Source organism: Capsicum annuum, chromosome 3 (assembly GCF_002878395.1).
Source record: "Capsicum annuum cultivar UCD-10X-F1 chromosome 3, UCD10Xv1.1, whole genome shotgun sequence".
Lineage (NCBI taxonomy): Eukaryota > Viridiplantae > Streptophyta > Magnoliopsida > Solanales > Solanaceae > Capsicum > Capsicum annuum.
Genome location: NC_061113.1, coordinates 95,669,303 through 95,741,391, shown reverse-complemented (window position 1 = coordinate 95,741,391; position 72,089 = coordinate 95,669,303).

Below are 72,089 nucleotides of genomic sequence, written 5' to 3'. Positions count from 1 at the left end.
TCATATTTAGAGAATTTGGCATATAATTGTTGCTCCTTTAAGGTCTGCAACACAACTTAGAGGTGATCGGCATAATCCACCTCAGTCTTAGAGTACACCAGAATGTCATATATGAAGACAATGATAAATAAATCTAGAAACTAATGGAAAACCCTAGTCATCAAATCCATAAATGTCGTCGAGGCATTGGTCAAACCAAATGACATCACTAAGAACTCAAAGAGCCTATATCGGGTACAGAGAGTAGTCTTATGGATATCCACCTACCTAATCTTAAGTTGATGATACCCAGACCAAAGATCAACCTTAGAAAAGAATTTGGCACCCTACAACTGACCAAATAAGTCATCTATCCTTAGAAGGGGATACTTGTCCTTTCCCATCACCTTATCCAACTATCAATAGTCAATACACATTCATAGGGAATTATCCTTCTTATGCATGAACAAAACTAGTGCACCCCATGGGGACAAACTAAGATGGATAAAACCCTTATCTAAAAGATCCTTGAATTTCTTCTTGAGCTTCTTCAACTCAGCCAGAGCTATTTTGTAAGGGGAAATAACAATTGGATGAGTGTCCAAAATAAGATCAATCCCAAACTCAATTTCCCTATTTGGAGGAACACCGGGAAGGTCATCAGGGAAGACCTCAGGAAATTCATTCACCACAAGAACTGAATCCAAAGAAAGACCACCCGAGTTAGAATCTTTAACCTGGATTAGATGATAGAGATACTTCTTAGAGATTAATCTCTGAGCTCTAAGATATGATATAAACTTCCACTTAGGAACTAGGGAACCACCCTCACACTCAATAACAGTCTCATTAGGAATTTAAAGAAAACCCTGCGGGTCTAGCAATATAGGGATGCATAGCATGAGTGCAACCAATCTATCCCTAAAATAACATTGAAATCAACCATATCTAATTCATAAAATCCCACCAAAGTATCGTTACTACCAACAGATAGCATACACTCCCTATAGACTCTTTTAGCAATCACAGAGTCACCTACCAAGGTAGAAATAGAAAAAAAGTTCAAAACATACTTTGAACCAAAACCAAAATGCACATCCACAAAGGGGGTCACATAAAAAAGAGTGGGCCCTAGATCAAGTAAATAATATACATCATGAGAAAAGAGTTACAACATACCAGTCATGACATCAGGTAATCCCTCAGAGTCCTATCGAGTAGTGAGTGCATAAAGATAGTTTCGACCAGTGTTGAAACTAGATAGTGTACCCTTTGGTGCTAGAGATGAGCTAGATTCAATCAAAACCTTGTTTTCCCCTGATACAGCCTTACTAATAGGATAGTTTCTAAGCATATGCCTTGGTTGATGGCAACCAAAGCACTTGTCCCTTCTCTCATTATAGAAACCCTTATGTAGATGACCATAGAACCCATAGAGAGGACACGATGGAGCCGACGGAGCTCCACTAGCCTAAGATTAGGCACCTTATGGCCTAAAGTTCTCATAACTATGGAAACGCCTATCACTCAAAGACTTTGGGTAGGGAGTACTATCCATAGAATAAGACCCAAAGTTTCCTTACTTCTTCTTAGGCTACTTACCACCATCCCTTCCACTCTATTATTATCCACCACCCTGCTCAGAGAACCTAAATATTTTGCCCTGCATCTTCCCTATTTTAGCCTGCTTCTTCTCTTCCTCTACCTATTGTATGTAGATAACTAATCTATAGATATCTATGTCCTTGATCAGTAAGGCAGCCTTATTTTCAAGGATTAACTCATGAGACAGTCCTGAAGAAAACTTTCTTATCCGGGCCGTTATATCAGACACTATCTTTGGAATATATCGAGACAACTACTAAAACTTTAAGGCATATTCCTTGATCAACATCTTTCCTTATTTCAAATTAACAAACTCCCCTGTTTTTAATTTTTTTAACTCCTGAGAAAAGAAGCATCCCATGAATGTATTAGTGAAATCCTCCCATAATGATGACTCATCAGTATCACCCCTTGCCTGGTCCCATTTCTTGTACCATTGGTATGCCACATCTTTCAACTGGTAGGCTGCAAACTCCACCCCTTCCATATTCATGGCATACATAACCTTGAAAATCTTTTCCATCTCATCTAAAAAACCTTGTGGATCCTCCTTTACGTTAGCCCCCATAAAGGTTGGAGGATTGAACCTCTTGAACTAGCCAACCCTTGTGGACTCAAAAAATAGAGTAAAAGGGATACTATGCTCAAACTGAGTAACTACTAACTATGCCAACATATGAATAAACTGACAAAATTCTACATTTGTCACATAAGCATGAGGATCCTGAGAAAGACTAGAGAGAACCAGCGAAAATCCATAATGATCTAGAACTAGACCCTTAGACTAAGTATGGATCCCATGAGTAGAGCATGTCCCATCAACATTGTCCCCAGTTGGGGCAGAGGAGTTTTCATGACTTCATATCATCGAGGCATGATCTGAAAAATGAACAAATGAGAATTATAGAAGATTCCTAGACTTAGACTTCAAATCTTGAAAATAGGACATAAGAAATAGAAACATTCTTAAATTCTGTGTAGACTCTCCCTTATGAGTATAGCGCACTACACACCCTCATAAAAGACTCTACCCAACACAACTTTATGGACTCCCAATTGACCATCAACCTAAAACTTTGATACCAACTTGACATAACCCAAACTATGGCCTCATCATAATGGGCATCCCAAGTCCAACCAGGACTGGGGACCACCCTCGATACCCAATCCAACCTCTAAACACATACACTGAGTTGAAGTAATTTTGAATATATAACAAGATAGAGATATCTAATATTTAAGACTCTGGGATACATCCATAATGATGACCAACAAAAATGAGTCAAACCATCCAATACTAAACCAACAACCATAACATAAACTATTTCATAACATAATAAGATGGAACAATCACAAATAAAATAAAGTAAAATGGTATCAACCATAATACCAATACTAATGACAAGGCTAACACCAGTGACGACACCGTCTATACCAACCCATAGTAGTCTTACAAAGCCTCTATCCAAAAGTAAAATAGAATTTGATTAGGCCATGCCCTCGACCATAGAAAAAACTAAAGTTTAAAAAATAACCAAAGTATGATGACAAGACCATAACATGAAATAGAGCCTTCCATTATATGGAATCTTACCAGCTCAATCCAACTCTAAGTTGTTCCTAAATCCGATCACTAAGTAGAAAGAATAGTATGGCTGATTCCTACATTGTGTGGGGGATACAACACCTGACGACGGATGATGAGTGGTTAGTTTGCCACTCATTTGTATTCAATATTTGTGCACACTAATATAATTTTAATGTAATAGTGAGACATATTTTTGGATAAATGCACTAATTCTCATATTTTATAGGTATACAAGTGCTGAGAAGAAAAAAAGCAACCTTGAGCTAGAAAAGGATCAAAAAAGGGAAGAGAAGCGCAAAAGCTAGAAAAATTATATAGACTGGGCCTCAGGTACCATGATTGTTGAGTGGACACCGCAATATCAGTAAGTCAAGAAGTTAGTGTACTGTGATCGTGTAAAGAATTCATCATTTGTGGAGCCACGATCATGGCTGATCCATATGCGATCATGGGATGGGGTATTTTTAGCCAGGGGCAAAGTTGTAAAAGCACATAGACGACCCAAAATTCCCATAACTCTTATTTTTGGGACAACCATCATTCTATAACCCTACCTCCCATCCTTAGTTTAGGGTTCTTGTAACTTCTTGGAGCTTGGAGCTAAATTTATACTAATTGTAAGCTAAGAGGACATTAAAGTGACTTCCAAGTAGAGAATTGGCAAATTCCATTGGGGATTCATTCAAACATAAAGTGTATTTTGCATTCTCGTTACTTTTGATAAATTAATTTAATGGATATTTTAGTTTATTTTTATTTATTATCATCGTGAGTAGCTAGTTCTTCCTCTTAGGATTATCCTAGGCTAGTGTGTAAATTATGTGGGTTGTGATTCATATGTGATTATGCTTTTTTATTGGTGACATGTTCTTTTATTGCTTAACTAAATTTATTGGGATTTATGGGTGAAAGCCCCAAATACCCAATTGAGTTTGATTGATGAAAATCCCAAGCTCTTGAAAGCCTAAACCATCCTTAAAAGAGGGGTTTGGGTGAAAATTAGGAACCCACATCATCCTTGAAAGAGGGATGTAGTAGACAATTATGTGTATATTTTGGTAATTTTCACTATCTTAGAAATAAGAGTGATTATGAGGTTGAATATACCACAGGTATCATCCTAGAAATAGGGGTATCCAATTGAGGTGTTGGGTAGTTTTAATTATCGCACTCATTAGGTACTCAAAAGGATCAATGGGAGACATCTTTGAGGCTTTATTGAAGAACTAGCCTCTTGGACTTTAAACCTATTCTACCACATCATCAACGAATAGAATTTGTACTAATTCATCATATACCCATGCATAGCTTACCCCTACGATAGCATATTCCTAAGATCTGTGCCTAATTAATTACACTAATTATTCATAGTCTCAAATTAGTCCCTTAGAATCCCAAGAATTACTCTCACATTAACAGATATTGAAAACCCCAAAACATCTTGTACCATAAGTTTGAACTTTGCAAGAAACTTTTATTTTGAACTTACTCAATCACTACTCGCATTTTTCCTCGTGGATTTGACCCCGACTCTTAGTTGGGTAAATATATAGACAATGACTGACTTGCACTTAAATTGACGTGTAAGTTGAGTGTTATCAAAAATGACATCATTATCGAGGAACAATTTGGCGTATTCAATTAGTTTGAAATTTTAGCCTACTTGCTTTGATTCAAACTTGTAAATATTTTTTTGTGATTTTATTTTGTTTCTTGTCTTAGGTAGGTTCTTACTTTTATTTGTTTGTCACTAAGAAATCATAGAATGAATGTGAGTTCGGTGGTTGGAGATCCTATTGTGACAATCCATATCCATATTGTAATGGACTTCACTTTTGGCAAGATTGTTGATTTGTTCCTCGGGAGATATGTGTGCACCATATCAATTTTATAGGGTGTATGGTTGTTCTCTATATGGTGGTTGAGGTGGACATCAGAGTGATTGTCCAAATACCCCTACCCCTATTATGTTAACCGAAGTTCTAGTTTTTTTTATAATTTTTATAGGTCTTATGATCAAGAAAAGGAAGAGCAAAGAACCAAAAATAATAGTATTGAAGTAATGCTTTAAATTATCTTAGATTGAGTGACATTAATGGGGGATAATATACATGACATACATCAATCCATGTAGGTATGCAACGAGAAAAGAAAAAAAATAGAAGAGATGGGCGTAGAGGTCAATCATGCAAGTACTATAACCAGACCCATACTTCTAAATAATCTTGAAATTGAAGAGTACTCGGTGATTTCTCAACTAATAGAGCACAATATGGTTGAAGATCCTGGAATAAAGGAAATGGTTGTAGATTCAAAACAATAATCCAAGCAAATTTCTTATGAAGACTTTAGTCCATTTTAGGTGAGGATGGTAATAGGGATGCAAGTCCAAAATTAAGGGAAACCTCATTCAACCCACTTTTCAACACTGTGCTTAGAGGAGGTAATGAGAATCCATCTACCTGGGCAAATGATGGATTATAGGGAAAAGGAGTACCATCCCTACATTTTGGACTTTGAAATTCCAAAAGAGCACATGAAAACCCTACTATTAAAGGACAAGGAACTCAATTTCCAATGTACAACTAGTGGCCTATTGATGTTCCACCTTTACCCAAGGAGATAAACTGGAAATTTGATGTGAAATTGGGTAAAAGATTTAAGTTTTTAAAGTGGCGATAGAGGTAGTATCTTTGCACCCTTGCTTTTCCCCCAAATGCCACAAAGATATATTGATCAAAAATTGGGATGACGTTTCAAGTCTTCCAAGTGGAGACATAAATAAAAACTGAAAAACATTGAGTCGTGACATTAGACCAAGCTCTTGATGAGAGAAAATCCATCATTTTCATGTTATGTTATTTTTTTTTAAATAAGTCATGAAATTTTAAATGCTTTCAGGTGCTTGAGGTAGGTTGGAAGCCAAAAATAAGGAAAAACCAAGTTTTGAAGAGTAGTAGCCATGCAGAAGTATAGGGAAAATAAAGAAGAAGATGGCCTCAGCTACCATGATCGTGGATTAAGGACTACGATCTCGGTAATGCTAGGCCGCGATCGCACCTCTATGTCCAGCTTTTAATATGGTTATCAATGTAGTTTCAGAGAGTCCTTTAGACCTTTCTTCTATTTTTATGTTATGTAGTGAGGTCACTACAAATCCTTTTAAGTTGGGGGTGTGCGGCCCTCCCTTCTGTGAGTACACATTGGCTTGCAATACTTGAACTTAGTTGATACAAAGCATGGAAATTTTGTAAAGTCGATTGTTTTTATTTTTAGATTTTTATTTCTTTCAAAAATAGGGTAGGACAGTCATTTCTATTCGGTAGATTAAGTGATATCATTCTTAAATAAAAAGCATCATAACTATGTTTTGAGTCATGCATACAGGGGAAGTCTGAGTACCCATAGTGTCGGAACTACAAATGCAAGGGAATTTTAATTACTTGTGGCATTTCGTTTTTGGGATCGTGCTTATACCATTGGTGAAGTCTGAGTAGCCATATGATTGGTCTGCCCATATAAAGCCTAAATGTGAGACCAAGTCTTGGGTTGTTGACATGATTCATAAATTATGTGTGGTGCAAATACAAAGCAAACACCCTCCTCCATCCAAATTTTTTCAAAAATCAAGGGTATGGACGGGAGAGACCTAGTAATAAATCTTTTTCTTTTTTTTTGTGACTTTGAAATTTTTGACTTGTGAAAATTGATAGAACTCCATTTTTGTCTTAAGCGGGAGGGGAAACTAAGCCTCCTTGGTGGATTTGCATGCCATGTGTGATGAGCTTATTTGTTTGAATCTCAAGTATACTTGCACCATCTAGAACTTGCCCCATTAGTCTCTAAAAGCTAATTTTGATTGTATTTGGTAGGAGAAATGATCTTAGGCCATCTTTGTGACTTTTGGAATCCTACCTTAGCCTAAAAATCCTACCCATGCATAAATGTTATCTCCAGTCACCACTTTGAGCCTTTAGCCCTTTCTTTAGCGAATACATTACAAGTCATAAGCCTTTCAACTTTCATTCCTTTTTTGAACCATACTCTCCTTGAACTTAGAAATGCATCTTGAGGCTAAAAGCCTAAGTTGGGGGTGGTGAATATTGAAGGATGAAACTTTGGGCCACGAAGTGCTAGTGAATGCCTACGTGCTTAAGCATTGAAAAAAATGAATAAGAAGAAAAAAAAGATCCAACAAAGAAGGAATTTCATGAAATTTGCAAGAAAAAGAAATGAAATAAAATGGGTGAAACAAGGAAGAAATAGTAGGCACTTGTAAAAAATGAAAACAAAGAAAAGTGGCCCATAGTCATAGAATTGATCAAATAGTATGATGTAGATGTTCCAGGAGGGTGTAACCATATCATTCATAAATAATATCCTATATTACTCCAAACCTACATTAAAAGCTCAAAAAGCCCTTTGAGATCTCCAACCAAGTGCATTTATTAAAGTGGCAATTAAAAATAGGGGAAAGCCTATGGCATGGTAATTGTTAACATCAAGAGTTCTTGAGAGAGAGAGAGAGAGTTTCATATTTAAATTCCTTGTTTCATGTTTAATAACTTGGTATGTGGAAGTTTCTTTCTTGTGAGAAGTCATGTAAATAAGTTGAGGTGGGTGATTTTGTCATCTTTCGAGAAAAGAGGCAAAAAGAAGTATAGTTTGGTTGAGGCCAAAAAATAAGTCACTTCTCGAGTATTGGTTGTTGTTGGATTGTTGCTCTTTGAAGTCTTTTACATTCTTAGATTATTGTTTTTATATGTTGAGGGGTGAAGTGGGAATGACTTGGCCCATGTGCAAAAAGCTACTTGTGGTAATGACTAAGCTTAAGGTCAATATGATCATTGGGTCATCTAATTTGGGAATAAATGTACATTGTATCATGGTTAGAGGTAGTGTTTCTTGAGGACAAAGAAAGTTTTAAGTTTGGGGTGTTGACGACTAGTGAGTTTGCCACTCTTTTGTATTCAACATTTGTGCACACTACTATGATTTGAATGTAATATTGAGACATATTTGTGGATAAATACACTAATTCCCATATTTTATAGGTATACAGATGCTGACAAGAAAAGAAGAAACCTTGAGTTAGAAAAGGATCAGAAAATGGAAGAGAAGTGCAAAAGTTGGAAAACCTGTGCAGACTTGGCCTCAGGTACTGCGATCGCGGAGTGGACATTGTGATCACGGTAAGTCAAGAAGTCAGTAGACTATGATAGCTTAAATAATTCAGCGATTGCAGAGCCGCAATCACGGCTGATCAACATTGCATCGTAGGATGGCAGGATTTTCAGCCAGGGGCAAAGTTTTAAAAGCACATAACCGACCCCAAATTCCCATTTTAAAATCTCAAAACCCTTATATTTGGGACAACCACTATTCTATAACCCTACCTCTCATCCTTAGTGTAGGGTATTTGTAAATTCTTGGAGCTTGGAGTTCAATTTGTACTAATTGTGAGCTAAGAAGACATTATAGTGACTTCCAAGTGGAGAATTGGCAATCCCACTGAGTATTCATTCAAACTTAAAGTGTGGTTTGCATTCTCTTTACTTTTGATGAATCAATTTATGGACAGTTTGGTTTAGTTTTTTTATTATAATCATGAGTAGCTAGTTCTTCCTCTTGGGATTATGTTAGACTAGGGTGTAAATTGTGTGGGTTATGATTCATATGTGCTTATGCTTGTTTGTTGGTGATGGGTTCTTTTGTTGCTTAACTAAATTTGTTGGGATTTGTGGGTGAAAACCTCAAATACCCAAATGGGTGTGATGGATGAAAATCCCAAGCTCTTGAAAGCCTAAACCATCCTTGAAATAGAGGTTTGGATGAACTTTAGGAACCCACATCATCCTTGAAAGAGAGATGTGGGAACCAAGCAATAGTAGATAATTATGGGCATATTTTGCTAATTTTCACTTTCTTAGAAATAAGTGTGATTATGAGGTTGACTATACCATGGGTATCATCCTAGAAATAGGACTACCTAATTAAGGTGTTGGGTGGTTTTAATTGTCACACTCGTTAGGTACTCAAAAGGGTTAATGGGAGATATCTTTAAGTCTTTGTTGAAGAACTAGTGTCACGGACTTTAAACCTAGCCTACCACATCATCAATGAATAGAATTTGTACCAATTCATCACATACCCATGCTTAACTTACCCCTAGGATAGCATAATTCCAAGATCCGTGCCTAATTAATTACACTCTAATTATTATTTGTCTTGAATTAGTCCCTTAGAAGCCCAAGAATTACTCTCAAATTAGCAAACATTGAAAACCCCCACAAATAACTTGTACCATAGGTTTGAACTTAGCAATCAACTTTTTTTTCGAACTTACTTAATGCTACCATGCATTCAGGATAAGGATAAAATAATTTCAACATTTGAAACCAAGTAAATAACCATATGCAAGCACAACCATACATATATATATATATATATAATCCATGCTGGGAAACGGAAATGGGTTTAGCGTGAATTTAAAACTATTAACCTGGGTTTGTGTAGCTTAACCATCCTAGAACCACCTATGGGCTATATGGGTCCAGGGGGACCCCCTAAACGAGGCCTAGCCCATATAGATACATGTATCAAAGTTATCATAGGGACAAGGGAATCTTGTGTACCCTTCACCCTCTATGATACATATATTCAAGTTTAACTTAGGGGATTTCTATGTACCCCATAAGTACTTGGTCTCTATGACCAATCCTCATGTCGATAAATATGAGTTTTCAATATTCGTCCATTAAACTCAAACCTTCACAGTTAGCTATCACAACCTGCCATTATTACCCAATTAAAACCATTAGCATACAGACAATTTGCCAATTCCATATATCATTAACCAAGGCTATAATAGGTGGTATCGTCATACCAACTATAGCTTGCAAGCAATGTCCTTACCCAATAACCTAGGGGATTCCCATGTACCTCGTAGGTTTCATTATTAGATTCACTTGGGGGATTCCATATATCCACAAGATTTTTTTTAATCAAAGTCATAGCCACCAAGGCCTTACAATTTATCTATTAAAATAATTTAACCAATTTAGGTTCCATTACCATATTATACCATGCAATGTTTTCAATGAAAGTCCAACTATGTAATAAAGCATTATTATTGGAATTTTAGAAAACATGTAGAGGGAATATAGTTTTCAAAATCAAAACCAAGTACCAATTGACCATTATTATGCAGCCATATGTTTAAACCACCATTATAGTATGGAAACCATAAGTAATAACATGGGAAACATAAATCAACAATTAATAACCAAAACCTCCCTATATATAATTCAAAACCCAAAACCATATTACAATTATGTCATGAAAACCATTAATAAAACATGACTTTAGTTGAACTAACAATGAAAGAGGAGTGACATTCCTTAGATTATGAAGAAGATGGAGAGAAATCACCCCTTTAGAGCCTTAATTGACTACCTTAAAGGAAACTCTAGCCTTTACTTAACCCACAAGCTTGAGAGAGTTTACTAGTGTTTAAGATTAGAATAATATGGTAAATGATGTCCTAATAGTGTTTTAGGTCGTGGGTTCATAAGGGGTTAAGAGGGTAAATGTCCAGAATAGCCCTAACTTAAATTGTAAAAATTACCGCAGGAAGGTATGACTCCCCCTTGAATCGTACCGACATCATATGAGTGGTACCCACCACTTGTACCTTAGATTGGATGTTGGATATAATACACTGTCTACTATATGACTCCCATTTTCCCAGTTATACCATGATCATATGATCCATACATCAAACTCGTACCCTAGGTAGAAACATTTAGGTTGGACATTGGATAACAGACGGTTTAGATCATACCACTCGTACCCTATCCTTATAGCTCTTAATGAACCATTCATACTTAGAGGCAAGTCAAATCACCAAGTTTCATATTAAGTGAAGGATCAACCAACTAAACTGTCACCAATCGACGACCCATACCACCAAACTATAACCAAACTAGAAACTCAACCACCAAACACTGGTTAGCATATGAATTGGGTCACACGACCTGTATCTTTACCATACAGCTTTATTTGAGTTGTATGATCAACAGAGACTCAAAACCTAGGAAATTTTACAAGGATCAAAACCTAGGGTGTTTCACCAATAAAACATGATGTTTGATTTTACATGTACTTGAAGCATGGTTATAATATTGGCTTGAATTTTTGGGATGTTATAGTTATATAATATTATGATTAATAATTGTGTTATAACTATTTTCCTTGATGTCTCTTTAATGTATCCAAGATCCAAATAATTCTTAAGCTCCACTATATGTGGCTTTATCTTGTATTATTTCATGTCATTATTACATAGAAAGATAAAATAATTTCAAGATTTCATGTAAGTTGTTAAATCATGTATCATGTATATTCGTATACAATTATTAGAGATATTTTACCTTCTCTATGTTTTACATCATAACACCCTTTACTTCTGAAATTTGGGCTTCCACCTTGGTAAATTTACTGATTCCCTCAGGATGTTCAACACAATAATGCATATGCTCCTTCAACTTATAGCTACACTTATGATAGTACTACAATAGATGACTCAACAAAAAAAATTGCTTTCAAATAGTACAAAAGAAAAATTATAATATTAAATTACCTAAATTTCTTATCCAATCTATTTGGAGTCGCTGATGTGGTCTTTTCACCTGCATATTTTAACACAGAATCATCCTGAACAAGCTCTAAAAAGAGTATTAGAATTTGTCATCAAATTGACTCCTCCATCAACCATACAATATGTTGTAAGGTTAATGATAAAGTTAGCATAGGCAAGTCCATGAATCTCTAACTATGAAACATTGATATATTTCTGGGAGTGCAAAAGAGCAGCATAACAGATAATTTTCCAAGAAAATATCCTATTTAGTTGCCTTCAGGCCTCTTCCAATTCTTTTTTACTTTTTTAATTTCTCATTTTACTCAAAGAAACTTCATAATTACACTTCCAAAAATGTAAGAAGCTTATCTTAAGTTATATTATTTTTCTTCTCCACGTAAGAAAGCTAAATCCTCACCAACTTATCATATAACCTAGCATTTTTATTTTAAGGCAACGCAGCTTACTAATCTATTTTTGATTGCTTTAGCTCAAGCTTGGCCTTTAAATGAAATAGGAAATAGAAATGAAATTAAGCCTTTATATACTATCACGGGATCACAATAGTAATATCTCATAGAAAATCATGCGTAGGCCTAAGAACCCCGAAGGTTGGTGTTTATTTATTAAAGAAAATTTCTCCTTGTGAGGTTGTACTTCTCTAGTTAAATAGTATACCTAAAGGTAAAAAGGAATACCATGCATAGAAGAAACTTCATATGGGAGGATAAATAAATTTGTTAGGAGGAGAATACTGATATGTACAAACATAATTGGTTTCTCATATCCCCCTGTTCTAATGTAGAGCTAGAAGAGAACCAATGAACTAATCCCTTGCCTCTCTCTCCACAGACTGGCGAGAAAAATTGAATTATGAGAAGAAGAGAAATTTTTGAATTTTGTTGTCAAAGATATTTGTATTTGAATAGAATTTTCTTGAATAAGAGATAGAGTCATTGTTTTTTTAAAAAAATGAGATAACAAACTACATAAAGTACTATGAATTTAACATGCATTTTTACCAAATCTGACAAAAGTTAGCTTAGAATAATACATAGAGAAATTGACACAAACCTACTATAGAATGAATGGATTGTAGATGCTTTACAGCTGCATCTTGACACATACCTACTATAGAATGAATGAATTTTAGATGCTTTCCAACTCTATTTCATCCTTAAATTCCTCATGATGTGCAGTTTGGTTATTCATCCATATATACAAGTGGACTCCTCTTTCTCTTTTTCTACACACGTCGCACAATCTATTTTTCTATGCATCAACAAATAAGCACCAACGTCTACGCCATAATAAAATGCAGATAGACTTTCCAACCATATTAGAAGAATTTATTTTCCATAATAACACTTTTAGAGAATATATAGTTCTGAACATTTTTGTAATGAAGAACAATATTTTAAGAAATAGAAGAACTCCAGTGACATAAAGACACATGCAGTATAGGAATAATAACCCTTTATGATTTTCTGTCACTCTAATTTACCCCATTCGTCCCAAATTCTAATTCTTTACTATTTCTTCTAATCCTAGCACAAAAATATTATCTCGTGCTAGGAATATAGACAGTGGGTACACCATGGTATGTCCTTAATTTGTCGAACTTATTCAAAATGAAGATAATGCAAGTTTGTAATGTATAAATAACTCTAATAATTCAAACATCAGAGAACTATTTTTCACTGAGATATCCTAGAAAAGATGAACAATTTTCTGAATATATCAGACTAAAATCTCCCTCAAGACAAAAAGGTCCTCAACACTCATCTGTGTAATTACATACTTTGATAGATGTTTAATGTCCATATTGATTAGCAACTTAGACGATCCTATGCAATATCCATGCTAATGTCAACAAATCCTTTGCAAGCAAAAAATAATACTATATTAAATACTGATGAATTGATTTGTATAATCTATATCCCATACATGAAGGAAATTGGCAAAGTTGCACCCCTAGAACCTTTTAAATTTTGATGAAAAATAGTAGTTCCAATTGGAGATTGTAATTTTAGTGATAAAGAACTACATCAAAATTGTATTTTCAAGTAACCAAAAGAAGATAACAAAGAATTTCTTAAAAATAGTATGTGAAACACCAAAAAAGGTATCAAAATCTTGTAAACTTCAGTTCTGGATAGGGGTGATGACATAATATTTTCTACATCTATAAGGTAATATGGATTGCACAAATATGTTGATATGTTACAATGTTGAACATTGTTGGTTAACTTTCTATTACCGACCTTATTTCATGTAGAAATATAGAGACAATTTAAAAAGATATCTTTGCATTTGAAAACTCCTAAAATTAATATAAACTAGAACAAATAGGAGAAATTGTAATTCATAACCATACCTACTACATAGAGAAATTCCTAGTTTTGCATGTTTTTTGGAATTTTGAATTTTATATTGAAATAATTTAATTTAAGTGAATTTAATTTTTAGTTTAAAAAATTACTATTAAACGTATAATAACCTCCAATAAAAAAAGAATCCTAAACGTTCTTTGCAACTAAAAATATGCTTATTAAATTTATTTTAACATAAACAATATGCATTTTTTCCTATAAAGAAAGAGTACTTATAGGAAGTAAGTTGAAATATTTAGTGTGCAAAATCTAATAAATTCCCTCAAAAGAAAAAATAACACCAAAACGTGCCTACTAAATAATTTTCTTTGATCAATGGAGTGGGATGTGGATTTTTTTCAGGTAAGAGAGGACTGGGGTAAGGGGACCGTATTGAAACACTTGGTTTCTGGACCTTAGAAATTTTTCTAAAATCCTGATCTCTGGACCCAATACAACTCATAGGTATAGGCCGTATGTTGGGGCACAGATGGTATGGTCTAATAGTATGTTGACCAGTGTTGGTTGGTGGGATGAATTTTGATTACTAAAATGGATACGACTTAAGGGTATGGGTTGTATTGGTGATTACGGATCATTTGATTCCTTAACATAATCTTAGACTTGGTTACTTAGGTTGGATGTGAGTAAGAGTATCTCACCGTGATCCGTAAGCCAGGGTACGAGTCATACCCAGGACTCATATATTGGACAGTGTCTAAATCTTCCATGGGTTTAAATTTGCCAGGGGTACGGATGAAAGGTATGGATCATATGCTTTGGATACAACTTAGTTTGATGAGTCGTATGTTGGACAGTGTGTGATCCAAAGGTTGAGGCTGGGATACAAGTGGAGGGTAGCACTCGTATTGAAAGGGTACGACTCATGAGGGTCAGTCATATCCCTGCAATAGGATTTTGGTGCAACTTAAGTGGGGCTATTCTGTACATTTCTCCACTTATCCTAATGAGGTCCCATGACTTCTAACCAACTTGGAAGGTTATTCACCCTATTATTCCTATCATTAACCCTTACAAACTTTTCTAAACACTCTAAATTCTCTCAAAAGATTTTGGGGAAGGAGAGCTAGGGTTTCAACTAGAGATTGATTTGGGGCTTGTCTTGCTGATTTCTTTACATCATCATCTTAGTTTAAGGAATTTTCTCTTCCCTCGTTGTTAATTTTATCTAAAAGCATAGTTTTTATGAATGTTTTCATGATTTCATTTATGATTTTAGTTTTCAAATATGATTTGGGGATTTTGATATTAAATAATTTGTTATAGTTTTTCCATGGTTTAATTATGATTTTATAGGCATTAATGATAGTTTTGGATAATTGTTGTGCATGGGAATGGTTTAATGATAATTAAAATTGGTTTTGGTCATATTATGCCCCCAATGTGTTTGACAAAATGCTTATAAAGCTATGTTTATTGCATTGACTATTTTTAATGAAACTCTTTCTTGTTTTAAAACTTAGTAAATGAATTATGCATGGTTTAAATAACTTGAAAAGGTAAATGGCTAAATAGTTATACTTGTGGGGTACATGGAATCCCCCAAGTGGGTTAATATGATAAATGGAAGGGCACTTGGAAGTCCCCTTAAACCTATAAATGGTTGGCTATGGATGATACTTGCAAGTAAGGATTGGTATGACGATACCAATATCAATGGACTTGGTTAATAAATGGATAATGGTTTGTTTATTTTAAAATTAATTTTAATTGGAAAATATATCGAGTATGTTGCAAAGTCGTGGAAGGTAGAGGTTCGGGAGGACAAAAACTTGAAACTCATATTTGCCTATATGAGGTTGGTCTTGGTGTCTGGGTGTATGATGTCACACTATAGTTTGGAGGATGTACTAGTCATCCCAAGGTTTTCTTCCCTGGTCGTGCGCTAAATGCACTGAGGCCATTTTAGCGGGGGGAGATGAACCCATATAGCCCATGGGTGGTTTAAGACGGCAAAGCTATAGAGTCCAGGTAAAAGTTTTAAAGTCATGTTAAACCCGATCCTTTTTTTTCGGCATGGTTATATATATATATGTGTGTGTGTGTGTATATATATGTATGTATATATATAAATATATGTATGTATGTATATATATGTATGTATATATATATACATACATATATATATATATGGTTGTATGCATTTGCATGAATTTTACTTGATTTTATAAATGGCATTATTTTATCCTTATCTTGAGATCATGCAAGAGTTCACTCTCTAACCCATCTACTGATGGCTATATACTCATGCTATGCAAGAACCGACATTCTACTGTTCCTACATAGTGATTGATTCGAGGACAATATTTGGACTAAAGTGGTGAGCTTTCATTCTTTCCAAAGGCTCTATTTCATGTTATGGACACTTTTATACATTTTAATTTTATTTTGGATATTGGTTTTGGATATGGTTGGGGGTATGTCCCAACCATATTTTATTACTCTTTTGGTTAGAGTCTTTGTGGTACTTTTATGGGTTGAAATGGATGGGATTGGTATTAGTATCGGCCTTGGCATTGGATTAATTTGGGAGGCTGGCATCATCAGACATAATTTCTCACTGTTCCATCATGTTTCATTTTGGGGTTAATTATATTATGATTTGAAACTTATTTGGTTATCCACTGATTTATAGCCTTTGGTATGGTTTGGTACAGTTGGATTGTTGGTATGACATGGTTAGACTCGATTGGGTCGGTCACTATTGTGATTCTACCCCAGATCCTTCATGTGAGGTGTTGCACTTCTTGCTACATGCTCGAAATTCAGCCAACTCAGGGCAGGCAGCTGGAGTTTGGATTAGGTAGTAGGGGTGATCTCTGGTCCTGGTCGAACTTGGGATGCCCATTACGACAAAGCCCTTGGTTGCGTCACTTCATTTATTTCCTCTTTGTTATTTGTAATGTTCATGGAATATTTCACAAGAATCATGAGCAGAATGAGCAAAATACCTGATTTTTTATTTCATTCCATGGGCAAGGGTCAACAGATAACCCACCTTACATTTGCAGAAGACCTTATGATTTTTTGTAAAGAAAATAAAGCTCTTGTACAGAGAATTATGAAGACTGTAAAGAACTTCTCCGAGACTACTGGGTTAACAACAAATTCAGAAAATTCTAACCTCCTCATAGCTAGTGTGAATCAAGAGGTGTAAAGAAGATTACTTGAGCTCACAGGATTCCAATTGGGAGCACTCTCTATCAAATACCTTGTCTTGCCATTATCCCATAAGAAATGGTCCAAATTGGATTGTTAATAGTTAAGCTTCAGGATCACAGCAAAATTGAGTGTTACTTCAACAAGAAACTTGTCTTATGCAGGTAGATTACAAGTAGTAAACTTAGTGATATATGTACTACATAATTTCTGGGGTTCTTCATTAATCCTTCCCCAAAATGTGGCCAAACTGGTAGATGCGCAATGCAGGAAGTTCCTATGGGGTTGATCTGAGGAAGAAAAGAAAGTGGCACTAGTGAAATGGTAGCATGTCTGTAGCTCAAATGCTCAAGGAGGCCTTAATATCAAAAACTGTAAATTATAGAATGTTGCTATGGTGGGCAAATTGATATAGTGGATGCATCAGAGAAAGGATATGTTGTGGGTGCAATGGATTCATAGTATATATATAAAGGAAGGAGAAGATATATGGACATACTTACCCTCTCTCCCCACCACCACCACCACCACCAATATTGTAGCTGGTGCTAGAAATAACTCAACAAAGTAAAAAGGCGGATGCAGGCGTGGTACTGCTCAGATATGTGCTTGCATAATCAGGCAAATAGTCAATCTCTAATAGCTATTATGCACTATTGAGACAGAGATCAGCCTAGAGAGGATATGAGATGGTATGGAGTAGGGTAGTACTACCAAAACATAGGTTCCTTTTGTGGTTGGCAATGCAGGGCAAGTTGCTTACCAAAGAAAAAATACTTAGCTTTGGTTGACAATGTGATAAGGCAAAATATGAGTTATGTGATCAACCTCAACTAGAGAACGCCACACACTTGTTTACAGAATGCAACACAGCAAATACTGTGTGGGCTCAAATTTCTAGCTAGTTAGGAGTGAATGTGCAGCTGATGGAAGTTCAGACTACTATCTTGAAGATAAGAAGAAAGCACTGCACCAAATTTTAGAAGGAAACAGTGGTTGCAGCTTATGGAGCTATGGTTTATAATATATGGTTAGCCAGGAATGGGAAAATCTTCAAGAACCATCAAGTGAATACAAGCTTCATAGAACAACAAGTGCAAGTAGTGATTAGGGAGAGAGTGTTCATGTTAGTAGGATAAAAAAAGGAGAGGAAGAGTGTGAAATTCATCGAGAGAATATGTAACTAGAAACAAATTTGAGGTTCAGCATACCTGGCCTGAGCAATGGCAGTTGAATGCTCTTTAGGTGTAGATATTTTGTCGGTATGATAATATTTATATTTTATTGCCCAAAAAAATTGCTTTTAAATATTTAAAAGAAAATAATGTAAATAATCTGCAGCTTTTTGCTATATATAAAGGTAATAAATAGATAATAATTACTATGATTAAAATATTGTTGGAATTTCAATTGAAAAATACTGTAAAAAATAAATAACAATCAAAATTTCAATTTTTAAAAAAGTAGTGTATTTTTTCATTCATCTAACTAATACTGACTTTTATGATAGTTATCCTCAAAGAACGTGTACAAGTTTCAAAATTTAAAATAGACCAAAATTAGCATTATATTAGGAACTTGAACTCATCTATGTAATTTTTAAAATTTGAATTCCAAACAAACTGGAAATAGTAAACTATCTATCAAAATTTGAGTTTATTTAAAAAAAAAACTAGTATCTGTCCCCATGCGATGTGCGATCAATTGTAAAAAAAACAATCATAATAATTATTTGGTAGTTAATCTGAATACATTAAATTTTGTTATTATATCAATATTTCAATTATCATTTTATTTCTTTCTACAATATTATTTTTGTGAGTAAAAAGTGTATGAAATAAAAGGAAATAAATCATATTAGTGAATAGCTATTGAATAAAATAAGGGGACTTACAAAAAATATTCTATGTTTTAGCAAAATGGGAGTGTTCCTCGCCTAACTTTCAAAATTACAATCCATAGCCTCTTTTTTTTTTTTCGTTTCTTTATTTTTTTTTCGTTTCTTTTTTTCCCCTCTTCTATCTTCAGCCTTACTTCTTCTTTTTTTCTTTTTTCCCTTTTAATGTTTTTTTTTTCTTTCTCACTTTTTTTTGTTATATTTTTTTTAATACTTTGAAATATATGGTCAAGTCGATTACAAGTCATTGAAGATGACAGATATATCATAACCACTCATTATATTTGTAATCATCATCATTTTTTTTTTAATTTTTTTATTTTTTCTTTTTCGATTCTTTCTTTTTATTTTTTTTCTCTCTTCTATCTCTAACTTCTATTTCTCTTTCTTTATTTTTTATTTTCTATTTTTTCTTTTTTAATTTTTTTTGTATTTTTCTCTTTCTCAGTTTTTACTTTTTAGTGTTTTCCCTTTTTTTTTTGTTTTCTTCTTTTTCTATTTTCGTTTTCTTCTTCTTGGTTTTTTCTACTTTTGTTTTTTCATTTCTTTCTTTGCACTTTTTTTCCTCTCTTCTATCTGTAGATTCTATTTCTCTTTCTTCTATTTTTTGATTATTTTTGTTTCTTTTATTTTCCTTCTTTTTGTGCTATTATATATTTTTTTGTATTTTTAAAAAATATGACTTTGTCGAGAATAAGTCATAGATGATAACAAAAATATCACAATCACTTATTGTATTTGTATTCACAGCATCATTTATATTTTTTTATACATTGATACGATTGTATTTGTATTTTATAGTTCGAGCTTGTATTTATATTTTTATTTTATAATTCACGCTTATATTAGTATTTTATAATTTGCACTTGTATTTTTATTTTATATTTTGTACCATCATTTATATTCTTGTATCCGTTGATACAATTATATTTGTATTTTATAGTTCGCACTTTTATTTGTATTTATATTTTATAGCTCGTGTTTGTATTTGTATTTTATAGTCCACACCATTATTTATATTTTATATAATTTGCACTTATATTTTAATAAAATATTTTTTATTTATATTTTATAACTGACTACTTATTGTGTTTTTATTTTGTGATTTTATTTTGTTTGTATTTATGTTTGTATTCTATTTTCATTGATGCACTTATACTTTTAAAAAGTTATTTTATATTTATATTTGTAAGTTGACCACAAATTGTATTAGTATTGATAATTTTATTTATTTGTATTTGAATTTGTAGTTGACAAGATCATTTGTATTTTTAAACAATTGAAAAATAATTGTAATTTTTTTTCTATGAACACTGGCATTTATATTCACAGATATGAATTATACTTTATTAATATAAATTAAACGATAAAAATACAAATATGATTGAGAAATTATACAAAAATATTAAATTATACAAATATAAATATTATACTTGTATCAAAGGACATGTTTATACAATTCAAACCATATGTATATAAATGATACTAGTTTATTTACAAATACAATTGATAAACATGACATACAAAGACTAAAAATACATTTGTATTAAATAACACATTGCATATTTATTTATTTTACACTCAAGCAAATACAATTAATTCATATATATATTTGTGTACAAATACAAATAATAAATTATTTTACGGCAAAACTATTAAAATATAACTACTAACTTTATTTGAAATATATAGTATGACATGAATAAATATAAAATATAAAATATAAAAAGTATAAAAAATATTAAATACGACAACAACAACAACAACAACAACAAAAAATGAGAGGAAACAAATACAAAAGAAATGAATAAAAGAAGGAGAAACAATAACAAGAAAGAAAAAAAGTAACAAGAACGAAAACAGGAAAAAATAAAAAAAGAAGTCTGCAAAAAAAAGGAAATAAAAACAGAAAAAGAAAAAGATAGATGATAAAATGAAAAAGAAAAAATACTGAAAAATGATTAAAAAAAGAAAAAGAAAAACTGGAATAGAAAATAAAAAAAGGAATAGGACAAAAGAAAGAAAAAATGGAAAAAAGAAAAAGAAGAAGAAAAATATGGAAAAGAAAAAAAAAGAAAGAGAAATAGATGAAAAAAATAAATGGAAAAACATATGGATTATATTTAATTGGAAAGAAAGGATATGATGAATTATAATTAATTAAAATTTATTCTAAATTTTATAATTTGAAGCTTACGTTTTTAAATCATGTAATTATCCCATAAAACAATCTATAATGTATATCTATATCTATAATCTATATCTATAATATATATCTATAATTTATTAAAAGTGTGAAGACCCTTAGAAAAGTGATTTGAACTTTTTGCCCTTCATTAAAACACTTTACAATAGACAAAATCGTCTTTTCACTTTTTTTTCTCCAATTATTATTTTATTATATATATAATTTTGAATCCTAGAATATATGGCTTAGGATTTTAAAATATGATAATGGATTAGGACTTTAAAATATGGTAAGTTTTTTTCTTAAATTAGGACTCCTATTTGTTTTGTAATTTATATAGGTTTAATTTTCAACATATTTTTATATTAATATATATTGTCCCGTCCCACGCTTGTATTTTGTGTTTTCTTCAACCAATGTAATTGTCACCTCTAGGTTAGTATGTTATATTCTCTCTTTTTGTTGAGTTGTTTTTCCTTTTCTATTGGTGGTCGTGGCTTATTATTTTTTCTTTAGCTTGGGAGTGATTTTAAATTTAACACATTATGCATTATGACATTCATTTTGTTTATGGATTTTGATTTTTAGGTTTGATATTCTTGTGTGTTCGAATCTAAGAACATAATTATTTTTCTCATATATATATGTGCTTAAAATAAAATTTTTGTTTTGAACTTTTTGCACTTGATTAAAAACCTTCGTTATAAATAAAATAGTTTAATTTTAAATAATCAAAAGTTACACGTGCGAGACACGTGCAACTAAACTAGTTAAAAAAAATGTGTCACGTGATGAGTGAAACAAAACGAGTATCTATATCTATATCTATAATCTATAATATATTAAAAGTGTGAACACTCTTAGAAAAGTGAATTGAACTTTTTGCCCTTCATTAAAATATTCCATATTAGACAAATCGTCTTTTTATCTTTTTCCTCTAATTATTATTTTATTAAATTAAGGACTCTTAAAATATATGGAAAGAATCCTAATTAAATAAATACATGAAAGAAAATAAAAATCCTAAAATACATAAAACATATGGCCCTAAAATAAAAGAGGTCCTAAAATATGTGGAAAGAAATTATGAGTTTTAAACTATGTAAAATATATAAAAGATACGAGTCCTAAAATAAAAAAAATCCTAAAAATATGGTAATAAATTAAAATTTACGCAAAAATATGATGCAGGACTGTAGTTAAAAGTTCAAAGGAGGAGCTAATGTCAATCATGAAAAGTCTTAAGGTGAAAGGGGTTAAGTAAATTCAAAGAACAATTTTGGTTGGTAAAACTAGCTTCAAACTCTTCCATGCAACTATGCCAATTACACCATAAAGTGAATAGAGAAAATTAGAGAAGTCTTAAATGAAACAACATACTAATTACTCCCTCCATTACTTTTTTTTACTCTATTTAAAAATGAAAAAAAAATTCAAATAGGAGATCTTTTTGGAGGAAGAATTTCAATTAAATAAATACATGAAAAAGAAAATTAAAAATCCTAAAATACATAAAACATATTAGTCCTAAAATAAAAGAGGTCCTAAAATATATGAGAAGAAATTAAGAGTTGTAAACTATATGTACGGACAATGGGCATGTCTAAGCAAACAAAAAACCCACAATACAAAATCTTTTTGAAGGTGGGATCCTCTTTTAGTTGCATATATATATATATATATATATATATATATATATAGATAGATAGATAGATAGATATATAGATATTTATATACATACATATATATATATGTGTCTGTATGTATGTATGTATTTGTCAACAATATGTATTTCTTCAAAGTATTGATTTGTAATAATACTCTTATTACATATGATACCAACTTAAGTGCTTTTGATCAGATCCTTTACCTTTAGTTTAAACTTATTGTCTTTTACGTGTTGTTTTGATTATGTCCTTAATCTACTTGTGTGATTTGTAATTTATTACGTATTTGTGAATAACTCATGTTTGATTTGAAAATCTTTTCTTATTTGTTATATACTCCTAATTTTTAATTTTATTTGAAAATCTTTTCTTATTTGTAATATACTCCTAAATTTTAGGAATTTTACGTGGAGAAAGACCTCGTGTAGATTAGAAGTTTGTTACTTGTTTATATTTTTTTAACCAATTATTTTTTATAATTTTTATTCATTTAATTACAAAAAAATTTAATTAAAATAGGATTCGGGTCTCGATTCAAGGTTGGGTCAGGAATTAAATTTATGGATTGAATCTCGAGTCAGGATCAGGAGATGGATCCTAAATTAGGATTGGGACTCGAGTTAAGGTTAAAAGTTAGATTCGAGATTGAGAGTCGAAGTAGGGTATGGAAGTTCAGTCTCAACTTAGATGGAATGGAGTTTTGGTGGGGTCTTGAGTCGAGAGTCAGGGGTTGGGACTCGGGTCACGGTCGGGGTTGAGGTAGAGAATTAGGTCTCAGGTCAGAGTCGGGATCTTGAGTCGGTAGCTAGGTTAGACAGTCAAGTTTGGTATTATAGTATTTGTAAGATTATACCTAAATAATTTTGGAATACAATTTTCTTCTTATTAAAAAAATACCACAAAATAAGTAAGAAAATCACTTTTTACAATAAAAATAATTTTTAGAAAACATTTTCCTTCATTCGAATTTCCAAACACATCTAAAATTTTTATAATATTGTCAGGGTTTACACGTGCGAGGCACGTGGTATGAAACTAGTAGTACCATAACCACACAGTGAATTTAAATGATAAGGAACTACCTTATTGATTTTTATACAACCCATATTATGAATTAAAATACGGTAGGTTCGACCAACCCCTGTATTGTAGTCCTGCTTATTTTACCTGTTCTTCTTTTACTTCTATCTCAAACAACTTTTTTCATTTTTGACCTTTTTCCATTTCTAATTGGCCTAATGCAAACTGTCATTGTAAGGTTTTCAAATCTATATATTTAAAATAAATTGTGTTTTCAATATTCAAGATTGATTTAGTTTCAATAACTTATACCTATAAATTTGAAGTAAAAAAGTGTTTTAACCCAAAAATGTAGACATTACAACAAGTATCTGGTTCATGACAAAAAAGAATTAAACATTTTATTTTCCAAATAATTGCAATATGAGGAACCTTTGATATCTTTTCATCCATCCCATCAGCATAACTTTAAGTCACACTTTTGTTTGGCCATGAAAATCATAATTTTTTGGAGTTGAAGTTGGAGTTGTTTGGCCATAAATATAGATTTGAGTTTTTGAAATTTTATGAGAGAAGTAGGAATAAAAAAAGTGAAAATAAGCTTTGCTTGTTTTCACTTTTTAAAAAGCTATTCCAAATTGTATTTGAAATTCTAATGGCCAAACACATACTGTTTCAGTAAAGTGAAATAATTTTTTGAAAAAAGTAAATAATTTTCAGGGCCAAACGGCTACTTAGAAAAACAATATTTTTTTTTGGTTTTTCATCCGGTTTCTGGTACTTGCAATGGAGCCCAAATTAATTCGGATTACGTACTACAGGGTTCATTTGGGGGTGGCGCTCCCAACAGGATTTTCTCCATACTCAAGGCTCAAACCTGACACCTCTAATTAAGGGTGGAGTATGTTATCCCCATATTCTCACTATATATTTTAATAAGGACAAACAATAAATAAATATCTTGCAGGATACACTAAAGATATAGAAGGCTAAAAAGATCCCTAAGGAATCAATCCAAAATATCCGAGAAAGGAAGCAAGCGTTCACTCACAAGAAGGCCGACACCAAGATTTTACGAGTATAAATCACGAAGAATTTTTGCTTCCCAAATATATGGCAAATGAATCAATCAAGACAAAAGAAAAAGGAAAGAACACCACGCCATCTACAGGGATATATCTGATATGGACATGTATAGTTGTGAAGGCTGCACCACGTATGGACATATATGATATGGACATACTTTATGGTACCATTCCTCAATCAAGGAATTAATTCAAATCCTTAATTGAGAAGAAATATTTTGGGTTTCCTTATGAAAAATAGAAGCCAAAGCAGCTGAAGAGTATAAAAGAAAAGTCTGAAGATCGAAGCACTCAAGCAACTTCCAAAAGAAAATCTCTGTGTGTCTTAATATTAGTCTTAATAAAACTTTCTGCTTCTTACATTTATAATAGTTACACAAGAGTAAGATCGAGTCAACTTAGTCATACTAATTAAATGTAATGCCCTACATTTTTGGCCTAATATTTGAACCATTATTTCTATATATATATAAACTTGATTCTAATTATTCTATATAAATTTTAGGTCAAGATCATAATCTAGTATGAAAAGTGCCTTTTAAGGGAAGAATGTTCATAGTAAACACTTAGAGTGAAATGGAGTTAAGAACTTTCATTATTGACCAAATCTTAAAATTCGATCTACCAGGGTTAACTTTGAACATGTATACCCTCTAGAATATGTGGTATTTTGGGGTCAAGACCCACCAAATTATAGATAAATGTGTCCTCTTTCCAACACATCTGATTTCTCCTTAATTTGATATCCGTATGAAAAGTTATGAGCATTTTTGTGAAGAGGCAGTAAGGGTTTGAGAAAACAGAGCGGCACAGAGCATATCACGTATATTACCCTCCGCAATGCGCCATGCTTTAAATTTGGTAATTTTTGGTTTGTTAACTTTAGAGGAGGGATATTGAAGTCCTTTAAATTATAAGTGACCTGTAAACACTATATTAACTTATTTTCATTAGTTTTCATGACATAACATCAATTACTTCACTCTAAAAAAATCTTCTCTTTCAAATCCCCGTTATCAAGTCAAGACTAGGGTTCAAGGAGGTGGTCATCTAGGATCCTAAGGGTGTTGTCTTCTTTAAGTTTCTTGGTAATTAAGGTATGTAGCTCTTTTCCTTGAATTTATATTTTCATAATGACATTAATTGATTATAAATGCATGGTTTTGATATGGGTTTTGACATTATTGAGGACTTCTTACTTGGTTGGTTACTTAATTAATTTTTTTGATGGTTATTTATACAACATTCATGTCTTACTTATGATTTTGAACTGTGTAGTATTCACGAGAATGGTATTAAATTGAGGGGTGGTCATGGTTGGTCCCCAATTTGATGATTTTGACTAGATTTATGGCTTTGGAAATTATGTGCCCTCAACCTGTCTGTGAAATTGTTAATGAATATAATTTTGTCACTTGTTTTTACTTACCCACCTATGTATTTGCATGGATTTAAGAGGTTAAATAATAAACATGGATTTTAAAGACCTTCTTGGCTATATTTTGATTCAAAGAACAAAAAAAGGGTCGAGGTATTCTCCCATACTTGATTTAATGAACTAAAAGGGGTCGAGGCATTCCCCTAAGTTAAACTTGATTGTTATGGCATACAGATAAGCTTAAAAGTGTAAGGGTATAATGATACCCATGTGTGTGCCTTAACGATTAGTTCATTGATTAATAAATGAGTTATGTGAAACTTGTTTTAATTTGGGATTAATGGGGGTTATGTAGAAAAACTGTAAAGGTGTGGATCTTGGATGACTTGTATTGAAAACTCGTGTTTGCCGACATGAGTTTTGGTTTTGATGACCTGTGTGCATGGTTCATACTATTTATATACATATATTGTTTCTTGGATTAACGTAGGGTCGGCACATTCCCTGGTCTTACTTGATACCTCTGGTTTGTATGGCTAACACACACCGGATCCCTTTCAGTAAGGGAGATAAACCCATATATCCTGTGGGTAGATATTTATGATGATTGAGCTACATAGTTTAGGATAAAGTTTTATGTCATGCTAAGCCTTGTTCCCTTTCCTAGCATATGATATATATATGTATATATGTATTTGCATTTGATGGTATACATGGTATTTGACTAGTTTTGAATTATCATCCATGGCATTATTTGTTCCTTTATACCTATGTTACATGCTAGCACTCCAAATGCTAACCTTCTTCAGATGTTATATCCCCACGTAATGCAAGAACTAGCCATATTTCTACTCCTCTTTCACAGTGACTAGGTGATCATGGGACAACTCATGAGTCAGACTGAAGTGGAGAGCTTCCATACTTCAGAAGGCCCTATTTCATGATTTGGTTTTCTTATGTCATTACTTTTCTTTGGTCTAGTTTTGGCTATTGTAGGGGGCATGTCCCGTCACTTTATTAGTATTTATTTTTTGTTAGAGACTTTATGGATAGTGTGGGCTTGGGTATTTTATATGTTTCAGATGTTGATCATTTACATAACCTTCTTGGATCTCTTATTATATTTGTCTTATATTGATTTTTATACGCTGATAGGTGTTCTTCATTGTATTGTAATAAGCTCAAGGGGCAGTCTTCGATCCTCGACAAACTTGGGATGCCCATTACGACTAGGCCCTAGTTTGGGTTATGACAAAGATGGTATCAGAACCTAGGTTTCACTGTCATGGGCGTCCACAGAGCCGTGTCTAGTAGAGTCTTGATTATGAGTGTGTTGTACACCATACTTATAATTAGTGAGCTACGAGGCATTTAGAAGATGTTTCTCATTATTTCATACTCTAGATCGTTAGATTTGTTGTCCACATGAAAGTTATCCAACTTTATTCTTTGCTATACTTTATGGGTTATTTCTCATTGTTGAGATGATACAAGTGCGAAGTCTTAGCTTTCTGAAAGTGTTTTCCTTTCTAAATGAGTTATCAAAACTCATGGGATGGCTCAGGGACTGAAAAAGAGTCCATTAGTGCATCAGGTGTATTAGTTTAGGTAGGAACCTCTAATTTCATAATCACACTCTTTATCCCAAGGTAAGATGTGTAAAATTATCCCTTTCAAAACATTACTACAAATATCTCACTTAAAGAGAGGATACATATCCAAATATTCGGGTGTTATTACCCTTCTAAGAGGTAGTATAAATTGGGATGTTATGACCTACGAGTAGAAATATAATCCTAGGGTTAGGGATATAAATCTTATATCCAGAAGTCAGAGTGAGGGTATTTTTTAGTGAAAAGAGATAGTTGTAATTGCATGACCTTTATGTGAGGTGTTAGGGTTGGTATACTCTTATGGTGTTAGCTAAGTGATATTCTCTTACGATAGTCAGTGAAAGAGAATATTAGTTGCAATATTTGCATCTTTAGCTGGAATACGAATTAGCTTATGAGGACTAGATATAGTAGTGGTGAAATAAATCATATGATATGAATGGAAGGATTGGTCGGCTAATAATTCATGAATTTAGTATTCACTTAGGGAGATCATACAAAAAGGGGACTCGGTGGTGTTTATAGAATTTTAAAGATAGTTGGGGTATATGCATGATTAAGTGGATATGATTTGAGGAGATGGATGTTCCATAGACCATAAGGGGTTTAGGTAATAAAATTAAGGTTGACTTTTCCTGTTAGGTGGCTTTAATACACTAAGGGTCCCTTGATTTTTATCTAGCGACTGTAAGTTGGTTTGGGGTGTGAGAAGACGTGTAAGGAATATTAAGGTATAGTAGTAATGTGGTGATGAAGAATGTTCTTGTGAGCCATAGTTAAGTTAAATAGTTTAGGTAGATTTATATATTTTTTGGACTAGTATATTATGCGATATATTTTGTTGGTGCTCCATGATTGTTGGTAGACATTAAACTAAACTTTAGATGTTAATTGTGGTGATGAGAATTCTAGCTCAAGGATAGTGATGCAAGATCCGTGAGAGTGAATCAGTAGGTTTGATATAACGTGTGAAAGAGCGTAGGTTGATGCCTTATGAAATGTTGGAGTATGTAATTGTGATATATGCATGAGGTCTAGTGTTGAATTAAAAATGATGTCTAAGTCATTAGATGGATAAGGGCCTTAGGTTATAAGAATAAAGTATTCTCGGTCTTGAGTGATGAGTGCCATATATGCCAAGCTTATGTTCTTAAATTTCTTAGTATGGAGAAGTCTAGGGACTTATTATATGGTGTTATGCAGAGCTGAATTAAGGGAGAAATAAATAGACTATGTGAACCCTTGGTGTAGTTTTCAAAGTTTTGTTAAGTTATGAGTTTATGATATTAGAGGTGTAAGGCTAGTATTCTAAGGAGTTGAAAATAAAGTGTTAAGTGTTTAGACACATGGATGTTCATGCCCATGATAATGTTGGTCATAAGGTGATGACTTTGGGGGTTGGAGGAAGTTATAATTAATTTCCCTTAAGGGAATGTCCTAGAGAGAATTTAGTGTTTTTATATTAAAGTTGATGAAGGGAGTTTGTGTTCTTATGCATAGTGATACCCCGACCCCCATTGTGCGGAGTGTTTTTTGTATAGATTAAGTAAGGGGATACACTTTTAAAATTAGGACAGTGAGCTTTGAGCTAAAGGGGATTATAAGGCCCCGCAAAGTTCCTTCGTAGTTTCAGCCGTAGGGCATGTCAAGTGAGGCATGATTCCGGCCTTAAAAGATTGAGAAGTTTCTTCCTAAGTGAGTAATGTGTTAACCATATAGAATTCCATAATTTCTACTTTTTGTCACGTGGGAAAGCTGATAAGCTTTCCATCGATATAAGATTTTCCCAAATCCAACACTCGGGTAAGAAGTTATGGCTAATTTAAGCTTTAGTCGTAAAACTGTATCATTTAACTTCCTGGCACATCGTGGAGAGGGTTGATTTGGCAATTGTCAATTTCCAGTAGAACTTCGCGATAGTGGCACTTCGCGGAGGATTCCCAGGTCCTAACCAGTGGGAAAACATAATGGCTCCGCGTCGCGGAGGCTGCCAATTTCCCAATTGTCAAATATCAGTGAGCCACCGCGATAAGTGGCGTGTTGTGGAGGCCAATAAAATCAGGTTCCAGTTTAATTTTTCCAGTTTTGCGCAAATGTTTAAAAGGGCACTTTGAACCTTTTTCAAGCTTATAAAATCATGGAAACACTAAATCAAAGCCATTTACAAGCATCTTATGAGGTTTTTCTCAAGTTTTATCTCAACATAAACCCTAATTATCCAAAACCTCTTACAAGAATCTCAAGAATCCACTATGGATTACCTAAATTGAGTCAATATTCAAGGTTCCCAAGTCAAGGACCTCAAGAAACCTCATTCTAGAGCATGAATAGAGTTCCAAAAGTGACAGTTCATCAAAAGCTTCTAATTCAAGGTATGTGGAGTTTTTGAACATGGGTAACCCTTTCACCCTTGTGCCCAAAAAGCTATTTACATCATGAAATTCTTGAAATATATGAGTTTTTTTTACATGAATTTGAATTGGGGTTTTCACCCATTATTATTGAATGCATTATATTGATATTTTTCATGAATTAAGAGTCAAATGACATGATTTCTACATGTTTTCTTGAGTATTTATAGCTGGGTATAAACACTATGATTTTACTCTTTGATAAGCTAATATTTTCATTATTGAGATATTTAAGCATATGACCATATTGAGATTTTGAGGTAATTTACTAAAATTCCCAGATTTCCACATGATTTATGAATCTATATGCTATATATTATGCTTTTGATAAGCTTTAACTTGAGATTTAATTATGGGTTAGTAATCCCTATTTGAGACTTGTGAAATTATGAACTTTTGTTCTATGAGCACCCATGTTTTGAGTATTTTGAGATGATTAAGAAATGAATTGACCTAATAGTCCTTGAGCATTGAAATCCACTTCACTATATGAGATTATCAATTTGATTATTGGTTTTGTGGTGAACCATGTGATTATTCTAAAAGTGGATTTTTTATGAGATGATCGCAAATAATCTAAAGGGAGTAGTATTTAGCACCGAATTGGTAAGTTACTACGATTTCTTACCCTAAAGTTATGTGCCACCATAGGTTGGGCCTGAAGTCGAGTTTATGATGATTATGATTAGGCCCGAGGCCAAGTTTCGTTTAGTGATCACTAGACCTAGGTTATACTCCCTGGCAAGAGTATGACACTCCTCCCCAATATGGGGTCTCTTCCTTAGGTGGACAAAACATTGGATTCCATGTATCTCACATGGTTTATGTCGGTTATGAGAACCTTCCTTGACATTTAGAATTCGAGATCAAATACTTATTTTCCTTTCCTATAATCTATTTTCCTAAATGGTTGAATTGCAAAGATGTTTCCCCAACAAAAGTATTTTCTTGACGTGAGTTATTTTCTAAATGAAAGCATTTTCCCTTGTTTTAGTACTTTTTATAAAGCCTTGAGATAAGTTGTTTCCATAAACTAGAATGCCTTTCCATTTGAGATGGAGTGAGTTCCCTAAAGATTAAGACGAGATATTTTCCTAAAGTGAATGAAATGCCTTCAAGTATGTTTTCAAGTTATATGATTCTGACTTCCAAGTATATGAGTTCTAAATAGTTATGAAATGTTGAGCATTGAAGAAGTTTTACTCTCCATGAGACTTATGCATGAGTTGAAAGTATTGTTTAAAGTCCCTTAGCCTTTGGGTATTGAGAACAAGAGAAGATTTCAAAATTTGAGATTAAACAATGATGACTCAAGAGATTTGTGTTACATGCTCCATTCTACATTACTTATGAGCTTTATATTTTACACACGTTGAAGCAATGTTATGTATCTCATAATGCATACATGATTTGTTTAAAGAAGATTGTTACTATTTTATTCTTATGCATTCACCCCTGCATACTCAGTACATTCCAAGTACTAATCCATATATATGTCTATGTGCTACATTGTGTCATGATATATGTGCAGGTGCTCAGTCCCAGCCTCGCCCGTAATTCTTTGAGTACCTTGACTATATTTTCTACAGTGGTGAGTCCTCATGATTCGAGGACCGATCTTCAGATATTTATCGTACTTGAGAGACTTTATTTCATCTTTAGTTCATTTCGAGTCTGTTGGGGACCTATCCCACGACTCTATAGATTTTGATTCGTAGAGGCTTGTCAAAATAGTGTCAGACTTGTGATGTGGCGAGGGTTTGATATTATGGTTTTGTTGAGATTTCTCTATATTGTGGTCTTATGGACCGAGTATCTTTTCTATATTTCCTTTCATGTGATATGACTATGCTAGTGTTGAGTCCATTCTTATCTTTAATTGATTGTCATTGGTAGAAATCGGCTCTAAGGGTTAGCTTGGGCTATTCGTAACCTTAGGCACCGTGTGATATCTCAGGAGATAATTTCGGATCGTTACTAACTTGGTATCAGAGCCTAAGGTTTCTAAGGAGTCCTAGGGAGTCTAACAAGCCATGTTGAATAGAATCTTGATCATCGGTGTGTAGTGCGCCACACCTATGATCAAGAGGCTACAAAATATTTTAGGGAAAAGTTATTTCTTCTTTCAGATTCCATCATACCTACAGTTGTGCCTCTTATCTAATGATCTGTGCCCTTTTATTTTTCAAAAATGCCTCCTCAAAGAGCGAATGTCCGCAGAAATAATGATGGGCAACCCCACCTGTTGATCCTTTAAATAAGATGGTGTCCTATTCTGAGTTTAGCGCGGACTTTTAGGCGTTAGCCCAAGTGGTCACCACAAATGTTTGGGCTAATAAATAGGCCCCAGTTGCTAACCAGCAGTTTAGTGATGTAGCCGCGACTAGGATTTGTGACTTTATGCAGATGAACCCACCTGAGTTCTTGAGTCAATGATAGATGAGGACCCATAGTTATACTTGGAGGAGATGAAGAAGATCACAAACGTGATCCATATTTCAGAAGAAAAAAGTATTGAGTTGGCATCCTATAGACTTAAGGACATTACTTATGATTGGGTTGTGTCGTGGAGGAAGAGTAGAGGTGAGAATGCCGCTCCTATGACTTGGTAAGTTTTCCAAGATGCCTTCTTAGATCAGTTCTTTCCACTTGAGGTGAAGGAGGCAAGGATTGAGGAGTTTATAAACTGGAGATAGGGCTCCATGACTGGTAAGGAGTACTGTTTGAAGTTTAATCAGTTGGCCAAGTACGCTCCTGATTTGATTTTTGACACCCGAGCTAGTATGAGTAAGTTTGTGACCGGTGTTTCTAGGATGGTACTGAAGGAGTGTAGAGACATAATGTTGCATAAGAATATGGATCTAGATAGGTTGATGATGCATACCTAACAGTTAGAGGCGAATAAGTTAGAAAAAGAGATAGAATGAGGGGTAGCAAGAGGGCGAGCTCTGATCAGCATGAGTTTAGCCGGCCTAGGTTTCATGGAGGGAACCACCTCTAATTTCAGAGACATCCATCTATTCTAGTTCCTTCTTCAACTAGTGCTCTCGTGCCTAGAGATAGGCTGGAGCAAGGGAGCAGGTCTTTCATGTTTGGGCCGTAGAACAATGTTGGTAACAGGCCCCGTTATCCTTCTTGTGATAAATGTAGTAGAAATCACCTTGGGGAGTGTTTCATAGATGTGAGGGGTTGTTTTTGTTGTGGCAAGTAGGGCCACAGACTTAAAGATTGTCCCCATGTTAGACAGGGGAATACCTCAGGCACAGGCTGCTAGTGCACCAACTCTGGTACTCTGTCCCACCCCTGCTCAGGGTATTTTTTCTAGCACCGCTGGCAGTCAGTTCCAGAACAGGTTCTATGTTTTACCACCCCATCGGGAGCAGGAAGACTCTCCTGATGTTGTTACTGGTATGCTCCGTGTCTTTTGTCTTGATGTTTATGTGTTATTGGACCAAGTCGAATCTCTCTTATGTGACCCCACTTGTGGCTGTGAATTTTGAAATGAGTCCTGAAAAGATTCTTGAGCCTTTCCTAGTTCCTACACCAGTCGGAGTGTCAGTTGTTATAAAATAAATATATAGAAATTGCACTGTTACTGTGCTTCATAGAGTCATACTTGTATATTTGATAGAGTTAGACATGATAGATTTTGACCTTATTCTGGGGTATGTATTGGCTTTATTCTTGTTATGCATCTATAGATTGTCGTACCCATGTAGTCAAGTTTCAGTTTCCTGATGAACCAGTGTTTGAGTGGTCCGGGAGTTCGGTATCTCCCAAGAGTCATTTTATCTCCTATATCAAAGCCAGAAAGCTTATATCCAAAGGTTGCATCTACCACCTAGTTAGGGTCAAGGATACTAAGTCTGAGACTCCAACCATCCAGTCGGTTGATGTTGTTAATAAGTTTCTCGATGTCTTTCTAGAAGATCTCCTAGGGGTACCTCCCGATAGAGAGATAAAAGTTTGGAATTGACCTTCTTCACGACACTCAACCTATTTTTATTCTACCATATCGTATGGCACCTGTCGAGCTTAAGGATTTGAAGGAGCAACTCAAAGATCTCTTGGACAAAGGTTTCATTAGACCCATTATTTCTCCTTGGGGTGCACTTGTTTTGTTCGTACGGAAGAAAAATGGATCTTTGCTTATGTGCATTGACTACCGTCAACTGAACAAGGTCACAGTAAAAAATAAGTATCCTCTTCCGATAATTGATGACCTATTTGATCAGTTGCAAGGTGCAAGTTATTTTTCCAAGATAGACCTTAGATCCGGCTATCATCAACTTAAAGTGAGGGAATGTGATATTCCAAAGATAGCCTTTCGAACCTATTATGGTCACTTTGAGTTTCTAGTCATGTCTTTTGGGATAACCAATGCCCCAGCAGCCTTTATGGACCTCATGAATTGAGTGTTCAAGAAATACCATTATACATTTATCATTGTCTTCATAGATGACATCCTTGTGTACTCCCGTGATGAGAATGACCCTGCAGCTCATCTTAGAATTGTCTTGCAAGCTCTTAGAGATCTCCTGTTATTTGCCAAATTTAGTAAGTGTGAATTTTGGATAAGGTCTGTAGCCTTCCTGGGTCATATTGTTTCAGCCGAGGGTATTAGAGTTGATCCCCAAAAGACAAAAGATGTGAGAAACTAGCCTAGGCCCATCTCTCTATCTAACATTAGGAGTTTCTTGGGTCTAGCAGGCTATTACCATTATTTTGTTCAGGGTTTCTCTTCCATTTCCTCTCCTATAACCCGATTTACCCAAAAAAAAGGTTAAATTCTAGTGGTCTGATTCCTGTGAGAAGAGTTTTCAGGAGTTGAAGACTCGACTTACGTTAGCCCCTGTGTTGACTTTGCCTGATGGTATTAATGGTTTTGTCGTATATTGTGATACCTCTAGAGTTGGTTTGGGTTGTGTGTTGATGCAAAGGGGTAAGGTTATAGCCTATGCCTCTAGATAGTTGAAGCCGTATGAAAAGAACTACCCGACTTATGATCTTGAGTTAACTGTTGTGGTTTTTGCTTTGAAAATTTTGAGACACTATCTTTATGGTGTCCATGTTGATGTGTTTACTGATCATAAAATCCTACATTACGTGTTTACCCAAAAGAAGTTGAATCTTAGGCAGATGAGGTGGTTACAGTTGTTGAAAGATTATGCTATGAGTGTGTTGTACACCTGGACAAGGCCAATATGGTGGCGGATGCCCTTAGCAGATTTTCCATGGGTAGTATTGCATATATTGAGGAAGGTAAGAGAGAGTTAGCTCATGATGTTCTTTGTCTGGCTAGTTTGGGTGTTAGATTGCTTGATTTAACAGAGGGGAGTACGTTGGTGCATAGTAGTTCCGAATCTTCTTTAGTTTTGGAAGTGAAGAAGAAGCAGGATAGGGATCCTAGTTTGGTCAAACTGAAGGAGTCAGTTACGGACCAAAAGGTTGAGATTTTCTCCCAAGGGAGAGATGGTATGTTGAGGGTACATGGTAGGTTGTGTGTTCCGTGTGTTGATGATTTGAGGCAGAGAATTATGGGTGAAGCGCATGGCACATGTTATTTCATTCATCCCGGTACTACTAAGATGTATCGCAACTTATGGGAAATCTATTGGTGGAACGGCATGAAGAAAGTCATCGCCGAGTTTGTAGCAAAGTGTGCGACGTGTCAACAGGTTAAGGTAGAGCACCAAAGACCGGGTGGTGTGATGCAAGAGTTTATCTTACCCACTTGGAAGTGGGAGATGGTGAATATGGACTTCGTGACTAGGTTGCCTCTTTTGCATCGTCATTATGATTTTATTTGGGTTGTTGTGGATAGGTTGACTTAGTCCGAACATTTCTTGCCTGTGAATACATTTATACAACTGAGGATTATGCTAGATTTTATGTCTGGGAGTTGGTCAGACTACATGGAGTTCTCTTGTCTATCATTTCAGATAGGGGTACTCAATTTACTTCTCAGTTTTGAAGGGCGTTTCAGCAGGGTCTTGGCATCCAAGTTCTTTTAAGTTCATCTTTTCACCCGCAGATAGATAGTCAGGCTGAGAGGACCATTCAGACCCTAAAGGATATGTTGAGGGCATGTGCTCTTGATTTCAAAGGAAGTTGGGATGAGTATTTTCCATTGATAGAGTTCGCCTATAACAATAGTTTCCATGCTAGCATTGAGATGGCACCATTGAGGATTTGTATGGTAGGAGGTATAGATCACCCATAGGTTGGTTTGAAGTGGGCGAAGCTGCCGCGTATGGGCCTCATGCAGTGTTCGAAGCTATGAAGAAATTTAAGTTGATTAGAGAAAGGTTGGCGACTGCTCAGAGTCGTCAAAAGTCTTACGCAGATGTGAGGAGGAGAGATCTTGAGTTTAAGGTAGGTGATTTGGTGTACTTGAAGATTTCACCCATGAAAGGAGTGAAAAGGTTTGGTAGGAAAGGAAAGCTTAGTCCCCATTATGTTGGCCCGTATATAGTCTTGAGTCGTGTTGGTAAAGTGGCTTATGAGGTTAATTTACCCTCGGAGTTTTCTGCCGTTTATCCTCTCTTTCATGTCTCCATGCTTAAGAGCCATATTGGTGATTCCGTTGTGGTTGATCCTTCAGAGAGTGTTGATATTAAGGAGGGCAAATACCCGTACCTTTTTTCCATAAGTTCAGATCAATCCAAAGGTATAATTCTTCCTTGATTCAGATTTTCTAATCTAATGTTTAGCTATGCATCTATCTTTGTAAGAGTTCTTACGATATCCGGAGTGATCATGATTTTAGGAAGATCTTGAACCATTTAGTAATTGTTTCGGCTGTGTGTACTAAGTTTTTCCTATATTTTGAGCCTAACTAGCGATATTCGAGGATGAATGTTCCCAAGGGGGAGATATTGTAAGTCCCCGCAAAGTTTCCTCGTAGTTTGAGTCGTAGGGCATGTCGAGTGAGGCATGATTTTGATCCTAAAAGATTAAGAAGTTGCTTCCTAAGTGAGTAACGTGTTAACCATATAGAATTTCTCTAATTTCTACTTTTTGTCACATGGAAGAGCTGATAAGCTTTCCATCGATATAAGATTTGCCCAAATCCAACACTCGGGTAAGAAGTTATGGCTAATTTAAGCCTTAGCCGTAAAACTGCATCATTTAACTGCCTGGCGCATTGCGGAGAGGGTTGATTTGGAAATTGTCAATTTCAAGTGGAACTCCATGATAGTGGCGCATCACGGAGGAGTCCCAGGTCAAAACCAATGGGAAAACACGATGGCTCCGTATTGCGGAGGCTGCCAATTTCCCAATTGTCAAATTTCAGTGAGCGATCACGATAAGTGGTGCATCGCGGAGGCCAATGAAATCGGGTTCCAGTTTAATTTTTCTAGTTTTGCACAGAAGTTTAAAAGGGCACTTTGGACCTTTTCCAAGCCTATAAAATTCTAGAAACACTAAATCAAAGCCATTTACAAGCATCATATGAGGTTTTCCTCAAGTTTTCTCTCAACATAAACCCTAAGTATCCAAAACCTCTACCAAGAATCTCAAGAATCCACCATGAATTTCCTAAATTGAGTTAATATACAAGGTTCCCAAGTCAAGGACCTCAAGAACCCTCATTCTAGAGCAAGAATAGAGTTCCAAAAGTGAGAGTTCATCAAAAGCTTCTAATTCAAGGTATGTGGGTTTTTGAACAAGGGTAACCCTTTCACCCTTGTGTCCAAAAGGCTATTTACATCATGAAATTCTTGAAATATATGAGGTTTTACATGAATTTGAATTAGGTTTTTCACCCATTATTATTGAATGCATTATATTGATATTTTCCATGAATTAAGAGTCAAATGTCATGATTTCTACATGTTTTCTTGAGTATTTATAGCTGGGTATAAACCCTATGATTTTACTCTTTGATAAGATAATATTTTCATTGTTGAGATATTGAAGCATATGGCTATATTGAGATCTTGAGGTAATTTGCTGAAATTCCCAGATTTCCACATGATTTATGAATCTATATGCTATATATTATGCTATATATGGTGGAAGTCTTTGTGAAAGTGATTGAAATTGCTAGTTTTGATGAGGGGATCTGTAAAGTGGGTGTAGTAAGGATAGGTTTGAATATTGTGTTATAGTTATAGAAATCATAGTGTTATGTGGCTAGTACTCTTAATAAGACATGATGTTGTTTGACTACAGTGATAGGATGGAGTAGTATTCTTGGATGGATCTAAGGTATAGAGCCCCGTAGCTTAAGTTAGCACCTTTTAACTCCAGATCATGCTTTATATGGAATCAATGCATAGTTAGACTTCGGATCTTATAGCAATATGTTTGTGGGGGAATCGTAAGATTGACATGGTGAAGTGTGGTGCAAGTAGCTCAAATTGTAGTTGACAAGTATTACAATATTTAAAGGCTATTATATAAGACCCTCAATGTTTCCATTATTTTATTTTGACCTTCTAATTATTCAACCATCGATTTTTGACTCAAATTATGTTCAGGGATGTTAAAAAGAGTAACCAGAAGAGTTTTGGAATTATTGGAAAGGGTTTGGGGTAGTTTTAGGTTTCGGAGGCAGTGAGTAACATGATCTGAACCAAGGTCTAGCCGTATCAAGTATCTCAAGTCCAACCAGGACTGATGATCACCCTCAATACCCAAATCATCGTCCACCCTTCACCCGATGTTGGATGAATTCCGAACATATAACAAGATAACATAACATTAAACTAAGGACATTGTAATGATTCTATGACCAAAACCAAAATCCACAACCAATTAACCATCCAATACTAATCCTAATGCCAATACCAATACCAATGCTAATGCCAATACTGACACCACCCATGCCCATAGTAGTCCAAAAAATCCTCTAGTCAGAATAAAATAATATCCAATTGGGACATTCCCTCGACTATAGCCAAAAACCAAAAACATTGAATAATAATGACATAAATAAGTCTATAGCATAAAATAGGGTCTTCCAGAGTATGGAAGCTAACCACTTCAGTCTAACTCAACGGTTATCCCTAAATCACCAGTCACTGAGCAGAAAGAGTGATAGTATGGTCGGTTCCTGCATCGCATAGGGATACAACGCCCAAAGATGGTTAGCAAGGTGAACGCTAGCATGTAACTCAGGGATAAAGATAAAGTAATTTAACTAATTCAAAACCAAATAAAATCAATGCGAATAACCATATGCATATTTATGTATACATATATATCATGCTGGGATAGGGAAAAGGTTTGGCATGCTTTTTAAAACATTATTCTAGGTTGCGTAGATTTACCATTATAAATCCACCCATGGGCTAGATGGTTCCAATGTTACCCCCTGAATGGGCCCCAGTGCGTGTGGCCGCACGAACCGAAGATATCATAGATGGATGGGATTCCCTTATACCTTTTGCCCTTCATGATACATATATACGTGTATATTCTTGGGACATTCCCTTGTACCCTATAAGCATATGGTCATTTGGACCAACCTTCATGTTGGCAAACATGAGTTTCCAGTGTCCGTCCTTTGAACAAACACCTTCATGTCTAGCTATCACAACTCTATTATTTCGTAATTAAAATATTTAATATATAACCAAACCACCAATTCTAGGAGTCAATCATTAAAGCATTATTAAGTGGTATCATCATACCAACTATAACTTGCAAGCAACGTTATGAAGCCAACACTTAGGGGATTCCCATGTACCCCGCAGACTCTATTATTAAGATCACTTAGGGGATTCCCGTGTACCCCACAAAGTTTTCATAAATTATTCTCTTGGGGGATTCCAGTTTAACCCACAAGGTTTAAAAACCCATCCTTAACCATTTAACCATTTATTCCATGTATTAGTTTCAAGAAATAAGTCAAACCAAACACTTTGGGGATTCCAATGTACCCTAATTCAAATTCCCACCTTTCTCATAACTACAAACCAATTCTACAATGCAAGGTTGGGGTCATAACCACTTAAAAAGTCACAAGTTTAGAGAAAATTACCATTCTCAAGTTCAACTACCATACCCATGCACCCACATTTTCAAAACCATATTTAAAACATGGAAAACCATAACTAAACCATGAGAAAACATTATTCAACGATAAGCATTCAAAATCCCCAACCTTTATTTCAAAACCATAACAATACCATGAAAGACAGATATTAAAACATATGACTTAAATAAAATAAAAATAAGGGAGAAGTAACATGCCTGAAATAAGAAAGAAATTTGGAAGATACTGCACCCTTAAAACCCTAGATGATAACTTTTCTTAAAACCCTAGCCTTAGCTTGAACAGAGAGTTTGAGAAAGAATTTTTGGAGTGTTTTATTGGGAATTATATGATAATGAAGTCCCAAGGAAGGTTTTAAGTCATGGGGTTCGAAGGGTTAAAGTGGGAAATGTAGAAAGTGCCCCCAACTTAAAAGCTAAAAAAGTGTCGCCTTTCGCTATGAGTCAACCATCGACTCGTAACAAAAACATACAAATCGTGACCTTGATTCTTAACTAAGAAAGCAACTAATACCCCCATACACTGTCAACCTTACGACTCAATCCCCAACTTATGACCAGACCATGTGGCTCGTGAGGTCCAGTTGTATACAACACATCACTCAAATGGGTCAGACATTGGACTCCCTACGACTCAATGCAATAACTTATAACATATCCTTATGGCTCTCAATGATCCACTCATACTCAAAGCAGAATTAATCCATTAAGTTACTAATTTGGTCAAGGTTTATCCTAATGACTCATTACTACTCTTAATGACTCGTATTCCCCCAAATCATAACCAAAATAGAAACCCAAACACCCTTCACTGGACACTTTATGATTAGGTTTACCTGACTCTTTAAGACACCATACGACTCATATGATCAAGTCGTAACCATGGTAGTGAGATCAGAGCTCAAGAAATTTTTAATGGCAGATATCTGAGGTATTTCAATTCCCCTCACTTGGATCAATCATCCTCGAATGATAGGACAAGTCATTGACTAGTACGAAAAAACCCCAAACACCTCTACTCCTACCTTTAATACAAAAAATAGAATACCAAGGAATTCACAATCTTTCTTTAGCAAAGATAGTAAACAATAATGTTAAGAACAACACATACCTCAACATAGACACGTGGAACACCAGGTGAATAAAGCTCATACTATAGGGAAAATCCAATTTATATGTAATGTTACAAACCCTCTTCGAGACCATGTACAGGTCGACATATCGGGAATTGAGCTCCTCCTTCCTCCTAAACCGCATTACCCCCTAATAGGAGATAGTTTAAAGAACACTTTATCCCCAACCTTAAACTCTATCTTCCTACATATCATATCTCTATAGGAATTTTGGTGACTTTGGATAGATTTAAGTCTATCCCAAATTACCTTTACTGAATCACCTTGGGTTTTGGCCCTTGGAAAAAATTTGAACTTTGAGCTCACTGTCCTGCTGAAAACTTAACCATATGAGTCATATAGTGTGGTTATAGGTTAGGTAACCTAAATTTTTAGGTGTACAATGAATGATGGTTGGGATTCTATTATGGTATAGTTTGGTAGAACGAGTCGTTAAGGGTGGTAACGAGTCATTAGGACGATCCTTAATTAAACCAAAAACTTAGTGAATTGACTTGGCTTTGAGTACGAGTGGATCACTAAGATAAATAAGGATAGGTTATGTGTGGTAAGATTGGGTCGTGTGTTGTCCAATGTCCAATTCTTTAGGTTTTATCTTAGAAACGACTAGACCATATGAGTCATATGGTCTGGTAATGAGTAGGGTTATGAAGTCATAGGGTGGACAGTTAATGGGTATCCAACTTACTGTCTTAGTGATGACTCACAGGTATAAGTTTTATATTGTGGTCACGAGTCATGGGGACAATTCATAACCACCTGTGGTCTTTTTGCAGTTTTTATCTATGGGCACTTTGGACATTTCTCACTTAAAACACTTAAGACCCCACATCCTTATACCAATTTTTTGGTCATTAATTCTACAATTTAGAAGATTAAACATCCCTTTTACTTTCTCAAAATCCTCTCAATCATAATTGGTTAGGCTTTCTCCAAAGTGGTCACCTAAGGGATTAAAAATCAATTTTTCTCCATGAATATTTATAATTAGGGCATGTGAATCTTCCCTCATTGTTAGTTTACTAAAATAAAATATTTAAATCATAGTTCATGAATTATTAATGGTGGTTTTGAAATCAAGGTCGTTTGAATATATATTATTGAATATTATTTTCTATTGTTTAAATTATGATGCATGTTTTAATTATGGTTTTGCACATGTGGATGCATGGAATGGTGATTTAATAAAGGGGTCTTAGTTGAGCCCAAAATTTGATAAATGTTGGCTCTGGTAATGTCATTCCCTCAACCTGTTAGTGGAATTATCAATGAGAATGATTTTTGTTACATAGTTTGATTATTGTTGGAATCTTGCATTACATAAATGGTAAATAGAACATGAATTGATTTTGGTTGGTTTCATATGGATTTAGAAAGTCCTTTGTGGCCATGGTTTTATTATAAATAGTTTTGGTTAATTGGAAATAATGGAGTCTAATTTGGTTTAGTGGTTTAAATGGCATAAGGTAATAGACTTGCAAGCTCTAATTATGTATGAAGATACCAATAGTTAATGCCTAATTAAAAGTCTACTTGGAAAATGGTTGGAAATATGTAAATGGTTTTAATATGGGCTTAAAGCGGGTTGAGTAGCAGAGCAATGGAAGGTAGGGGTCCCAAGGAAACCGACACTGAAACTTATATTTGCTTATCTGAGGGTGGTCTTGGTGACGGTGTGCATAATGTTAAATTTTATATTTTTGGAGATATAATAGTTAGCTCAGGTTTTTTTCTTCAATCATGCGACTAACATGCACTGAGGCCCTTTCAGTAAGGGGAGTTGAACCCACATAGCCCTGTAGGTGGTTTTAATATGGTTATGCTACTCAACCTAGGTTAAATATTTAAATGCATGCCAAAACTTATTTCCTATTTTGACGTAATATATATGTATGTGTGTGAGCGCACACGTGTGTACATGTGATTGGATATAGTTAATTGATTTGGTTTTGAAATAATGGTATAATCTTATCTTTATCCCTAAGGCACATGCTAGATTTCACTCTGCTAATCGTCTTTGAGCGTTGTATACCCATGCGATATAAGAACCATCCATACTACCATTCCTCCTACTTAGTGACTTTTATTATGGACAACTTTGCATCAAATTTAAGTGGTGAGCTTCCATACTCTAGAAGACTTCATTTCATGCTATGGACTTCTTTTTATAATTGTTATTTCTTTGGTTATGGTTTTGGCTATTGTTAGGGGCACTTTCGACCAGATCTTCTTTGATTCTGGTTAGAGGCTTTGTGAGACTACTATAGCCATGGGCAGAGTTGGTAATAGTGTTAGCATTGGTATTGGTATTGGCATTGCGATTGGAAATAGTTGGTTAATTGGTTGTGTTTCTTGACTTTAGTTTTAAGCTTACTATTATGTCTTTAAATTATTATTATTTTATCTTATTATATATTTAGAATTCATTTAACATGGGTTGTAGGGTGGTTAATGGTGGGGTACTGGGGATGATCTCCCATCCTAGTTGGACTTAAGACACCCGACACGACTAGGCCTAGATTTGGGATTGTGTCAGATTGGTATTAGATCCCTAGGTTTATGGTCAACTGGGTGTCCAAAAAAGTTGTGTCTAGTAAAGTTTCTTTTAATGGTGTGTAGCATGCCACACTCATAAGGGAGAGACTATAAAACATTTAGTAATGTTTCTCTTTCTAGTATTTTTTTCAAGATGTAGAGTCTAAGGTCCTAAAATCTTCTCTAATACCCATTTGTTTGCTTTTCAAATCATTCCTCCCAAATGATCTGAAGTTCATGGAAACTTCTCAATCCCACCCGAGGGTAATGTTGATGGGATCTATCCTACTTATAGGGTCTAGACTTGATCTAGGGATCCAGTTCCTGATTGCCCTTTTAGAGTTCCCTCGGTGCCCTCCAGTCCCTCTCGAGCTCCTTAGGCTGTATGATAAATGCTGAGTTTCATTAGTCTATTCATATGTTGGATTAGTTGGTAGCATCTTAGGATAAGCGTGGTGTTTCTATAAATCCATCTTCTGAGGCCACAAGGGTTGGCCAGTTTATGAGGTTGAACCCTCCAGTGTTCACTGGTGTCAAGGTTGAGGAGGATTCTCAATGTTTTGTTGATAAGATTGCAAAGATCTTCCACATTATGCATTCTACTAATATTGAGGGTGTGGAATTTGCTTCCTATTAATTGAAAGATGTAGCCTACCAATGGTACGTGGAATGGGAATAATCTAGGGGTGACGATACTTTGTCAGACGTATGGGATAATTTCTCTAGTTTTCTTAGACCAATTCTTTTCTTAGGAGTTGAGGGAGGTGATGGTGAACGAGTTTGTTAACCTGAAGTAAGGCAAGATGTCATTAAAGGAGTATGCCTTGAAGTTTCACTAGTTATCTAGGTATGCTCCGGAGTTGGTTTTTAGTATGAGGACTAGAATAAAGAAATTCTTTTTTGGGTTATCCCAAGACTTAATTTTGAAGGGTAAGGATACCTTGTTTAATAAGGACACATACATCTCCAATTTGGTTGTGTACAAGAAGCATGTTGAGGAAGAGAAGAAGAAGCCAGTTGAAATAGGAGAGAGAAAAAGGAAGAGTAAGAAGTATAGATTTTCTGAGAAGGATAATGGTCAAATAATAGAGTGGTAGAGATATTAAAAAGTGGCCAAAAAAGTGGGGCAATTTGAGGTCTTACTCGACTGCTAGTGCTCCTTACCCAAAGCCGGTAGGTGATAGGCATTTTTAGAGTGACGACATCTATACGGCACAAGGTGCCCAATCCCAGGCTAGTAGGCCGCAATCAGCTCAGTCTATCCTCCTTGCAAATTTTATGGTTGATTGCATTGGGGCTACTATGATGAAGAAAAGGACAAATGTTTCAACTATGGTCAACCAAGGCATATGATTAGGAACTATCCTATTGGTAAGGTTATTTCTGGGGCAAAAAACGTTCCCATTGCCTTTTTTTCACCTTTAACACCAAAGGGTGCACCATCTGGCTCCAACACTAGTTAGAATTGACCCTATTCTCTCACTACTCATGAGGAGTCTGAGGCATCATTTGATGTCATTATAGGTATGTTGAAACGCTTTTCCCATGATGTGCAATCTTTACTTGATCTAGGATCCATTCACTATCATGTGATCTCATTTATGGTTGTGCATTTTGGTTTTGGTCCCAAGTGTATTTAGGACCCTTATTCTATTTCTACCCTAATAGATGACTTTGTGGTGGCTAAAAGAGTCTATAGGGATTGGGTGGTGTCTGTGGGTGATTAGGAGACTTTGGTGGATCTAGTTGAGTTAGACATGGTTGATTTTGATGTCATATTGGGGATGGATTGGTTGTACTCGTGCTATGCATCTTTAGATTGTCAAAACCTAAGATCATCTTTAAATTCCCTAATGAGCTAGTTATTGAGTGGTAGAGAGGTTCTTAAATCCTAAGGGGAGGTTCATATCATATATTAGAGCTCGAAGATTAATTTCCAAGGGGTATCTCTATCATCTAGTTCGGGTTAAAGATTCTAACTCGGAGGTTCCTTCTTTACATTCCATCCTAGTAGTAAATGAATTCCCTGAGGTCTTCTCTGATGACCTTCTTAATGCTTCTCCTGATAAGGAGATTGATTTTAGGATTGATCTTATTTTGGACACTCATCTTATTTCTATTCCCCCCGAATAGAATGGCTCCAGCTGAGTTAAACAAACTTAAGGGGCAGCTAAAGGATCTTTTAGACAAGGGTTTCATCCATCCTAGTTTATCTTCGTGGAGTGCACCAATGTTGTTTGTGCATAAAAAGGATGGTTCCCTACTTATGTGTATTGATTACCGACAATTGAATAAGGTAATAGTAAAGAATAAGTACCCTCTTCCAAGGATAGATGATTTGTTTTATTAGCTTCAGGGTGCTAAGTTTTTCTACAAGATCAACCTTCGATCCAGGTATCACCAACTAAAGATTAGGGAAGTAGATAATCTTAAGACTATCTTCTGTACCCAATATGGGTATTTCGAGTTCTTAGTCATGTCTTTTGGGTTGACAAGTGCCCCGACGATATTTATGGACTTAAAGAATAGAGTCTTCCATCATTTTCTAGATTTGTTCATCATTGTTTTCATAGATGATATTCTAGTATACTCTAAGAGTGAGATGGATCATATTGATCACCCCCGCATTGTGTTGCAGACCCTGAAAGATCAATAATTGTATACCAAATTGTTAAAATATGAATTTTGGTTGAATGCTACCACTTTTTCGAGTTATGTCATTTCTAGTAAAGAGATTATGGTGGATCCACAAAACGTTACAGTGGTTAATAAGTGCCCTAGACCCATGACTCCAACCAATATTCGAAGCTTCTTGGGTTTACCAGGTTATTACAAAAGGTTTGTGGAAAGATTCTCTTCTATAGATGCCTCATTGACTCAGCTGACTAAGAAAAAGGTACAGTTCTTATAGTTAGATGCTTGTAAGGGTAGTTTTAAAAATCTAAGGGATAAGCTGACTTCGGTACCCATATTGACTTCGCTCAAAGGTACAAATAGGTTTGTGATCTATTACGATGAGTCGAATGTGGGGCTTGGTTGTATCTTGATGCAACATGGCAAGGTGATAGCTTATGCCTCTAGACAGTTGAAGGTCCATGAGAAGAATTATCCAACTCATGGCTTAGAGCTTCTGACTGTGGTATTCACATTAAAATTATGGCATCATTATTTGTATGGAGGGCATGTATAAATGTTTTTAGATCATATGAGCCTGCAGTATATATTTACTCAGAAAGAGCTGAACCTCAGGCAAAGTAGATGGCTTGAGATTCTCAAGGATTATGGCATGAGTCTTCACTATTATCCAAGTAAAGCTAACGTGGTTGCTAATGCTCTTAGTAGGTTATCCATGGGGATTCTATCTCATATGGATGAGAGAAAGCAAGAATTGGTAAAAGATATTTACCATTTATCTATCCTTGGACTTTGCCTCTTCGACTCTGAAGATGGTAGTGTGTTTTTGCATAAGGTGCCACAGTTGTCCCTAGGTGTTGAGGTAAAGGAGAAACAAGTGTTAGATCTAATCTTGATGAGGATCAAGGGTGATATAGGTGGGAAAAAATGATGACCTTCCAGATTAGTAGTGATGGTACCTTGTGGTACCAAGAGACATTATGTTTCCCGATATAAATGGTTTGCGAGAGATAATCTTAGTAGAGGTGCATGAGTTGTACTTTGCTATTCATCCTGGATCGATGAAAATGTATCATGACCTTAAGAAAATGTATTGATGGAATAATATGAAGCAGGATGTGGCTAGTATTATAGCTAAGTGCATAGTATGTCAGCAAGTGAAAGTTGAGCAATTGAGGCCTGGAGGATTGTATCAAGAAATTTAGCTACCTGTGTAGAAATACGAGGTGATCACTATGGATTTCATTACTGGTCTTTCTCGGTCTCAGAATTAGTTTGATTTTATTTGGGTCATTGTTGATAGGATGACTAAGTCTGCTCACTTTTTGCTAATGAGAAGTAATTTTTTGGCAGAGGATTATGCAAGGTTGTACCTCCAAGAGAATGTTAAGTTTCATGGACTGCTTGTTTCTATCATCTCGGATCATGGTACACAATTTTCATCGCACTTTTGACAATCGTTTTAAAATAGTCAAGGAACCAAGGTGAGTCTTAGTATTTCTCTCTACCCACAGTCGGATAGGCAAGCGGAAAAGACTATTCAGAGATTGGAGAATATGCTTTGGGCTTGTGTGACTGACTATGATGGTAGTTGGGCTAAGTATATTCCCCTTATTAAGTTTGCGTATAATAACAATTACAAATCTAGCGTTAGGATGGCTCCATTTTAGGCTTTATATAGTAAGACATATAGGTCTCCTGTTGGGTGGTTCGAGGTTGGTTAGGCGGAGATATTTGGTCCAGACTTGGTTCACTAGGCCATAAAAAAGGTGAAGGTGATTCGGGATAGGCTTAAAGCCGTCCAAAGTCACAAAAGTCCTATGCAAATATGAGTTTGAGGTTAGGGATAAGGTGTTCTTGAAGGTTTCTCCCATGAAAAGAGTGATGCAGTCTAGGAAGAAGGGAAGTCTACTCCCCGATATGTTGGTTCATAATTGGTTTTGAGAAGGGTCAGTAATGTTACGTATGAATTGGAGTTGCCTTCTAGTTTAAGCTCCTTTCAATCGGTGTTCCATATATCAATGTGATAAAAGTGTGTGGGTGAATCATCGCAAATTGTGCTTATCAATATATTGCTATTTTGTATTTCTTGTCTTACGAGGAGCTCCTGCTTAAAATCTTGGATCGACAATTTCATCAGTTGCAGAAAGGACGTAGCTTCGATGAAGTTTTTATGGAAGAACCACAAGGTTGAAGAGGCTACTTGGGAAACTAAAGAGGACATGAAGTTCAAGTATTCATTCTTATTTTCTGCTCTGCAAAATAGTGCATAAGGTATGTATTATTCTTAACATCTTTATTTTCTAACTTAGTTTAAGGTAAGAGTAGAGGCATTTAGGGTTCAATCGTGCTAGTCAATGCCTTGTTCCATCATTCGGGGATGAATGATCCAAGTAGGGGGAATTAAAACACCTTGGGTTTTGGCCCTTTGAAAATTCCTAATCTTTGAGCTCACTATCCTGTTGATGGCTTAACCATACGAGTCGCATGGTGTGGGTACGAGTCAGGTGACCCAAATCATTAGGTGTCCAGTGGATGGTGGTTGGGGTTCTATTATGGTTACGATTTCGTGGAATGAGTCATTAGGGGTGGTGATGAGTCATTGGAATGATCCTTTATCAAATCAAAAACTTAGTGACTTGACTTGGATCTGAGTATGAGTGGCTCACTAACAGCCAAGAGGATAGGTTACGAGTGGTAAGGTTGGGTCGTGTGTTTTCAATTGTCCAGTCCTTTGGGTTCTATCTTAGAAATAACTAAACCATACAATCTGTATGGTCTAGTAACACGTGGGGTCATGGAGTTGTAGGGTGGATAGTGTATGGGTATCCAACTCACTTTCTTGGTGACGACTCAAGGGTACAAGTCGTATGTTGTGGTCATGAGTCTTGCGGTCGACTCATAACCACCTTCGATCTTTTTGTAGTTTTTAGCTGGTGGCTTTTTGGACATTTCTCACTTAAAACCATTAATACCCCATGTCTCTATAACACTTTTTGGTCATTCATTCCACACTTTAGAAGATTAAACATCCTCTTCACTCTCTCAAAATCCTCTCAAGTATAATTGGCTAAGGTTTCTCCAAAGTAGTCATCTAAGGGCTTGAAGATCAATTTCTCTCTGTGAATCTTTGTAATTCAGGCATGTGAATCTTCCCTCATTGTTAGTTTACTAAATACTCATGTTTAAAGCATAGTTCATGAATCATTAATGGTGGTTTTGAAATCAAGGTTGAGGGGTTTGAATGCATATTATTGAATATTATTTTATATTGCTTAAATTGGGATTAGGCATATTTTAATTATGGTTTTGCACATGTGGGTGAATGCTAATGGTGATTTAAAGGGTCTTGGTTGAGCCACAAATTTGATAAATTTTGGCTTTGGTAATGGCATGCTCTCAACCTGTTTGTGGAATTGTCAATGAGAATGATTTTTTTCACATAGTTTGATTATTCTTAGAATCTTGCATAAACATGAATTGGTTTTGGTTGGTTTCATATGGTTATGGAAAGTCCTTGGTGGCCATGGTTTGATTATAAATGGTTTTGGTTAATTGGAAATGATGGAGTCTAATTTGGTTTAATGGTTTATATGGCATAAGGTAATAGACTATCAAGCTCTAATTTTTGGTATGATGATACAAATTGTGAATTCCTAATTAAAATACTCCCTGAAAAATGATTGGGAATGTGTATATGGTTTTAATATGGTCTTAAAGAGGGTCGAGTAGCAAAGCTGTGGAAAGTAAGGGTCTCGGGGGTACCGATATTGGAAACTCATGTTTGCCGATTTAAGGGTGGTCTTAGTGTCCGTTTGAATGATGTCACACTTTATATTTTTGGAGATGTACTAGTCATCACATGTTCTTTTATCTGATCGTTGACTAACACTCACTAAGGCCCTTTCAACCGGGAGAGATGAAACAATATAGCCCGTTGGTAGTTTTAGGACAGTCAAGCTACTCAACCAAGGTTAAAAATTTTAATCCATGCCCTTGTTCCCCATCGCGGCATAATATATATATGTGTGTGTGTGTGAACATGTGTTTGCATATGGTTAATTGATTTGGTTTTGAAATGGAGACATCATCTTATATTTATACCTAAGTTACATGCTAGCATTCACTCCACTAACTGCCTTTGGTCATTGTATTTTCATGCGATGCAGGAACCAGCTATACTAATATTCCTCTTGCTCAGTGACTTGGATTTAGGGATAGCTTTGCGTCAGATTGAAGTGGTGAGATTCCATATTCTGGAAGACTCTGTTTTATGCTATGGACTTCTTTTCATCATTGTTTTTTCCTTGGTTATGGTTTTGTGTATGGTCAGGGGCATGTCCCAACCGGATGTTCTTTGATTCTCTTTAGAGGCTTAGTCAGACTACTATGGGAATGGGCGGTGTTAGTATTAATGTTAGCATTGGTATTGGGATTGGAAATGGTTGGTTAATTAGTTGTGGTTCTCGACTTTGGTATTAAGCTTGCTATCATGTCTTTAAATTATTATTGTTTTATCTTATTATATGTTTGGAATTCAACCGACATGGGCTGTAGGGTGGTTAACGATGGGGTATTGGGGGTAGTCTCCTATCCTGGTTGGACTTGAGATACCCGACATGACTAGGCCATGGTTTGGGGTCGTGTCATTCACCTTCTCTACGGCTTAGTGAACCATTTTCGGGCCAAACATCTCTGCCTCACCAACCTCGAACGACCCAATAGGAGAACGGCACCTCCTTCCATGCAATACCTCAAAAGGAGCCATACCAATGCTAGAATGGTATCTATTATTATACGCAAACTCTATATGAGGAAAATGATCAACCCAGCTACCACTATAGTCAATCACGCAAGCACATCCTCTAATGTCTGAATAGTCCTCTCTACTTGCCCATTCGACTGCATGTGGGAATCCATACTTAGACTCACTTTAGTCACCAAATCTTTCTGAAATGACCGCTAAAAGTGTAATGAGAATTAAGCACCATGATCTCATATGATAGAAAAAGGTGCCCCATGCAACTTCACAATTTCCTCAGTAAACAACTTGGCATAATCCTACGACAAGAAATTATTCCTCACTGGAAAGAAGTGAGCAAACTTTGTCATCCTATCCACAACGACCCCAACCGAATCAAACTGATTCCAAGACTGAGAAAGAATGGTAACTAAATCCATATTGATCACTTCCCTTTTATACACAGGCAACTCAATTTCTTAATACAATCCTCCGGGCCTCAAGTGCTCAACTTTCACTTGCTGACACACTGGAACTTAGCCACAAAACTAGTCACATCCTGCTTCATATTGTTCCACCAATAAATCTTCTTAAGGTCATGATACATTTTCATCGAACCAGGATGAATGGTGTAATGCGACTCATGATCATCGACCAAGATCCCTTCTTGTAACCAATCTACACCAGGAACAAACGATATCACTTGGTACCATAAGGTACCATCACCACTAACCTCAAAGGCCATCACTTTTTGCTTACCTACATCACCCTTGATTTGCATCAAGATAGGATCTAACACTTGCTTCTCTTTCACCTTAGCACCAAGTGATGACTTTGCCACCTCTTGAACAAGCACATCGCCATATTTTGAGTTAAAGAGAGGAACTCCAAGGTTAGACCAAGCTTGAATGTCCTTCACTGATTCCCACTTATCCTCATCCACATGAGCTAGACTCCCCATGGATAACCTTCTAAGAGAATCAACAATCACGTTAGCTTTACCTGAGTGGTAGTGAAGAATCATTTTGTAGTCCTTGAGTAGATCAAGCCACCTCTTTTACCTGATATTTAGCTCCTTTAGGGTGAAGACATATTGCAGGCTCTTATGATCAGAAAAGATATCCACATGCACTCCATACAATAGTGATGCAAGATATTTAATGCGAACACCACAACTAATAACTCCAAGTTGTGAGTCGGATAATAATTCTCATGCACCTTCAACTATCTAGATACCTAAGCTACCACCTCGACATGATGCATAAAAACACAACCACGCCCAACACCGGATGCATCAAAATAGACCATAAACCCATCCGTACCTTCTGGTGAATTGAAGACCAAAGTCGAAGTCAGCTTATCCTTCTACTTCTCAAAACTACCCTCACGAGAATCAAACCACAAAAACTTTACCTTCTTCTAAGTTTGCTTTGTCAATAGGGAAGATATAATAAAAAAATTTCCACAAACCTCCTATAATAATCGGCTAAACCCAAGAAGCACTGAATATCTTTTGGAGTCTTAGGTTTAGGCTATTTCTTAACCACTGCAAACTTCTACGGATCCACCATGATCCCTTCACTAAATATGACAGCACCCAAAAAAATGACAGTGTTCAACCATATCAAAACTTTGGCATACAACTGCTGTTCTTTCAGGGTCTACTATATCATGTGGAGATGGTCAACATGATCCAACCCACTCTTAGAGTATACCAAAATATTTTCTATGAATACAATGGTGAACAAATCTAGAAACTGACAGAAGACTCTATTCATCAAGTCCATGAATGCCGTCGGGGCATTAGTCAACCCAAAATGCATGACTAAGAACTCATAGTGACCGTATTAGTTATGGAAGATAGTCTTAGGGATATCCTCCTCCATAATCTTTAACTGATGATACCCGAATTGAAGATTGATCTTGGAGAAAAACTTAACACTCTGAAGCCGATCAAGCAAATCGTCTATTCTTGGAAGAGGTTACTTATTCTTTACTATCACCTTATTCAATTTCCGGTAATCAATACACATATAAAGGAAACTATCCTTCCTAGGCATAAAAAATACCGGTGAACCTTATAGGGATACACGAAGATAGATAAAACCCTTGTCTAAAAGATCGTTTAATTGAGCCATTCTAAGGGGGAATAGTGATTAGACGAGTGTCCGAAACAAGATCAATTCCAAAATTTTGGATGAGTATTCAGAACAAGATCAATCCCAAAATCAATCTCCCTACTGGGAGGAACACCCAAAAGGTCATTAGGGAAAACCTTAAGAAATTCATTCACCAATAGAATGGAATGTAAAGAAGGACTATCTAAGTTAAAATCTTTAAACCGGACCAAATTATAAAGACATCCCTTAGAAATCAACTTTTGGGCTCTAAGATAAGATATGAACCTTCCCCTAGGCACTTGAGAGCCTTACGGGTTTGATAGTCTAGAGAAGAATAGCACGAATAAAACCAATCCATTCTTAATATGACATCAAAATCAACTATGTTTAATTAAAATAGATCCACCAAAGTCTCCTGACCACCCACAGATTCCACACAACCCCCATAGACTCTTCTTGCAACCATAGGGTCACTTACTTGGGTAGAAATAGGAAAAGTGTCCAAAATACACTCAGGAACAAAACCAAAATGCATAGCCACAAATGGGGTCACATAAGAAAGGGTGGTCCCAGATCAAGTAAATAGTACATATCACGAGAAAAGAGTTTTAACATACCAGTAATAACATCAGGATGCCTCAGACTCTTGACAGGTAGTGAGAGCATAGATTTTGTTTTGACCAGTGACGAAGCTATATGGTGAATGCTTTGGTGTCGGAGCTAATGAATAAGAAACCAGAATCTTGTTTTCCCCAAAAGAAACCTCACCAACATGATAGTTTCTAAGCATATGCCTGACTAGCCATAATTAAAGAATTTTTCCTTTCCCTCATCTCAAAAACCTTGGTGCAATGACCACAAATTCTACAAGGAGGATATGATAGAGATGATTGGGCTCTACTAGCCTAAGATTAGACACTCTGTGCCCTAGAACCATAGCTACCCCAAAAATGCCTATCACCTGACAGCTTTGGGAAAGGAGAACTAGCCATCGAGTAGGACGTAAAATTGACCCACTTCTTTTTTAACCACTTTCCACCATCCCTACTGCTCTGTTGTACCTCCCCACTGATCTGAATGCCAAAATATCTTGCTCTACCTTTCCCTATTTTTAACCTTCTTTCTCTCCTCATCCTCTACTTATTACATATACATAACCAGTCTAGAAATATCTATGTACTTGTTCAACAAGGCAGCCTTACTTTCCAAAATCAAGTGTTAGGATAACCCAAAAGCGAACTTCCTCATTGTAGCCCTCATGCTAGATATCAATTCATTAGTATACCAAGATAACTAGTGAAATTTCAAGGCATACTCCTTGACTGATATCTTGCCTTGCTTCAGGTTAACAAACTTTTTTGCCTTTGCTTTCCTCAGCTCTTGAGGAAAGAAATGATAAAGAAAAGCTCTAAAAAAGTACTCCCAGAAGGTGGACTCAACATCCACACCTTTGAGCTGATCCAACTATTCATACCACTGATGAGCTATATCCTTCAACTGATAGGATGCAAACTTCACACCTTCTACCTCAGTAACATGCATCACCCAAAAAGAGACTCTACTTAACACAACTTTGTGGACACCAAATTTACTAAAAACCTAGGGCTCTAATACAAATATGAAATGATCCAAACCAGGGCCTGGATATGTTGGGTATCTCAAGTCCAACTAGGATCAGAGATCACCCCTAATACCTAAACCATTGTCCACCCTTAACCTGATGTTAGATGAATTCTGAACATATAATAAGATAAGATAACATCAAACTAAAGACATTGTAATGAGTCTATAACCAAAACTAAAATCCACAACCAATTATCCATGCAATACTAATCCCAATGCCAATACCAATACCAATACTAATACCAATATCGAGGCCTCTTATGCCCATAATAGTCTAATAAAGCTTTTAGTCAAAACTAAAGAATATCCAATCGGGACACGCCCCCGTCCATAGCCAAAAACCTAAACCATAGAATAATAGTGACATAAAGAAGTCCATAGCATAAAATGGGGTCTTACAGAGTATGAAAGCTCACCACTTTAGTCTAACTCAACGACTGTCCCCAAATCACCAAGTCACTGAGTAGGAGGAGTGGTAGTATGGATGATTCCTGCATCACATGGGGATATAATACCCGAATACATTTAGCAAGGTGAACATTAGCATGTAAATCAGGGATAAAGATAAGGTAATGCCATTAATTTAAAACCAAACCAAATCAATGCAAATAAACATATGCAAGTACATATATACATATATAGGCCCCAGTGCATGTAGCTGCACGAACCAGAGATATCATAGATGGCCGAGGATTCCCCTGTACTCTTCGCCCACCATAATACATATATATGTGTGTAGTCTTGGGGGATACCCTTGTACCCCACAAGCATATGTTAAACAAGACCAACCCTCATGTCAGCAAACATGAGTTTCCAGTATCCGTTCTTCGGACTCACGCCTTCACGGATAGCTATCACAACACCCATTATTGCCTAATTAAAACATTTAACACATAATAAAACCACCAATTCTTGGATTTAATCATTAAGTCATTATTAAGTGGTATCGTTATACCAACTATAACTTGTAAGAAACATTAAAAATCCAACACTTAGGGGATTTCTATGTACCCCACAGACTCTACTATTAAGATCACTTAGGGGATTCCCGTGTACCCCATAAGGTTTTCAAAAATTATTCATTTGGGGGATTGTAGTGTACTCGAAAAGTTTTTCAAAACCATCCTTAACCATTTAACCATTAATTCCATGAATTAGTTTCAAGAAATAAGTCAAACCACACACTTTGGGGATTCCATTGTACCCCTAATTCAAATTCCCACCTTTCTGAAACTATGAACTAATTCTACAATACAAAGTTGTGGTCAAAACCTTTCCAAAAGTGACAAGTTTAGAAAAATTTATCATTCTCAAGTTCAACCACCAAACCCATGCACTCGTATGTTCAAAACCATATTTAAACATGGAAAACCATAATTAAACCATGAGAAAAGATTATTCAATGATAAGCATTCAAAGCCCCCAACATTTATCTCAAAATCATAAAAATACCATGAAATCCATACAATAAAATATGTTCTTTTAATAAAATAAAATAAGAGAGGAGTAACATGCCTGAAATACCAAGAAATTTGGAAGAGATTGCACCCTAAGACTCTAGATGATCACTTTTCTTGAAACCATTGCCTTATCTTGAACAGAGAGTTTGAGAGAGAATTTCAGGAGTTTTTTTATTGGGAATGATATGATAAAGAAGTCCCAAGGAAGGTTTTAAGTCATGGGTTCAAAGGGTTAAAATGGGAAATGTCCAAAGTGCCCCCAACTTAAAAGCTTACAAAGTGTCGCCTGTGGCTACGAGTTAACCATCGACTCTTAACCACAATATATGACTCATGACCTCAAGTCATAACTAAGACAGTAACCAAGACCCCCATACATTTCCAACCTTATAACTCAGCCCCTCAACTCTTGACTAGACCATACGACACATCAGGTCCAGTTGTATATAATACAAAACTCAAATAGATCAGACACTGGACTCTCTACGACTCTATCTAATGACTCATAACATATCCCTATGGCTCTCAGTGAGCTACTTGTACTTAGAGTAAAATCAAGCCACTAAGTTACTGATTTAGTTAAGGTTTATCCTAATGAATCGTCACCACCCTTAACGACTCATATTCCCCCAAGTCATAACCAACACAGAAACCTAAATACCTTTTACTGAACACCTTACAACTTGGATCACCTGACCCTTCAAGACACCATATGACTCATATGGTTAAGTCATAACCAAGGCAGTAAACTCAGAGCTCAAGAAATTTTCAAGTAGAGTTAAGAACCTTCATTATCGACCAAATCTTGGAATTTAATTCTACCAAGATCAACTTTGAACATGTAAAACTTATGGAATATGTGTAATTTTATGGCTCAAGACCCACCAAATTATATATAAATGTGTTCTCTTTCTAACGCATCCTATTTAGCCTTAATTTAATACCCGAGCAAAAAGTTACGAGCATTTTCATGAAGATGTGGCAAGGGTCTGCGATAGCAGTACGACACAGAGCCTATCATAGAGAGTACCCTCCACAATATGTCGATGCTTTAAATTCAGTAATTTTTTATTTTGTTGACTTTGGAGGAGGGGTATTAAAGTCCTTTCACTTATAAACAACCCCTAAACACTATATTAACCTATTTCCATTAGTTTTCATGAAATAACATTAATTACTTCACTCACAAAAAATCCTCTCTATCATGTCCCCTTTTTAAAGTCATGATCAGGGTTCAAAGAGGTGTTCATCTATGATCCTAAAGGTGTTGTCTTCTTCAGGCTTCTTGGTAATTAAGGCATGTAGCTCTTTTCCTTAAAATTATATTTTCATAGTACCATTGATTGATTATAAATGCTTGGTTTTTATGCAGGTTTTGACATTGTTGAGGGCTTTTAACTTGGTTATTTACTTCATTGACTTTTTTCATTGTTATTTATGCAAAATTCATGTCTTACTTATGATTTTGAACTGTGTGGGATGCATGAGAATGGTACTAAACTGAGGGGTCAAGGTTGGTCCCCAATTTGATGATTTTGACTTGTGTTTTGGTTTTGGAAATTATGTGCCCTCAACCTATTTGTGAAATTGGTAATGAATATGATTTTATCACTTGTTTTGACTTACCCACCTACGTAGTTGCATAGATTAAAGAGGTTAAACAATGAATAAGAATTTTAAAGGCCTTGTTGGATATGTTTTGATTCAATGAACAAGAAAGAGGTCGAGGCATTCCCCCATACTTGATTTAATGAAATTAAATGGGGTCGAGGCATTTTCCCTAAGTTAAACTTAATTTTAATGGCATAGATCTAAGCTTGCAAGTGTAAGGTATGACAATACCCAAGTGTGCCTTAATGGCTGGTTCATTGATTAATGAATGGATTATGTGAAAATTGTTTTAATTTGGGCTTAATGAGGGTTATGTAATAAAGTTGTAAAGGTGTGGTCTTGGATAAATTATTCAGGAAACTCGTGTTTACCGACATGAGGTGGTCATGATAACCTGTGTGCATGGTTCACACTAAAGATATACATATATTATATTTTACCTTAATGCAGGGTTGGGGCATTCCCTGGTCTTCCTTGATACCCCTAGTTCACATGGCTAACATGCACCGGAGCCCTTTCAATATGGGGAGCTGAACCTATATAGCCCATGGGTGGATGTTTATGATGATTTAGATACATAGTCTAGGATAAAGTTTTACATCATGCTAATCCTTGTTTCTTTCTTGAAATGTGATATAATATCACTCCAACCGCTAGCGCTCCAACCGCACTCCAACCGCTAATACATGGCATTCTTTGTTTCCTTATCCTTGAGTTACATACTAGAACTCCAAACGCTAATCATTTTCAGATGTTGTATCCCCATGCGATGCAAGAACTGACCATATTTCTACTCTTTCTACACAGTGACTAGGTGATCTTGGGACAAATCGTGAGTCAAACTGAAGTGGTGAGCTTTATTACCTCAGAAGACCCTATTTCATGATTTGGTTTCCTTATGTCATATACTTTTCTTTGGTCTAGTTTTGGCTATTTTTGGGGGCATGTCCTAACACATTATAGGTATTCGATTTTATTTAGAGGTTTTGTGGATAATGTGGGCTTAGATTTTATGTATTCTTCAGATTTTTATCCTTTACATAACCTTCTTGGATCATTTATTACATTTGTCTTATATTAATGTTCATCCACTACTAGATGTTCTTAGTTTTCTTAGAATAGGCTCCGGGAGCAGTCTCCGGTCCTTGGTGAACTTAGGATGCCCATCACGGCTAGGCCCTAGTTTGAATTATGACATTGAGGCTGTGTCACAAGATCTAAAAATAAAACTAAGTTTAATAACTTGTTTACTATCATTGTACTCAGACTACACCTTGAAAAGATCTAAGGAAACTTTGAAATCCAAGGGTTCTAGAAGTAGGCACCACATTGGTGTTCCAAACGATGATAAATCTTTTTGTTCTTACTTACTTAACTATTTGTTTAAATCTAATTTGCTTTATTATATATACTGATTTTATAGGTAAGTCGAAAGTGAAGGCTCAATAGTCGACTCACGAAATTTTTCAATTCACCCCCTCTTGAATTTCAATAGGTATTAAAGCAGGTCTCACAAATAGTGTTGCTTAACCGTACGTGAGTAAAGATCAAATGGCAAACTACAAAATTCCAGGTGCTCTCGTTTAAGATGGTCACTCCTCCATAAGTCCACCATACTTAAATGGACAACACTACTACTATTGGAAGAACATATTCAGATTCTTCATCCAATCAAATAACATCCAAGCATAGGTTGTCATTAAGAAGGGACCTAACCCAATTTTAGGACTTAATGAAAATAACAAGGACTAGGATAAGGAATCAAGCAGTACTGATGTAGAGGATCTGGAAAATTTGAAGTCACCAAAGAATAACAAGAGGTAATTCAAACAAATGCACGAGCTATAAGTTTACTCCTTTGTGCAGTAAGTAGACAACAATACGACCAGATGCAACTGGTGAAATCATAAAAAAGATGTGGGACAAACTGGAAGTAACCTATGAAAGGACCACCAAGGTTAAAAATTCAAAAATCATTGCTCTGGTCAATGAATACGAGCTATTTAAAATAGAATAAAATAAAAGTATGGAATCGATGTTTGCCAGATTCAGCAAGATTGTATGTGAGCTGTAATTATTAGGGATGATCTATTCATATAGCCTACAAGTCTAGAAGCTTTTCAAAAGACTTCCTAAAGTATGGGAAACCAAAGACGCCATCCTAGAGGACAGAGAACTCCATAACATGACATATGATGAACTACGAGGTAATCTTATTCCCTATGAATGAAATTATATAAACAGATATAAAAAAGAGGAAAAGAACAAACCAGTAGCCTTCAATACCTTATAAACTAAAGAGGAAAACTTGCTGGAAGTAGCCAATAGCAAAGGAATGGCTTTCATAAATCATGAAGTAAGGCAGATCTTGAAAAAGAGATATCAGAGACCTCTAGGAGTCAAAAATAATAAATTTAAATGGAATAATGATCACTGTTATCACTGTGGAAGGCTAGGTCATTTGAAACAAATCTATCAAGAATTGAAAAAAAGATCATCTAGAAGAAACAAAAACTTTGGAGCTTGGAGTGATGAAGATAACACCGAGGAAGAAACAGAAGTAGCCAACATGTGCTTCTAGGTTAAAGGTGAATTTAGCTAGTTAAGACCATACGACTGTCATAACTTTAACATCTTTGAATCAAATCTAAATATGATAAATGCTGAGCTTTAAAACATTATCGATGAGTTAAATAAACTTTCTCATAAAAATAAAAACTTAGAAGCTCAGCTTAAATTAAAACTTTAAGGGGAACAAAAGAACTGTCAAGTTGAAATTGATGCATGTAAAATCAAAAATGATTTGCTTCAAGAAGAACTTGATGATGTAAAAATGCAATTAAATATCATTAAAAAATCATGCAGTCACAGTTTAGTAAGATTAAATTCTTTAAAAACAAACTTAAGTTCCTCAAAAAGATAGTTTACATTAGCCAAAACCTCTTTATTATTTTAAGGATCTGTCTACTATACCTATGGATAGAAAGGGCACAAATCGCACAGTTGTAGGAAAAGATCTAAAGGTATGTGTCATTGGAAGGCTAAAGGAAGTACCTCTAACCCTCAAGGACCCAATATCACTTGGTTTCCTAAACAAAATTAATTTTCTTATTTTGCAAGAAAACATCCGCAAAAGCTATAAAAAGGGAATGTGGGTCATTGATAGCAGATATTCTAGACATATGATCAGGATGAAGGAAATTTTTTTCTCTAAAGAAAATAGAAAAAGAATCAATCAGATTTGGTGATAATGCTAAATATGATATCATCGGAGTCGGCTCGGTAAAGCTCAACTCCTTATGTGAGCTCATTGAAGTGTATCTAGTAGAAAAACTCAAACACAACCTGCTCAATATCAGTGAGCTATGTGACATTGGATTTGGAGTCTCCTTCAAAGCTCAAAGCTGCTTTATCAAACATGATAAAAGAGATCTCTCTTATTGGTGAACATGTTGATAATATTTACGTGTTAAATAGTCCTAATTTTAATACTTTAACCTTCCCCATAGTGCAAAACCAATGACACTTAGTTGTGGCATAGAAAGCTTAGGCATACTAATATGCATATCATTGAGAAACTCTCCGACTGGAACTTGTGAAAGGTTATCCAAAACTCAAGTTTGAGAAGGATCACAACTGTGATACATGCTAATTGGGTAAACAGACTCGGACATCATTCAAAGTCAAAGACATTGTCTCTATGACCAAACCCCTTCAAATAATCCACATGGATTTTTTTGGCTCACCAAGACGGTAAGTATTGGTGGGAAAAGATATGTTTTTGTTATTATTGATGATTATTCTTATTTTACTTGGGTAATGTTTATCGTTCATAAATATAAGGCTTTCACAAACTTTGAGATCTTTTGTAGAAAAGTGTAAAGAGAAGGACACTTCATCACCTATGTTCACAGTGATCATGGAGAAAAAATTGAAAAAAAAGCTTTTGAGGAATATCGTGCTTAGAATAGGTACTCTGAAAACTTCTTATCACCTCCATTTCCTCAACAAAATAGTTTGGTAGAGGAAAAAATTGATCTCTTTAGGAATTTGCAAGAACCATGCTACTAGAACACAACCTTCCATATTAGTTTTGGGCAGAGGCGGAAAACACAGACTATCACGTCATTAATATTCCTCATTAAACCTATTCTAAAGAAGATTACTTATGAGATATGGAGAGGAAAGAAGTAAAATATTTACAAATTTGACCCTTTTAGATGCAAATAATTTATCCATAATAATGGTAACAGTAACTTAGGAAAATTCTATCAACGAAGTGACCAAGGTATTTTTGGGTAATCTCCCACCAGCCATTCCTACAAAGCTTATAATAAAAGGACTTTATGTGTTGAAGAATCTATAAATATTGCATTTGATGAAACTAATAAAGCTACTATGAGTTTGAGTATTGATGAAGAACCAATAAATGATTTATAATTTGGAGCCAATCCTAGCACTACTCCAAAGGTGCCAAAAGACTAGTCGACTAGAACTAGAGTCAACTCCTATAGTTAAAGTCTCCAAAACAAGTGTTCCAAGAGAATGGAAACACAATGCATGCTATCCAAATGATTTTATCATCAAAAATCCAGATGATAGGAGGTAGACAAGAGCCTCATTAAGAAAGAAAGTGTATGTTGCCCTTGTGTCTCAAATAGAACCTAAAAAGACTGATGAAGCCCTCAAAAATAAATCCTGGGTTACGACCATAAAGGAAGAATTGGATCAATTTAAATGAAATCAAGTCTGGACTCTAGTTATGAGACCTAAGAATTACTCAGTAATTAGAACTAGATGGATCTACATAAACAAATTGAATAAGGAAGGTAAGGTTATCAGAAACAAGGACAGACTCGTAGCTCAAGGTTACTCCCAACAAGAAGGTATTGATTATGATGAAACCCCTGCTATTATAGCAAGGTTAGAGTTAATTTGCATTTTATTAGCTTTTGTTTCCTTCAAATACTTTAAGCTATATCAAATGGACATTAAAAGTTCTTTTTAAAATGGAATTATTCGTGAAGAAGTTTTCGTAAAACAACCCCCTGGTTTTGAAAATCCATCTTATCCAAACCATGTTTTTTAATTATCAAAAGCACTCTAAGGTCTCAAACAAACTCCAAAGGCTTGGTATGAAAGGTTGAGTACTTTTTTGTTAAATGATAATTTTCAAAGAGGAAAAATTGATACAACTCTATTCATCAAAAAGCTTTACCCAAATTTACTCATTGTTCAAATTTATGTTAACAGTATTATTTTTGGTTGTCCTAACATCTTCTTGTGTGAGAATTTTGCAAATTTGATGAAAGGAGAATTTGAAATAAGCCTCATGGGGGAGCTCACATTTTTCTTTGGATTAAAAATCAAGTAAACCCCCAAAGGTACTTTCATTAGTTAAGCCAAATATACGTCGGAACTTATGAAAAAGTTTGGCATGGAAAAGTGAAAGGCCTATGAGACCCCAATGAGTCCATCCACAAGTATTGATTCAGACTCATCTAGAAAAGACGTTGATAAAAAGACGTACAAAGGAATGATTAGATCACTCCTCTAATTGACTGCTAGTCACCCAGATACTATATCTAGTGTGTATAAGTGTGTAAGTTTCCAGTCGGCTCCTAAAGAGTCTAATCTGACTGTCGTCAAAACAATCATTCAATATCTTATTCGTACACAGGATACTGGACTATGGTACCCTTTCTTCTCTTATTTTGACTTAATTAGATGTTTAGACATTGACTTTTCAGGTGATAAGAATGATATAAAATGCACTAGTGGAACATGCCAAATTCTTGATGATGCCCTAATTTCGTGGCATAGAAAGAAGCAAACTTCAGTTGATCTATCAATGATTTATGCCAAATATATAGCCATTGAAAGTTGTGGAACTCAAATTTTATGAATTATGTATCAACTACTTGATTTTAATTTGTCTTTTGAACCTGTACCTATAATGTGTTATAACACTAGTACTATTAGTGTGTCTAAATATATTGTGCATCATTCTAGGGCTAAACACATTGATATTAAAAATCATTTTATTTGTGATCAAGAAGAAAATGATGATTTTTTTCTAATATTTGTTGATTCCAAAATCAGTTGGCAGACATTTTTACTAAGCCCCTGTAAGAAGAAAGATTTTGTCTCCTTAAAAAAAGACTTAGTATTATCTGCATTAATGACTCATGATTTTTATTTTTGGAAATTTTTTTTAACTGCCTTATTATTTTTTATTCTTTTTAGTTTTGGAAAACCTTTTTGAAAAAGTGTCATCATTACTTTTACCTCTGTTTATGCCACCTTCATTACCTCTTTACCCTTTTATCTTCCCAACACCTCTTTCTATGGTCCATTCTCCTTAGTAATTGCCTCATCCACTTCACCTCTTTTCATCTTCCCCTTAGTTCATTCAACCCTCTTAATCTATCCATATCTTTATCTTCTTCTCTGTCCTTTTAAAATCCTTATTCAGACTTACGTCCAATGACCAGAACTCGCTCCATGGCAAATCTACCCAAATCCCTTTTGATCCTCTTTATGATAATCATGTTCTCATATACAAATATTTTGATGAATCTTTATCCCACTCCTTTTAATCTTGTACTCATCTCCAAAGATTTTGAAGTTATTGTTGAAGAAGCAAAAAAAATCTTGTCCAACCCAGACACAATGTCTTCTAGCTTTGGTCCTCTATCTCTCTATTTTAAGTATTGCATCATGGCCTACATCATTTCCACCACACTAATCCTAAGAAAGGGATCCCTCAGCAACATAAACTATTGATATATGTTTCATGGTGAAAAAGCACAAGATAAATTGGGGTGATTAGTCTTGCTAATATATTCTTGAGAGTGTTGTAGTTGCCTATGCCTTAACCGGCCTGCCTTATGAACTACTGATTACCCAAATTCTCCTATATTACTCTATTGTCCTCTTTGCATACCCCCGGTAAAAGTCTCTACTACTTATGACTCCAAAACTTTTACCATCATGGGCTATATTTTGGTAGATAATGAATGGTACAAAAAGGACTCTGCCTGAGAAATATCAAATCTTTCTAAGGTAAGTAAGTTAGTTTTTGATCCTCGATTTATATGTTGAAGGAATGAAAGGATCTCAAGATATGTTTAAAAACTATTAAAGAAGGAATGCTACTACTTCAAGAGTCAACTTTGAAGCTGATAAATCTTGGGAAGAGCACGAGCACTGATATAGGCATGGTACGACTGACCATTGACGGATTTAAGCAAGAAGACATCTAGAAGTTCACCAGAATGTTTATTCCCATAGAATCCCTTAAGTATGAAGTCAACTCCTTAAATGATGACCTTGCAATATCAATCCAGAACTCCTGCTCTTCCTTCTCTAAAAATGTAGAAAACTCTTATGAACGATTCTGCCATAACATGCATAATAACCTCTCATACTTTCTATCCAAGAGTGGAATGATGACTGTTATTCAAATAGGGGTCATGTCCCTTTGTTTTTGGGTTGTATAATAATTCTTACACTGTCTGCTTGTTCTTTTGGTAATCCATTTGACTGTATCTTCTATATGTCTACTACTTTTTTTGGCCCGTCTGCTGTGTTGTTCTTTTTGATTATTCCAAAAAGGGGAGAAAATAGGGACATCAAAGGTGCTTACAAGTCAGGGGGAGCAGGTTGGCTATCTAAGGATTAGAGTCAACTAATGCTCAAAGAAAGCAGGAAGATCAGAGATGCTTTCAAGTCACGGGGATCAAGTAAACAAAAAGTAGGAAAGTCAACTGATGTTTATAATTTTCCATTATCAAAAAGTGGGAGATTGTTAGCCCCATATTCTCACTATATATTTTAATAAGGACAAAATAATTAATAAATATCTTACAGGATACACTGAAGAAGATCAAAAATACCCTAATGAATTAATCCAGAATATTTGAGAATGAAAGCAAGCATTCACTTATAAAAAGGCCGGTACCAAGATTGGAAGAGTATCAATCATGGAGAATATTCGCTTCCCAGATTTATGGAAAATAAATCAATCAAGACAAAGACAAAGGGAAAGAAGACCACACCCTCCACATGGATATATCAAATATAGATATGTATGGCTATGAAGGCTTCACTACATATGGATATATATGATATGGAAATACATTATGGTGTCATACCTCAATCAAGGAATCAGTTAAAATCCTTGATTAAGAAGAAATCTCTTGGATTTCCTTATGAAGAATAGAAGCTGAAGTAGCTAAAGAGAGACTAAAGATCGAAGCACTCACACACCTACAAAAAGAAAATCTTTGTGTGTCTCAATCTTAGTCTCAATAAAGCTTTGTACGTCTTAAGTTTAAATAGTTACACAAGAGTAAGATCTAGTCAACTTAGTCATACTGATTGAGGTTGTGTCATAAGATCTGAAAATCAATATAAATTTCAGAATTTGTTTACTATCATTGTACTTAGACTACACTTTGAAAAGATCTAAGGAAACTTTGAAAGCTAAGGGGACTGGAAGTAGGCACCACATTGGTGTTCCGAACCAGTATAAATCTTCGTGTTATTACTTATTTACTTTACTATTTACTTAAATATAATATGGTTTGTTAGATATATTGATTTGCAGGTAAGTCGACTATGAAGGATCAACATTTGTCTTAAGGAAATTTTCAATTCACCCCCCTTCAATTTCAGAGTAGTCTCACTATTACATCACAACCCATGCTAGTATAATGACAATATTGTTAGGATGATATACCTTGAGAAATTAGTAACTGCAAAATTAAAGGGAAAATAAAAGGTTAGTATATATTTCCTAATAATTAAGATGTGACTCTTTGTTAAAACACAATTGAGTAAGTCAGTAAAGCATTATTAGAAATTAAATTGCTATTTTGCATATTGAAACAACTTAAAGTATGGATTGTCTTTGTCAAATAAGCCTTTATACTCCTTTGTGTCTTGAATTTGTAGGCGAACCATAATATAAAACCACACCTTTCAATATTACATGGCGTCATTATTTCTGGATAAGTGAGATTCGGAGCAATATATATTTCATAAGACTCCTAATTGATCAATGTTAATAATTGGATAAGTGTTGTTCGAGCAGATTAGTCAACTATTTTCCTATCAAATTGCCTCTGAGCTGACTTATTTTGATTTTAATCTACTAAATATTGATTTAATAGGTCTAAACAATCTTTCCGTAGCCTGAAAAGTTAGAATATATAAAGGACAGTTATTAAAATATACTGAATTTTCAAAAGATCCTACAGTTAAAGAAAAGAATAATCAACACACTCTTAATTGTCCAGGCATATCATTATATCATTTGTAGCTATATGAAATTGCAATAACAGTGCAAACTCTAAAATGATGTATGTCGGTGCTCCATTCCTTTCCAGCCTCATCAAATTAATAATTACTTTTTTCATTTTGATTCTTTTTATTTTTGTCAATGCATATAAAACATGGTTGACTTATCTCTACTTGTATCATAAGACTTATCTCTGCTTGTATGGTAAAAATTAGAATGCACTTTATTCTTTATAGCTTACAGTCAAGTCAAGACCCCTAAACACTATATTGACCTATTTCCATCAGTTTTCACTCCATAACATCAATTAATTCACTTTAAAATAATCCTCTCTCATGTCCTCTTTTCATGTCAAGACCAGGGTTCAAGGAGGTGTTCATCTAGGATCCTAATGGTGTTGTCTTCTTCAAGTTTCTTGGTAATTAAGGCATGTATCTTTTCCCCTTGAAATTATATTTTCATAATATCATTGATTGATTGTAAATGCTTGGTTTTAACATTGTTGAGGGCTTTTGACTTGGTTTGTTACTTAATTGATTTGTTTCATGATGATTTATGCAAAATTCATGTCTTACTTATAATTTTGAACTATGTGGGATGCATGGGAATGGTATTAAACTGAGGGGCCATGGTTGGTCCCTAATTTGATGATTTTGACTTGTGTTTTGGTTTTGAAAATCACGTATCAACCTGTTTGTGAAATTGTTAATGAATATGATTTTGTCACTTGTTTTGACTTACCCACCTATGTATTTGTATGGATTAAAGAAGTTAAATAATGAACAAGGATTTTAAAGGTCTTTTTGTCTATGTTTTGATTCAATGAACAAGAAGGAGGCCGAGGTATTTCCACATACTTAATTTAATAAACTAAAATGAGGGTGAGGCATTCCCTTAAGTTAAACATAATTTTAAAGGCATAGATATAATCTTTCAATTGTAAGGGTATGATGATAAGCATGTGTTCCTTAATATATGGTTCATTGATTAATGAATGGGTTATGTGAAAATTGTTTTAATTTGGGCTTTGTAATGCCCCAATTTTCTAAACCAGAATGCTACACGATGCTCATGACCCCGAAGGACCACAAGCTAACCCATGACTGATATCTATACCTATAACTGCATAATATACATAGAAAAATACGGAAACATGAACTAAAAGGCCATAAGGTTCAATCTTGAACAATACCAAAATAGTTATTAAGGTGGTATCACAATATTAAAACAAACTAAAAATACATAATTCTGAATCAAAAAACTCTGTAATCATCTGAAAGCCTCTAAACTATCTGAATAAGGAGTTGAAGGAACATGTCTCTAACTAAATCCTTAAACTGAAAATAAACTGAAATACTGGAATAATAAATGTAATGATCATCTCCTCGAAAGATGAGGACTCACTGCTAATTGAACTGCTACTGCTGGTCTGGAATTTGCGCCTCAGAATCTATGGTGTAACATAAAAGAAAGCACCATAGCGCGAATTCATCAGTACAACTAAAGTACTGAGTATATGAGGAGGTAGGGTAATTGCATGGGGTTTATATGCATGAACATGCTGACTAATATGAACGTGAGAATACATACATACACACGTAACTGCTACTAAACTCATGGAGATACTGACTACTAAGTCTGAATACTTGACATCATGACTTTACCGATATTAAGATACTGAATAGATGAATAACTTTTTCTGACAGTTCGAACTATGAAGAACTGGTCTGATTGATTGTGTCTAACAGTTTTAAAACTGATTACTGATAACGTAAGCTATGACAACTGATTTAACTAATATAACTGTAATAATTTACCTAACCGATGTAACTGATACCGAGTGACTTTATCTAACAGTGTAAATCTTCTAATAATGATTAAGAGTGACTAAGTTTGAGATCAAGCCTAAATAATGGATGATCTTTGGAACTAATAATAAGAATACTCAACTGAATCTAAAATTGAGATGAAGCCTATCTGACGGGAGATCTTTAGAACTACTGATAATGAATAACTCAATGAGAGACCAAGCCTATATGGTGGGTGGTCTTTAAGTCTGTGGAACAATCTGAGTTCCTTACTAAGATTAATGATTGTATCTGACAGTCCTAATTTCTAATTTCTACTCTAAAGACTGATACTAAGACTGTAACTGTGTGATATATTCATGTAACCGACATCCCTATGCGAAGCTGACTGGGGTCCAATCTCTACCCTGGCTGGAAGGGTGTCAATACTGCGCCATCGATAAAGACAGCAGCTGTGGAGTCAGTCCTAATCTAGTAAGTGACTTCTGGGATTAGTCCTATACATATAAATGTGCTAACGGGTGACCCCTAAATATGTCAGTCCTATCTAACGGGTGACATCTCGTACCTACACTGGCTACGTAGTTTTGGAACTTAGGAATTTCTTCTAAGGATCTCAGTCCTCACTAGCGGGTGAGTCCCTATCCCTAGGCTCGCTCGATGCTGAATCTTATTCCCATCTGAAAGACACTGAACTGAACTGATTAACTGAACTTAATGAGTTCTGTGACAGATGGAATACTACTGATTTGAAGTGATTTATGAGAGCACTGACTTTCTGAGATTACTAAGATTAACTGAGCATAACTGAGATAACTAAGATTAACTGAGCATAACTGAGATTACTGAACTATTGAGACTGCTGAGATTTCTGATTCACATGAGTAACTGAATTCTATAGATCATGGCTTGACTAAGAGTATCGTGACAACATGTCATGGCTCTAGGCACACAGCTATATTTTTCGAGTACAAGTACCCCCAAGACTCGATGGAAGGAAACTGACACAACTTGACTTTCTTGAGTACATGACCATTAATAACAATCCCTAATACATGAGTGAGGGATTTCATGAAGTAAATGGTCATCATAATATCTAACATGAATAGGAATGCTTATAATCAAGTCATAAATATCATATTCTAATATCATGGGCATTCCAACAACATATACTATTTATGACAATGGCATGGAAACTATTTAACCATAAGGGAATGGCAAACATGTAACATTTAGTTCATATTGTAATAATTTGGGGATGAATCATGTGATACTTCAAAATCATGATCTTGTTCATAGCATGGAAGATATATAGACACACTATAAATCTATTCCCCAATCATCATGTACATTCTATTAACACAAATATTGCACAACAATAACAAGTGAGCTCTTTGAACATAATAGACTAGCATGAATTTATCATATAGTTCACCCCTAAGTTATAATACATGATTTTTATCATTCTAGGCATTTTATCAAACACCTTACATGCATAATATTGAGCATAGGTGTACTTAACAAATTTAGAAATCTTGATCCACCCAAATTCATGGGTTTCCAACTAACATGCCCATACACTTCTTGGAAACACATTTAGATACCTTCTTTAAACACAATTAACAACCATCAACATGAACATAATCACACAACAACATAAAGATCATAATTTATTATTTAAAACATGGTTCTTGAGATCCACTTATGAAAGGGATCCATGGATGATTACAACGTATACCTTAGAAGAAAGATTCTTGATGATTGACAGAGGAATTTCCTTGAACTTGAATCTTTTATGAAAATCCTAGCTTGTGTTCTTGAGAGGTTTTTGAGATAAAGAATATATTTTGGTGAAATAAGTGCTTAATTTCGTGTTTAGGCATTATATAGGGTGGAAAAAAGACCATTTTACCCTAAAAGTGGACTATTTAAGCCACCTAGTAACCCACATGTGTGGAGCACACTTTATTGCACATATTAGGTTTGCGTCGCACATATTATCACACATATTAGGGTGTGTGTCGTATACCTTATCTCACACCTTATGTCAGGCAATGTACTCCACTTTGGAAAGTCATAACTTCTTGCTTAGGTGTCGGATTTGGACGAAATTGGTATCATTGGAAAATTAATTCAAAGATATTTCATTTGATATATATTAGGCCCTCTAATTCAATATATACAATTAGTTATGATTGAATAAAGTTGACCCAAGTTTTGATGCTCACTAAAACTTGAACGATAGGAAAGCTTCCAACTTGTACTTGAGTTAAGGAATGTCTATGATCTAAATTCATGCTCAAATAGATTTCCACACTACATAATTGATTAATACACTAAATTTACATAGGATTTGAGGATTTTGAAATGTCTACGCATAGGAATGACGTACTTTTATTCTAGTCCAAAATATGGGATATTGCAATATCTCCTTCTTGGGAATATTCATCCTCGAATGAGTCTGACTGATAGGGGAGTACTGAGCATGAAT